Source organism: Brassica rapa, chromosome A05, assembly GCF_000309985.2.
Source record: "Brassica rapa cultivar Chiifu-401-42 chromosome A05, CAAS_Brap_v3.01, whole genome shotgun sequence".
Classification (NCBI taxonomy): domain Eukaryota; kingdom Viridiplantae; phylum Streptophyta; class Magnoliopsida; order Brassicales; family Brassicaceae; genus Brassica; species Brassica rapa.
This window is the reverse complement of record NC_024799.2, coordinates 16,216,010-16,287,718: the sequence shown is the minus strand read 5'-3', so window position 1 is coordinate 16,287,718 and position 71,709 is coordinate 16,216,010. Positions and strand designations below refer to the sequence as shown.

The 71,709-nt window shown below is 37.3% G+C and overlaps 4 protein-coding genes and 2 long non-coding RNA genes across 11 annotated transcripts in view; 4 read left to right on the top strand and 2 right to left on the bottom strand.

The window, feature by feature from the left end:
* The first annotated feature begins 17,876 nt into the window (after positions 1-17,876).
* LOC103868865 (glucuronoxylan 4-O-methyltransferase 3) lies at positions 17,877-35,139 on the top strand. Its single transcript, XM_033291655.1, has 5 exons — positions 17,877-27,246; positions 27,315-34,563; positions 34,655-34,758; positions 34,859-34,983; positions 35,050-35,139. The coding sequence occupies exons 1-2, from the start codon at positions 26,856-26,858 to the stop codon at positions 27,815-27,817; spliced, it is 894 nt and encodes a 297-aa protein (XP_033147546.1). The 5' UTR covers positions 17,877-26,855; the 3' UTR covers positions 27,818-34,563; positions 34,655-34,758; positions 34,859-34,983; positions 35,050-35,139.
* Positions 34,327-36,184, top strand: LOC103868864 (GDSL esterase/lipase At1g33811). The gene is made up of 6 exons (XM_009146923.3): positions 34,327-34,563; positions 34,655-34,758; positions 34,859-34,983; positions 35,050-35,298; positions 35,385-35,652; positions 35,751-36,184. The coding sequence occupies exons 1-6, from the start codon at positions 34,415-34,417 to the stop codon at positions 35,966-35,968; spliced, it is 1,113 nt and encodes a 370-aa protein (XP_009145171.1). The 5' UTR covers positions 34,327-34,414; the 3' UTR covers positions 35,969-36,184.
* A 261-nt stretch (positions 36,185-36,445) lies between these two features.
* Positions 36,446-38,637, bottom strand: LOC103868863 (immune-associated nucleotide-binding protein 9). 5 transcript variants are annotated; one of them, XM_009146918.2, is made up of 6 exons: positions 38,418-38,535; positions 38,021-38,278; positions 37,667-37,944; positions 37,414-37,578; positions 37,200-37,334; positions 36,446-36,825 (listed from the first exon to the last, which is right to left on the bottom strand). In XM_009146918.2, the coding sequence occupies exons 1-6, from the start codon at positions 38,440-38,442 to the stop codon at positions 36,619-36,621; spliced, it is 1,068 nt and encodes a 355-aa protein (XP_009145166.1). In that variant the 5' UTR covers positions 38,443-38,535; the 3' UTR covers positions 36,446-36,618. The 5 variants fall into 5 exon arrangements, with proteins under 5 accessions (XP_009145166.1, XP_009145170.1, XP_009145168.1 ...); XM_009146922.3 differs by having other exon boundaries at positions 38,021-38,252; positions 38,328-38,529; XM_009146920.3 differs by having other exon boundaries at positions 36,619-36,825; positions 38,508-38,637.
* Positions 38,638-38,857: 220 nt separating this feature from the next.
* On the top strand, positions 38,858-46,187 carry LOC117134077. Its single transcript, XR_004458192.1, has 2 exons — positions 38,858-39,249; positions 40,332-46,187. It is a non-coding gene; the product is annotated as an uncharacterized LOC117134077 (long non-coding RNA).
* Positions 46,188-60,934: 14,747 nt separating this feature from the next.
* Positions 60,935-63,955, top strand: LOC103868862 (regulator of nonsense transcripts UPF3). Of its 2 annotated transcripts, none has more exons than XM_009146916.3 (12): positions 60,935-61,201; positions 61,274-61,380; positions 61,447-61,641; positions 61,721-61,800; positions 61,884-62,073; positions 62,183-62,280; positions 62,381-62,612; positions 62,688-62,849; positions 62,920-63,006; positions 63,106-63,233; positions 63,311-63,368; positions 63,482-63,955. In XM_009146916.3, exons 1-11 carry the CDS (start codon positions 61,062-61,064, stop codon positions 63,347-63,349), a joined length of 1,458 nt encoding a protein of 485 aa, XP_009145164.1. In that variant the 5' UTR covers positions 60,935-61,061; the 3' UTR covers positions 63,350-63,368; positions 63,482-63,955. The 2 variants fall into 2 exon arrangements, with proteins under 2 accessions (XP_009145164.1, XP_009145165.1); XM_009146917.3 differs by having other exon boundaries at positions 60,936-61,201; positions 62,703-62,849; positions 63,482-63,953.
* Positions 63,956-64,646: 691 nt separating this feature from the next.
* The window catches only part of LOC117134078, an 18,074-nt gene continuing 11,011 nt past the window's right edge, over positions 64,647-71,709 (bottom strand). Inside the window, exon 2 of the long non-coding RNA XR_004458193.1 lies at positions 64,647-71,709. This exon is cut by the window's right edge and continues 2,561 nt beyond it. This is a non-coding gene — a long non-coding RNA (uncharacterized LOC117134078).

The window sequence follows — 71,709 nt, the reverse complement described above, 5'->3', positions numbered from 1 at the left end:
CCTTTCGAGGATCAAGCCATCTCGTAGTTCTGTTTCATGCCGCGAGTGTTCTTACTCGGCGGTTGGTGTCGCGATGTCCGCCTTGACCGTGTCGATCGTGGCTGGGTCGACGCTATTTTCCGGATGTTCCGGTTGAGTTGTCGCGTGGGCTTCGGATTTATGTCGAGCTTCGACGTCCGATGCGTTTGCGTTGACAGACGATTTTACTTCGTCCTTGTGCGGGGTGCTTTTGGCCGAAGATCGATCTATCTTCGCGCGTTTGCCGTTTGCAGAAGCCGTGATTTGCCTTAACTTATGCTCCGCGAGGAAGCATAGTCGCGACTGTTTTTGGCATCCCCAGATGGCCGCGACTCCGCTCGGCGTTGGGAACTTGAGACCCAGGTGGTAAGTTGACGGAACTGCCTGCATGGCGTTGAGCCATGGGGTTCCCATGATCACGTTGTAGATAGCGGGATGGTCGACTACCGCGAATTCGACGATTTTCGTGATCTCCTTGGCCATGACTGGCAATTGGATTGACCCGAGAGTCATCGACACTTCGCCTGAAAAACCCGTGAGTGGTTTTGGCGTCGGAATTACCTCTCCGAGTTCGATACTCATCCGATTGAGAGTGTCGCGGAAGATTACGTTGACCGTGCTTCCCGTATCGACGAGTACCCTTCCGACTTCTAAATCTCGTATGACGAGATCTATGACGAGAGGGTCGCAGTGAGGTTGGTCGATACCGCCGGCTTCTTCCTCCGTGAAGGTGATCGAGCAATTTTGGCCGTCTCGAGGAGGAGACCATGTAGGCCATTTTGCGCTTGATTCTGCCTTCCGTTGGTAAGCCTTGATGGCTGACACGGTATCGCCGCAGTATTGAGATCCTCCGATGATCATATTGACTCTGCGACGATTGTTATCGTTCCCTTTGTCATCCGGCCTCCTACCGCGTTTATCCCCAGGTTGGTTTCGTTGAGGAGATTTTTCGGCGGGCGGATTTCTGTCCGTCTTTGGAGGCCGATCAGAATCGAGGATGAGATCCTTGACGCTAGTTACTTCCGAAAGCTCTCCAGCGAGCAGCTTCGCGGCCAGTCTTGCTCCTAAGACTTTGCAATTAGTCGTGGAGTGTCCTCGGGATTGGTGGAACTCGCAGAAGGTGTTCTCGTCATACCCTTGATTGCGAGTCCATGTGTTGCCCGTGGTCCGGCCTTGATCCGAACTGATCGCATAGTTATGCGCCCCTTGGAGATCTTCCCCCTCGTGATGGACGTACTTGTCGTTACGAGAGTTCTTCTTTTTCCCCTTCGGATCTGCGTCTTTCGAGGATGGTCTTGCCGGCTTATGTTTTTGCGATAAGACTTTAGTTTCTTCCTCCACTATGATATAGTCTGTTGCTTTGTGGAGGGCGTCCTGGATCGTTCGCGGTTTGTCGAGAGTTATCCATTTTCTGAATTTCGACTTGTACCAGAGCGTCTTTCTCAGCGCGTCGATGGCCACTTTGTCGCTTATCCCGCTGACCCTGGACATTATCAATTTGAATCGGCTGATAAACTCGCGGAGGGGTTCGTCTTCCCTCTGGGAGAGACTCCAGAGATCAACATCGGAGGTTTCCCTGTCTATGAATACAGAGTACTGTTTGAGGAATTCCGATGCGAGCTGTCGAAAACTCCCGATGGTGTTGCGACGAAGGCGTGCGAACCATTCGAGCGCTGCTCCTTCAAGATTTTCGACGAACAGGCGGCAATAGCCGGCATCCTTTTCGCCGTCCTTCAGTCTTGCTCTTCCCATCGCGATGTGGAAAGCCTGAAGGTGCGCTTTCGGATCGGCCGTACCATCGTACTTCGGTACTTTGATCTTTCCCGGATCGGACACCCTCATGTCCGAAATGCGATTGGTAAAGGGGGTCTTTCGAGCTCCTTCCAGCAGTCGATCGATCTCGGGGGCAGCACTAGTAGCATGATGGATTTGAGACTTTACGGCTCTCACTTCTGCCGCAGTCTTGGTGATGTAGTCGCGAAGATCGCGGATATCCGATGTCTCGTCAGAGGATTTCCGAGCCTGTCGGCGCTTACTGCGAGTGAGCTCGGTTTGCCTTTCGGCCAGCTCCTCTTGTTCGTTCCAATAGGCGACTTCTTCTTCTTCCGTCATTGGTTTTTCGAACGGGGAGCCTTCCCGAGCGGATCGGCTTCTGGTCCTTCTTGGATGTCTGTCGCCATCCTCGTCGCTGTCGTTGGAGACATCGCTAGGGTCCAGGTCAATGTGTTCGGCTTCGTTATCCTCCGAGTCCTTTGCAGGGAGCGGAAGACTTTCAGAGTTCCCCTTCTCGATGGGAGACTTCTCGCTGGGGTTTTGACCGGAAGGTCGTTCCCGCGCGACTCCTGCTCTATCGAGTGGGGTGGCGAAATCGAGCCTCTTCCCGCGGATTTTGGTGGTTCCGCGGGGACGGATAGCTTGGGTCCTTGCCGTTAAGGTTTCAACCTGTTTGGTCAAGGTATTCACGAGCTTATCCTGTTCTTCCGACCTTTTTTCATAGGTGGCGAACATCTTTTTAAACTCCTCGAGAGTCGCGGCGTTGGCTTGCGCGTTGGCCGCAGATACGTCCGCTACCGGAGTGTGGAGATCGGTGCCGCTGCCTCCGTTAAGGGGAGTTTGCACGTTATCCGCGTCGTTGGTTGACATGTCTGACTGTGTGTGGCTTTTGCGGGTTAGATTGATCCGTAAGTCCCCCTCCTTCTAGCGCCAAACTGTGGGAACCGAAATTCGCACTGTCGATTTCCGTTTAAATAAGGAAACTAAGAAAACCCTAGTTTCCCAGAGGACCCGGATATCTGTTAATTACCACACGTCAAGCAATCAGAACACGAGAATAACAACGATAAAAATAAGAAATCGAAAAGAGAGCAAAATAGATCTTATTCCGAATCTGCGTATGAGCGTTACAACAAGGTATAAGCCTGGGCTCGAGAGCTGTCGGCGAGATTCCTAGTTCTAGCAACCCTAAGACGGCTAAACCTAATTGAGTCGCAGCTCGAAATAACAAAAACGGAAAGTTGCCTAAATCGCTCTAAGTGCTAAGTTTGCTCTGAAAAAGTTCTCTCTTCTGCTCCTCGCCTAGGACTCCTTATATACTAGCTCCAAGGTCGGTTTACGCTTTTACTCTTCTGCCCTTAAGCCGTCATAGCATAAAAATGGAGATATTCCATTTTTCCCGATCTTCACAATTATCTTCAAAACTTCCGTATTTATCCGCGGAAACTTGACATTTATCCTTCCTCGCGGGCCAAGCGCGAACCATGCTGTGGTTCACGGGCTTTTGGTTAGGAAAAATCGTAGGATGGGCCTCGAGTCGTGTTTTAGGTCCCTTTGGGCCGTCTTCCGACTCGACACGTTTACTACGAGTTTTCCGCGGTTTCTAATCCGCGAAGTTTGATCGATGAATTAGAATAGCGGGAAACATAGACTGAGCTTGCTACGGTCTTCGGGAGATAGCATTCGAAGGTTTGACGAGAATGCAAGGACTGGTGTCGTATCGATGTTCGGAAAGGTTCAATCGCTATACAGCGACCGATCTTTGGCTCGAGCCCGGTCGCTATGTAGCGACCGAGCGAGACGAGCGCTCGGTCGCTACGTAGCGACCGAGCTTCGGCTTGAGCTCGGTCGCTACGTAGCGACCGAGCGGGACGATCGCTCGGTCGCTACGTAGCGACCGAGCTTTGGCTCGAGCTCGGTCGCTACGTAGCGACCGAGCGGGACGATCGCTCGGTCGCTACGTAGCGACCGAGCTTTGGCTCGAGCTCGGTCGCTACGTAGCGACCGAGCGGGACGATCGCTCGGTCGCTACGTAGCGACCGAGCTTGGCTGAGCTCGGTCGCTACGTAGCGACCGAGCGGGACGATCGCTCGGTCGCTACGTAGCGACCGAGCTTGGCTGAGCTCGGTCGCTACGTAGCGACCGAGCGGGACGATCGCTCGGTCGCTACGTAGCGACCGAGCTTTGGCTCGAGCTCGGTCGCTACGTAGCGACCGAGCGGGACGATCGCTCGGTCGCTACGTAGCGACCGAGCTTTGGCTCGAGCTCGGTCGCTACGTAGCGACCGAGCGGGACGATCGCTCGGTCGCTACGTAGCGACCGAGCTTGGCTGAGCTCGGTCGCTACGTAGCGACCGAGCGGGACGATCGCTCGGTCGCTACGTAGCGACCGAGCTTTGGCTCGAGCTCGGTCGCTACGTAGCGACCGAGCGGGACGATTGCTCGGTCGCTACGTAGCGACCGAGCTTTGGCTTGAGCTCGGTCGCTACGTAGCGACCGAGCGGGACGATCGCTCGGTCGCTACGTAGCGACCGAGCTTTGGCTCGAGCTCGGTCGCTACGTAGCGACCGAGCGGGACGATTGCTCGGTCGCTACGTAGCGACCGAGCTTTGGCTTGAGCTCGGTCGCTACGTAGCGACCGAGCGGGACGATCGCTCGGTCGCTATGTAGCGACCGAGCTTTGGCCCGAGCTTGGTTGCTACGTAGTGACCGAGCGGGACGATCGTTTGGTTTGAATCCCAAAGAATACTTTTTCGTGGAAATAAACTCGTATAGTTTATTTTTACGAAAATTACATCCCTTCTTTAACCCTTTCGGAAATACGATCTCTGAGGATTTTCGGATGGTAATTCCGTCGTAACCGTTTTTGACCCCAACAGTTAGTGTGAGGAGACGGTTGATTAAGTTAACGGCCGCTGAGAAAGCAAACGTCCAATACTAATTTGGTAGTGATTCTGTGGAGAGCAAGGTAAGCCCAGTATCTACAATGTGGCGGTGTTTTCTCTCCGATAGGCCATTATGTTGTGGTGTATGCGGCGGAGATGTCAAGTGAGTGATGCCATTTGTAGTTAGAAAGCTTCTCAAATCGATGTACTCGCCCCCATTATCCGAGAACAATGTTCTAATGGCCGACTGAAACTTCTTTTCTATAAGTGCTTTGTAAGCGATGAACACCTCTTTCACCTGCGATTTTTGTTTCAAAGGATAAAGCCATCTATATCTTGAGTAGTGATCAATAAAAACGACATAGTACTTGTAGTTATCGACATAGATAATTGGTGAGGACCAGACATCACTAAAAACATATTCAAGGGGTTGATATGAGACAATGGAAGAGTTTGTAAATGGTAATTTGTGGCTCTTATTAATCAAGCAATCAGAACAAGACAAATGTTTTTGGGTACTAGTAATAATAGGAAGAGAAAACTGACAAACAATTGTGTTTAAAATAGAAAAAGAAGAATGGACAAGCCGAGAACATGAAGAGATAGATGGTTATGGGTTGAAAGAGGTGAGCATGGCCATTGGATGAGAGTTTGTAACAACAGGCCATTCATACAACTCATTCCTAGTCTTGCCTTGGAGTAATGGGATCCCCGTGCTGAGATCCTTCACCTGAAATTTAGAAGGGAAAAATTCCACCGAAACACCACTAGTGTTACATAGGCGATATACGAAGATAAGATTTTAATCAATATTGGGAACACAGAGTATGTTTTTCAAGGATAAATCACGAGTGAGAGTGGGGAGAGTAGATGAACCCGTATGTGTTATTGGTAGGCTTGATCCATCAGCAAGCAGAACATCATCTTCACCCTGATATGGATGATGTAAGGCAAGATTGTTGAGGTCGGAGGTGATATGGTGAGTAGCACCAGAGTCTAGGAGCCAGTGTTTCGCTGTATAAGGCTGGTTCACAGCGATATTAGTACGCTGTTTCTATGGGCAAAAAGGGCTGCTTGCGTGTTGATTGTTCGCAGTTTGTAGGCCCTGGAGCTGAGGACAACGCCTATCATTGTCCTTGAGTGTTACAGATTTGGCATTTACCCAAATATGGCTTGAATGGGCGTGCATCAGAACGTTGCATGAGCTGATTGTTCTGATTGTTGTAGGGGTTGTTGTTGTAGTGCTGGTTGTTGTTGTTGTTGTTGTTACGGTTGTTGGAGTAGTTGTGTTGCTGTCGGTGTTGCACTGCATTCGCCGATGTTGGGATCACAGATGATGTTGTATCACGAACAGAAAGAAGCTTGGCTTCATGATTCAACAAGCGCTCATGTATCTTTGTTATACTCGGAGGAGTATCTTTTCCTTCGATCTGATCAACCACAGTCTTGTACTCCTCAGGTTATCCTCCAAGTAGAACTTCAACTTGATCCTCATGATCATATGGCTTCTCTAAGATCGCAAGTTGGTCAAGCTTGGTGATGGCGCCTTGGAGATACTCATCAATCGACTTAGTTCTTTTGGTGTAGTACTTCAGCTGGTTTTTCAGTTGTTTGATATGTCCCCTACTCGGCGTAGCGTAGATCGAGGCTAGATTTTCCCAGATCTCTGATGCAGTTGTCATGCGTGACATGGTTGGCTAGATCGGGGTGGAGATAGCACCAAGAAGAGCACTGTAAATCAGTTTGTCTTGGCGATTCCAGCGTATGAACTCGGGATTCTCGGTGACAGCATCTCCGGTGGTGGGACAACATGGTTACTGTCTAGATGCTTTACCAGAGCATAACCATCCAATAGGGCATGAACTTGTAAAATACAAATGAGGTTGTTGGTGCTTGTAAGTTTTGAAACATTTGACATGTTGATGTGCAAAAATGTGTTGTTGCTGATCGGGGTGGTCTCGGTTGTGTTGGTGGAAGAACTCGTGGCGGCTAGAGATTGAGATCAGAAAATTTTTCTAGGTTTAGGAGCGTTTGCTCTGAAACCATATAGATTATGGAAAGTTATAATCTTATTAGAACCTTTGTACAATACTTATACATGTAGAGAGTAGGGTTTAAGAGAAGAGTAATTACATAGAGATCCTCAACTATCTATATTCACATATATATCCAATATTTTCTTCCTATAACATCATTATAAGAGTAAAGTAAACCCTCCTGAATAATATAATTTCCCAAGAATGTCTAAGGTTTGGTATCAACAACTATCGGAAATATAAAGGGTATTACCTGATCCTTCATAAACAAGTTTGCTCTAAACTCTCTCCAATCCATATTAAGAACAAAAGGCTTTGGAGCTCCGGAATCAACTGTTTTCTTTCCATCAGAAGGTTTGTTTTCTTGAGAAGCATCTCCTCCTTGATGAATAAAACAGCTCCACTATTATAAGATAAAGGAGAAATTTAAAGTAAACGCACAATCCCACATCATTGGGAAGTAAGCAATATAATCATCATGGTCATCCCACAAAAGGAAGTTTCACTATCTACTACCAAAGCTAACTCTCTAGTAATTTTTCTATGTTCATCAAAGTTCCACACTTGGCCATGAACAGAGCGGGGCATGAGGAGGCCTGCTTCATGGGCTGCTAATTTTTAATGCTCTCATGTACTCTATGATTTCATAATGATAATTTTGATAGAAACTAGTTCACCATAGTTTCAACCAAAGATGTGCCTACACTACATTGAAAAAGGCATTCGTCTAAGGCCCCAATTAATATAACTTTATTTGAAGTTTCATAATTTAAAATAATTTCTAGTCTAGTGATTTAGATTTTTTTTTTGAAAAATCCTTTCCACGAAAGTTCGACTTACTCACCTTTTGAATTCAACTATTTTCCTATATGATATAATTATAGCATAGTTACTTAATAAACTTATTCTTTTATGGTTTTAGACTTTATGTATTTGGTGAAAATGATATATTGTAGCGCAATTCTCTCAAACAAACATTTTTTAAGTTTTTGTCACAAAAAAAAACTTCCAAATATCAAAATGTTTCATTAAAAGGCAAAAGACTTTATACCCTAGATATATAAATACAAAAAAAAATCAATATAAAAATAAAATAAAATTTTTATAATCAAATTCGAATATTTTATAAAAATAATTTTTTGAATTTTTTTTCAAATTTTCTTTTTGAAATTCAAAAATCATTTTTGAAACTATTTAAAAAATTTTATTTATAAATTTTAATATTTATTTTTTTTAATTTTGAACATCACTCCCAAAACCTCACCCATTAACTCTAAACCATAAGCATATATTAGTTAACTCTAGGGGTATAAATGTATATTTACCACGTTAATGAAACATTTTGGTCATTTTTATCTTTAGAGGCTATATTGTTACAAAACATTTTTTAGGACTATCCTAAAATATATCTCTATATTGTATTCGAAAATTGTTTTTAATATAGTTGGAACATAATCCTTAAACTGAATGAAACATCATCCTTAAACTGAAATGAAAAGTACTCCGCACACATCAACTCCGGAAAACAACATTCCATAGTTTAGAACACCAAAAATTTCAAACAACAAAGTTTAAAAACATAACATAGAGCCAAACATCTTGTGACAGCATGACCACTCTTACACCTGCCAAACAGAATAACAACAACAAAGCTGTAAAATCAAGCTATAAACCAAAAGCATAAAAAAATTCTAAACCAAGAGAAGAGATTTTATCTTATACATATGGAAGACCAATTTAAGCAGCAAATTATGATGCAAAAACAATTTAAGAAACAAAACTAAAACAATCATATTGGTGACATACCTCTTTCAATCTTTTCAAGTTCTGCAATATCCTCAAGGATTTGTGCATTAGTAAGCACTTGTGACTCGCATCGAATGTCTTGTTTTAGGCATTGCTCGGTACACATGAACACCTCATGCAGTGAGTAAGGCATCTTCGGGATGGGTCAAGGATCCTTCCACTTGCATTGAAAGCACCCTCGGATGCAACAGAAGAAACTCGCATGGCATGTATGGCAAGGAATCTTTTCCATATGTGAAAGAAGCGGGTAATTGGTACAGTTTCTCTTCCAAAATGAAAGAACATCACACTCTACACCAAGCATCAAGTCTGGATTCTCAACACCTTCTTTAAAGTATATATCCACCTCAACATCTTTGTCTCACTCCTATCTCATTCAACTTCTCCTTATACCTCTGGCCAATCCTCTTATAACCTAAACCATCATCAACTAAATCCATACTAACCGATGACTCTTGTCGACTACACTGAGAGGCTTGAGTGTTGGAGGTTTTAGACTGATCAACTTACCCTCCTTGACTCTTCCCATATCTCTCATTGTACTCCTTGAACATTGATAAGGATCAAATTATCCTAGAGAAACTCTCTTAAATAAAAGATTGATTGCAGTACTTCGGGATCAAATCAACAGGGAGCGTGGATAACACAATATACTTTAGATTTAAAATTAAGCTAGGCTAGAAATATTAAAAGCAGTAAATAAAGCAATAAAATCAGTTTATAAGATGAATGGGAAAGGTGCCAGACTTAGGGTTTAAATATGTAGAAGTTAAGGGTTATAAGAACTCAAATATGTAGATGTTAAGGGTTTAAATAAGAACTGTCTTAGGACTTGAATTCAACAAGAAAGTAATCCCGCTCTCGCATGCAATTACTACCAAATGCCTAAACTTATCAGATGCCAACTCTCTGTGGGAACCGAAATTGGGGTCAAAATCGGTCACGACGAAATCAATGTCTGAAAGTCCGTAAAAATCAGCATGAACATTTTTACGAAAAGTAATCCTCGTAAAGATATCTTTACGAAGAGCCTTGCGGTAAAATCATGTTCAAATCTCAATCGAACCACTAAATACGATTGTCCGAAGTCAACAGACATGTATCCAAATCGGCCGCGGACAAGCTCGAGTATGGCAATCGGACCGCAGATAAGACAAGCTCGATCGATACGCGGCGACCAAGCATGCACACAGCTCGGTCGCTACGTAGCGACCGAGCCCGAGCCTAGCGACCGAGCGTCCGTTCCGCTCGGTCGCTACGTAGCAACGGAGCGTCCATCCCGCTCGGTCGCTACGACACCAGTCCATGCATTCTCGTCTATCCTTCGATACTATCTCCCGAAGACCGTAGCGAACTCAGTTCATATTTTCCGCCATTCTAAATCATCGATCAAACTTTGCGGTAAAAACTGCGAATAGTCCGTTCTTTATCGAAAGAAGTCGCAATAAACGTTTCGAGTCAGAATACGGCCCAAATGGACCTAAGACACGATTCGAGGCCCATCTTACGATTTTTTAACCAAAAGCCCGTAAACCGTAGGACGGTTTACACTTGGTTCGCAAGGGAAGATAAATGTCAAGTTTCCGCGGATAAATACGGAATTTTGAAGATAATTACGAAGATCAGAAAAAAAGGAATATCTCCATTTTATGCTATGACGGCTTAAGGGCAGAAGAGTAAAATCGTAAATCGACCTTGGAGCGAGTATATAAGGAGTCCTAGGCGAGAGGCATGGGGGGAGACTGTTTAGACTCGGAATTCTCTGCACTTAGAAACTTTAGGCTTTATTCTCGACAAGTTTGGTTTCTATGACTGGCACTCAATTACTAGACGAACTCGCCCAGGCAGTTAGATCTCTTGTCCAGATCTATCAATTGAACTACGATCGGCATGATCCTCCAAAATGGTATGTAGGCAGCCTTTAACTTGGTTCAGTCCGAAATCAATCAAAAACCTTTTATGTATCTATTTCGTCTTTTGTTATCGAACTGCGACTCAACTAGGTTTGAGCTATTAGGCCGCTAGAACTAAGTAACTCGCTGACAGCCTTTACGGTCAAAGCTTTTATGATCTCTTGTAATGATCGCAACGCTCTTACGCGGACTCGAAATAAGATCTACTGTTTTCTCTAAACTCGTTTGTTATCTTTTCATGATTTCCGCATATATTTTGTCACTTGTCGTTGGCTCTCGCAAAGATCCGGGACCTCTGGAAAATTAGGGTTTTCCTAGTTTCCCAATTTAAACAGAAATCGACAGTGCAACTTTCGGTTCCCACATCTGCTAATACCTTACGCCAAGCAATCAGAACACGAGATAACAACGATAAAGTATAAGGAATCGTAAAAAGAGAGCAAAGAGAAGTCTTATTCCGAATTTGCGTATGAGCGTTTACAACAAGGTATTAGCCTGGGCTCGAAAGCTGTCGGCGAGATTCCTAGTTCTAAAAACCCTAAGGCGGCTAAACCTAATTGAGTCGCAGCTCGAAATAACAAAAACGGAAAGTTGCCTAATTGCTCTAAGTGCTCATTTTGTTCTGAGAAAATCTTCTTTTATGTCTCACGCCTAGGACTCCTTATATACTCGCTCCTAGGTCGGTTTACGCTTTTCCTCTTCTGCTCTTAAGCCATCATAGCTTGAAAATGGAGATATTCCATTTTTCCCGATCTTCGTAATTATCTTCGAAAACTTCGTATTTATCCGCGGAAACTTGACATTTATCTTTTCTTGTGAACCAAGCATAAACCATCCTACGATTTACGGGTTTTTGGTTAAGAAATCGTAAGTGGGCTTTGAGTCACGTCTTAGTCCTCTTTGGACCGTCTTTTGACTCGAAACGTTTATTACAGCTTGTTTCGATAAAAATGAACTTTCCGTGGTTTTTATCGTAAAGTTCGATTGATGACTTCAAATGACGAGAAACATGAAATGGATTTGCTACGGTCTTCGGGAGATAGCATTAAAGAGTAGACGAGAATGCATGGATTCGTGTTGTATCGACGTTTCGGGAAAGCTCGATCGCTTCGTAAGGATCAAAATGTGCATGTGCTCGGTCGCTACGTATAGCGACCGAACCGTGTGCATGCTTGGTCTCCGCGTATTGATCGAGCTTGTCCATGGCCAGTCGGATACGTGTCTGTTGTCTTGGGACAATCTGTATTTCGTTCGACCGAGATTTCAAATAATATTTTACCGCAAGGCTCTTCGTAAAGATTTATTTACGAAGATTACTTTTCGTAAAAATTTTCATGCTGATTTTTACGGACTTTCAAACATTGATTCTGTCGTGACCGATTTTGACCCCAACAGTTAGCCCCCAAGCTCGTTAGAACCATGAGCTTCTAGCGTGCGGTTCTAGCGAGTGGCTTGGCAAGTTAGGCAAGTCAGGTGAGTTAGGCGGGATTAATGGTTGAAAATTTCCGTGGTAAGTGGTCTTCTCGCTCTTCTAAAAGTAGAACGCGATAAGATTGGGGCTGCGCCTTATGACGGCTGCCTACGTACCCTTGTTGAAGGGATCAAGCCATTCATAGTTCGTCCTGGACTTAAGGTTCTTATGACTAGTTTTCCAGCGAGACCTTTACAGTCTAGTTTATATGTAGAGGTTATCAGGCGTGTTGCTGCCGATGGCATTTTATATGGGTGTAGAAGGAAGACTACTAGTTGTTATCTCATAATCTAACTCTGTGTGAACTGCTATATCGGTGATTTGTTTCGAGAGTTTTCCGCAGTGTGTAAACTTGCGGGATTTCTGAAGACGCTCGAATATTGGCAAAGAGAAAATTTTTGGGATCTCGTATAAGGGTGTTTGATACTATGCCTAGAGATGTTAGAGACCAGTGCGCTGGGTTTAGGGCAAGACTTTACTCCTGGTTTTAGAGGGGGCGATGACTAATTCGACTTACGTATCCCATTTCAGTTTCATCATGATTCCATACTGATTTAAAGTCCGCGATAGGTTATCGGCTTATACGATTTGTATGTTTGGAACCGAGCATCTCTCCAAGGACAATTTTTAAGCCTCCTGGAAGTGCTGACCAAAAATTTTGGGTTTCTTTTATAGCGCTATTATCCTTTTGTCGGATGTACAAGGGTCATCTCTACGAGATGGCTAAGTCTGTTTAAGACGTTAAGAGTTTGTTGTGATCAGCAACAAACTTAATGGTAAAAATTACCATTTTGAGTCTTCGCGAATGATATGTTTTGAGAAGATGTTAGTGCGTATGACTGTCTGGTCTTCCAAGAAGGTGTTTTTATCGAGGAAGGAAATTTCGTCGAAGAATGAATCTTCAGGCGTCTGCGACGTCTCGCGATGCTGAAGATTTGTTATTCTTTCGTATGCGCGCTTCGTGCTTGAAATGTTTGCGGGCTTGATGATGTTTCGTGATGTTGCAAGGGTTTAGTCTTAGCCCTGCGTTTGAGAAACATTCTGGTTTGACTACGGATGTTCGTAGCCAAAATTGTTGTTCCTGTTTGGATGCTAATATTTGATTTGCGATTGAGGAATTAGGACTTAGGCGTCGCGTAAATTTTTCCATGGGAAGAATCGTTTTCCTTCACAGTGCTTTGTAAAGTGTTGGCCTTCCGAGATCTATTTCGTGCATTTTTTAGGATGTTTCGTATAGCTCTAGAAGCTTTGTTACGAATTTTTCCTTACATGCCGCGTATTATGGATAAAACGTTGCGGGCTTAAAGTGAATTGTGGATCGTATTGAACTTGGTCAGTTTTCGAAAAGTTTAGATTTTCCGTTAACCGTTTGATTGTTAGGACTGAGTTTCGTTACGAACAATTTATCATATGACTTCCGACTATGGGCTATACAATAATTATTCTCTTAATTGCCACATGACGTTTTTAGACAAATCGTAGATTGTCGTTTAGCCGTTAAGTGATGGAGCGATGGTTTCTCAAATAATTTGGCTTGGCGTGAGGGATGTGTTCACTTAGATAGCCAAGGATGTTGCAGGTCAAGGATTAGACCATGGTACTTTAACATTTAAGGTCATGTTAGTTTACGATCATCGTTTAAGGGGATGGCAAATATTGGTTTGGACCTTTAGTGGAAGGCGTAATTGACCGAGGGCCAAAGAGAGCTTGTCGAGATTGATAGGCCAAGTTTGTCTGGGTTATCCATGCTAATATGGCCGATAGTCGTAGAAAACGATTATCCGCTCTAGGTTTCAGTTATACGATGAATATTTCGTATAATGTGACATATAGTCTTATGAAAATCGAGTATTTTTTGTCTGAGGAAGCCGAAGCCCAAGAGGTTTGCTACATAACCAGTGTGGAGTCAGCGGCGGGATGACTGCCTTCTCGGATGTGACCGAGGAAAAAGAAAAGCAGAAGCCAGCGAGCCGCAAGGTTCTTCATAAAGCATGTTATGTTAACTTTAGAAAGTTTCTTCGTAAGACTTGGTCTGATTGTACGAAGGATTTTTCGCGTAAGTAACGGGGACCGGTTTTACGAAGGTTGTAAATCGGTGATATGTATACATATGTCAAAGTAGCGTTGTTTCTGCGGGTTTTACGAGAAACGTTTCTGCTGTGATTTTGATCTTAGGTGAAAGTTGCTTGGAGTTACTCATGGAGTGTTACCGAAGTTTATTTCAATACGATCTAGTCGCAAAACGTTTTTCATAGGTTTTTTAGAGGATTCTTATGACACATTCGTTTCTGGAACGAATTGGTCAACCAGAGGTGGATCTAGCTAACCATCGGGAGGAAAGTGCTCCTTTTAATGTGCACGATGCTACATCTATTCTCGAGTTTTCTTCGTCGCAAATGTTTTCGAATCTTTTCCGTGACTCGCTTGGTACAACGAAAACTGAAAGAAATGCTTTGGTGATTGAAGATTTCTCGTAGAAATTTTAAACGAAACTGGCTTTCTAAAGCCGGAAAGGGCTTCAATACTTTGGCTAATCGTCGAGTTTCAGTTTGATATTGGGACAGGTTTTATGTATGCATGATTGCGACAAGAAATGATGTATAGTCTTTGAGATTATGTTCATGATCGTCTCGATACTTTGGTAGCGTTTAGACCAATTTTAGATTGTCGTTTGCCTATTTGGGACGATTTGCTTTGACGAGATTGTTTTCTTGACGATTTGCAAAAGTTTTTTTAAGTTTGGGAGCATACGAGTACAGTATACGTATCTACTCCCCTTTTTTATTTTTTTTTTATTTTTTTACGAAAGAAAACGGTTGAACCGATACTTCGAAGGGTTGCGTACGTTTCTTCTTCTGAGGTTTGGAATGATCGATAATCCGGGACGATTTAAAGACGACGCTTGGACAGTATTTTGGTTGTTTCCACGTTGACGACTTGGAATATGTCGGTTCCGAGAAAATTGCTAGTAACGAATCGGTTTTAAGACGACGTTCATGTCTCTAGTTTTTTCTCTCTTTAGGAAGCGAGCTTGATATGCATGGCGATCATTTCTCGATTTTCAGAGAGTTTAGATCGGTTTGCAAGATCTGGCTGAACAGTTATGGGACGATATATCGAGACATGAAAAATCACCTAAGACTTAGGTCGCTAAACTATCCACCTAGGTTTTACGTTCCTTAAAGTTCTATGGCAGTCTCAAAGGCATTTTTATTTCTTAGTAATTTTCTATGAAAATTTCAAGTCTGATTTCAAAAATTTCAAGTCGGAAATACCTTAGTTCTCTAGAAGATGTAGTTTTGTCTCTTCTCAGTTTTGCTTGTTTATTTCCCCTTCCTCTTCTCGTGTATGTTCGCCATTTTCGTTATTGGTGTTTATCCTTTGAAACTTGACATTTATCTTCCGAACTTGACTGTTATCTTTTCCTTAGATACGACGTCAATTTTTATAAAAAGGTTTAACGTAATCGTATAGTTGAGGCGGCTAAGGTGTTAAGTTGACCGTTTCCGTTTTATACGATTAATTTGAATTCATGCGAGAAAGTTTCAATGGTAACTCCAATCGAGACGACACAAGAGATGTTTCGATCGAGATTCGAAGGAGAACGCAAAGATGGAGGTAAGGGCGAGCAAGCCAAGGAGTTTAGACGAGTCTAACTTGTTTTCGTCGTAAAATCTCAATGGAAACTCCGATTGAGACGAAACGAAAAGCGTTTCGATCGGGATTCAAAAGAGAACGCAAAGGAGGACCTTTCTGAAGCCTGACAGGTTGCTATGTATCGAGTGGAGGTCTGACAGGTCGCTACGTAGCGAGTAGAAGCAAACCAAGAAGAGTCCTACTTGTTTTCATTGTAAAATATCAACGGAAACTCCGATTGAGACGAAACGAAAAGGGTTTCGATGAGGATTCAAAAGAGAACGCAAAGTAGGACCTTTTTGAGGCCTTACAAGTTGCTACGTAGCGAGGGGAGAGTTGGCTTGAGCTCGGTCGCTACATAGAGACCGAGCTATGTGCTTGCTCGGTCGCTACGTAACGACCGAGCCGTGTACTTGCTCTGTCCCTATGTAGCGACCGAGCTTGGCTGGAACTCGGTCTCTACGTAGCGACCAAGCTTGGCTGGAGCTCGGTCGATACGTAGCGACCGAGCTATGTAATCAATTTGTTGCGCTTTCTTTTTACGCGATTAACCTAGGGGTTTTCTGCGGTTTTTGGGAGAACCAGTTTTACCCTTCCGAAATGTTTTCGGAAAACGTATTTTGGTAAAATCCTTAGCATTGAGATTTCTCTTGTTCGGTAATGAGCCAAACTTATGGGGTTTGATAAGATTTATCGTTTTCCTTTATGTTTAGAAAGAGAAATCGCGAGCTTGTTTCATTGCACTTCCTGTGGCGAAAAGTCGCAGCAAGGTTTTCGATTTTCTCAAGAACTGTGGCGTTGGCCAGAGGCGCTGGCCAGAGGCGCAGTGGCGGCTGGAATTTTCTTACCAGCGTTATTGTGAGCTGCGATTTTTTCTTTCGAATTTCCAGACAATGTTTTGATCAAGCGTTTTGTGGCTGAGAGTTAGATTGATCCGTACTCCCCCCTCCTTCTAGCGCCAAACTGTGGGAACCGAAATTCACACTATCGGTTTCCGTTTAAATTAGGAAACTAGGAAAACCCTAATTTCCCAGAAGTCCCAGATATCTGCTAATACCACACGTCAAGCAATCAGAACACGAGATAACAACGATAAAGTATAAGGATTCGTAAAAAGAGAGCAAAGAGAAGTCTTATTCCGAATTTGGGTATGAGCATTTACAACAAGGTATCAGCCTGGGCTCGAGAGCTATCAGCGAGATTCCTAGTTCTTAAAAACCTAAGGCGGCTAAACCTAATTGAGTCGCAGCTCGAAATAACAAAAACGGAAAGTTGCCTAATTGCTCTAAGTGCTCAGTTTGTTCTGAGAAAATCCTCATTTATGCCTCTCGCCTAGGACTCCTTATATACTCGCTCCTAGGTCAGTTTACGCTTTTCCTCTTCTGCCCTTAAGCCGTCATAGCTTGAAAATGGAGATATTCCATTTTCCCCGATCTTCGTAATAATCTTCTAAAACTTCGTATTTTTCCGCGGATGCTTGACATTTATCTTTCCTTGCGAACCAAGCATAAACCGTCCTTTGGTTTACGGACTTTTGGTTAAGAAATCGTAAGTGGGCTTCGAGTCACGTCTTAGGCATCTTTGGGCCGTCTTTTGACTCAAAACGTTTATTACGGCTTCTTTCGATAAAAACAAACTTTCCGCAGTTTTTATCATAAACTTCGATTGATGACTTCAAATGACGAGAAACATGAAATGAGTTTGCTACGGTCTTCGGGAGATAGCATTAAAGAGTATATGAGAATGAATGGATTCGTGTCGTATCGACGTTTTGGGAAAGCTCGATCGCTTCGTAATGATCGAAACGTGCATGTGCTCGGTCGCTATGTAGCGACCAAGCTTGGTTCTGAGCTCGGTCGCTACGTAGCGACCGTGCCGTGGGCATGCTCGATCGTTACGTAGCGACCGAGCAGTATGCGTGCTGGGGCTCGGTCGCTACATAGCGGCCGAGCGGCACGTGTGCTCGGTCGCTACGTAACGACCGAGAAATACGCGTGCTCGGTCGCTACGTAGCGACTGAGCTTGGATTAGGCTTGGTCGCTACGTAGCGACCGAGCGGTACGCGTGCTCGGTCGCTACATAGCGACCGAGCCGTGTGCATGCTTGGTCTCCGTGTATTGATCGAGCTTGTCCATGGCCAGTCGGATACGTGTCTGTTGTCTTGGACAATCTGTATTTGGTTCGACCGAGATTTTGAATAAGATTTTACCGCAAGGCTCTTCGTAAAGATTTCTTTGAAGATTACTTTTTGTAAAAACGTTCATGCTGATTTTTACGGACTTTCAGACATTGATTCCGTCGTAACCGATTTTGACCCCAACACTCTCGTTGTGGCTCTAATTATTCAAGACAAGCTTTAAGCTTCAATTTGATATGTTCACTAAGTTTCCTAAACCAACTCTCATTGTATTTATCAACTTAGCTCAGCAGGATTTATTTCAGGAGTCGAACCCACTCTCGCGATTGTCAATTATCCTATGATCAGGTTTGTAGTTAGGTATTGAAGAATACAAGCGATAAGAACCCTAAAACCCTAAATCTAATAAGTAAATTGATCAGACATATTCAAGCAAGACATATAGATAAACTGAATAAAATTCATTAAAAGTAGAGATATATATAAGGAGTTCCAATCAAATCTTTGAATGTGTCTTGTGATCTTCTCTCCAAAAACCTCTGTTAGAATAATAAAATTCTTAGTCTAAAAAATGGCTGTAAAAACAATATAAATAGGTCAAAACATGTACATGGTTCATCTTGAAATTAGTAGAAACTTCTGGGCCAAAAGTGCAATTCTTGAAATCTTGGGTTGGCCATGTGACACATCAGTTTCGACTGACAGTCCTTCGATATATCGGCTTTCACTTCTGTCTTCTTTCATAGCTACGGGTTTTCCAATCTTTAAGCTCCAAATGACTCTATGATCTCCACAATACTCCAAACAGTACCTAGACTTGAAATGACCTTAAAATAGATTAGAAACATAATATAAAGACTCTGTAAAGGACTTATACTATGGGTTAAAAGTGGTAAAAATCATAGTATATCAAACATACTACACAAAACACTGATCACAAATTCATACATTTCTTTACCTTTGTCATGTCCATAAAGCTCTTCAAAACACATGCTTGCGAGATCCAGCTTCTTCGTGGGATCAAAAAATTGTCGCCACAATTAACATCTTATTGATGTTCTTCATCCCATCCCAGTATTTGTCAAACTTCACATACATCTCCACAGCCTTTTCCTTGAGTTCATGATCTTTTCTATGGCTCAAATCCATAAGGTTAGCAGTTATGGTTACAATTCCCATAACACTTGTAAGCACTGAGAGAGGTAGAGTCAGATACACCTAGAGTGAAGTTGTAGAAGATGACTAAGAACCGGTCAAATCTTTTTATTTCTCTACAATGAGTAAACTGAGGAGGGCCTATCAGGTTGATGATATGTGCACTACATCTCAAATGCATGAATTCTCCATCTAAAACTAATGCCTCGTTAGGCAGTAAAAAAAACTGACTCTGAAATCTTCTCAATGCAGATTAATTAGGCGTTGAATTGTCTACATTTACAGAGAATACCTTTCCTATTCCCAGTCTACATTTACAGAGAACCTTTGAAATTGTCTCACTTTTATGATCAGTGACGTGTTTGAACCCAATGATAAATTTCTTCAGTCGCCAACACACATCACTGTAATGGGAGTCACAACCATGTAACTAGCACATGTGAGAAAGAACAAACACATAAGAATCAAACCAAACACATAAGGAACAAAATCATTTAAACTAAAGTCCTTAGGCGTTACTTGAGCCACCCAAATATCAGTAGTCAGTGAAACTGTTTGCTTATTTTCTTTAAAGCACTTCTTCATAACAGCCTTCCGCTGCAGATACAGCTAAAAATGTCTCTTGTTGATGTCCTTCTTGAAAGAGGTTTGTATAGTTCCATCTACACACCTAACATACAAAGTTATATACTAAAATAAACTAAAGCATTAAACTATGTCTTACTTAGATAATATAAGAGAAATCTGACCTTGGTACAAAATTGTTTCCAAGCAACACCTTCTACGAAGCACAGTGGTAACTCTCCTATCACCATTATCTCATTTGTTGCTTCTCTGAAAGTGTGTTCACTAATCATTGCAGCCTTCAGCTTTCCTTCTTCGCTGATGGCAGGCTGATAAGAGCTTTGACCCTCTGAAAGGGTCTTGATGTGTTTGCATACGGAAAGATGCTTCAGAAAGTTTGTTGTTTCCAACTTTGTAGAACAACAAAACTCCTTATTAAAATAATGATATATACATTTGTCACGATTCTCCTTTGTTCTTGTGAAATGTCCCAAGATTTTAGACCTTGCAGGAAGAATCCTAGGTTATTTCTTTTCCTGGTATGTTGCTCTACTAGATTCAGGTGATTCTTTACCCTTGCCTTTACTGTCTGCCGTCAGCAACTCTTGTCCTTCATCGGCTTCTACATCATTGTTAACAGTAACTTGGTTTGGAGTTGAAGATGAATCCATCTGAAATAAAAGAGAGTATTGGATTCATCACATAAGACAAAGCGATAAAACACATTCATAAATCATCTACAAAACTCTACTCAACACGTGATTCGTTACAAAGAAATAAGATTCATCTTCAAAAACCCCAAAAAGTCAATCGCATGCATGATTCATCTATATAAAACTGGCCTAACCGACTCATGACTCGTTACGTAGGAATAAGATTGTCAACTCGTGACTCATAATAGAGGAAGACAATGTCGACTTGTGACATGTTACTAACCTGGAATTGATTTCTCTAAATCACAGATGGTGGAGACAGAGTGAGCTCAATATTTAGGTTTGAAGCATGATAGACACTCTGCTACTCTTTGATTTAATAGGAGATTAGGGATTTCGAAACTAGGAAGAAGATGAATTGCTCCGTGTAATGATTTTGATCTGAAACACAAAATATTGGAACTCGTAAAACGCATGTTGTCTATACACAAGATATGTATAATGTCATAAAATTTTGATTTATTTTGGGTTATGTTTCAGTTATCGGTTTAAACCAAACCAAACCCACGGTCCAATATATTGAAAGATGAAACCCGATCAGGTTTTTTAAAGTATCTGAAACCGATATGATACCCTTTATTTTGGGTCGGGTTCGAGTTCGGGTTACGACTTTGTGCCCATGCCTAAGAGAAGATGTAACAAGACAACAATAAAACAAAAGAAAAAAAAAAGACAACTGTGGGAAACAGAATATGCTTTTTATTTATGGATTATTGATTTAGTATGCTATTATTAATCATATCATACAGCCTAATTAGTCGGTTTGCAATTCCTAGCCAGCAATTATGTGAAAAATTGTGGAAGGTTACATGAAAAAAAATTTGGATTATTAATTGAAGATAAGTTAGCATAGATAACAAAAAAAGAAACGAAACTAAGTACCCATAAGAAGGTATGTGCTAGGATATTCTTTGTGTATTATGTATTTTAGCTTGGGTTGACTAGTGCAGTTGATAATAGGAGATTGTACTATGTTTAATATATGTTGTTTACATATCATGCATGTCCAACACATTTGGTGTTCTTTCTATACGTCACTTTGCTTATATTATCATATGCAACAATGTAAAATATAGTATGTCGTATCATCGTGTGTCCAATGTTTTTCTCCAACAACCACCATGAAATAATTGAAAGGATATTATGAATATTATACTATATTTTATCTTATGACATAGTATATTATGTAACAATATCTAGTGATTTTCTCTTTTTTTTTTGTCACTCAATGTGTTTATTTTCTCTTTTTATCTGTTCTTGTTTTTCTCTTGTTTTTCTTTTATGATTTAATGATTATTATGTTCTATTCACAATATTGCCAATGTACGCTCCTTCTCTTCATTCTCATGCTCCTCTTCCTCCTCCTCTTTTTTAATTTCCCGCCACCCGCACCCCCTTGAAGTTTGTAAGACAATTATGTTTATTAATATGCTATTGATGACAAAACAAATACTATTTTTCAAATACATATAGTATAGTATAGTTTTTATGATTCATATTGTGTTACTCGGCCAGACAGCACGTGCGGGTAAGGAGAAAGTGGTCCACTTTTGTGTAAAACCGTCACATACCAGCACCACTTTATTATATGGTTATTTGATCAATTTTTCTCCTACTATATGCATTCCGCCAATTCACCCTTAAATGAAAGCTTTTAGTTTAACAAAAATTGTGAAGGTTGTCCACTTAAAATGGAACCACAACAGAGGCTGAACTCTGAAAACAAAAACAACATATGACATGGAAAAAACATTTTAAATAGTGTTATATAAAAACATTGAGGAAGAATATTTTCATATTGAGGAAAAGTATTATTAGCAAGGTCCATTTTAAGTGGAAGGTTGTCCACTTAAAATGGAACCACATCAGAGGCTGAACTCTGAAAACAAAAACTAACATATGACATCGAAAAATCATTTTAAATAGTGTTATATAAAAAACATTAAGGAAAAGTATTTTCATATTTAGGAAAAGTATATTCATATTGAGGAAAAGTATTATTAGCAAGGTTTTATTTAAAATCATTTGCATTGTATATTGACAATTAAAAAGAAGACTCTTCATGTGGATATGATGAGTAAAGGTGATTTTCTTCTTTCATCTAAATAAATAGCTTGGAGTAGTGAGCAAATCAATTGTTATGACCAGTTTCAGATTCAATTCAGATGTGAAGAATCAAAAATAAACTCCCTAGCAGCAGGTTTTACTGAAGTAACTTTTGCATAAATCTAAAAATTGTTGTAGTGGTGCAATCTAGATCAGCCTCAATTAAAGGCTTTGAATATAATGTGTGGATCAGCCAGATAAGGCCAATGCACAATCTAATGGGCTGAAGTTGACTTAAGCAAAGTTTAGTGGGTTGAGAAAGATCTAATAGATTTGATCCATGAAGTATTGTACCGAGAGAAGACAAAATCTATGACTTCATAAGGTGTGGATGATCAAGTCTTTGTCAGAAAATGAAAGGGATGAACAAGTTTGGATAGAAAATGGACTGGATAAGTTAAAATGACTGAGAAATGGACTGAACAAAAGAGATGGGCGAGAAATGGCTTGGAAATGGAAGATGAAGAACCAAAGCTTGAAATGGATCATCATAAGCATTTTCATCAACCAAATGATTCGTGGATAGGATGCAGTTGTTCATGGATCAACTCAAGGGGGAAGATGAGGGGTGTACTAGAGGCCACGATCACTCGTTTGTGAACTGTGGTCTTCTCCTTGAAGATGTGGAATGGTAAAAAGATGCATAGCTAATCTATGCCATATATGTGCCATGCTTTTGCCAAAATGATCACGTTGGAGATTCTTCTTCGTATGCGAGTTCAATGTTCTTATGCTGAGCAGAGAAATCAATTGATACGATATAAGCTTGAAAGTTTCAAAGACTGATGGTTGAATCTTAAAACTCAGCTGGTTACAAAATATAAAGGATAAACATCATCTATTATGTCTAAAAAATCCCTAATCTTAACCTATTTTATTTCTGGAAATCAATTCCTATCCTAATTGTTTCATATGGTTTAATAATATTTCTAATTCTATTTGATTTAAGATATCCAAGTCTATCCCTAATTGTTTTAAATTTAAACAAAAAAAAACTTATTTACAATAAAAATAAGCCATGTGGACGTTTTAAATCTTCTTGGGCCAAGTCTAGACCAAGAGTCCTAGTTTTGACTAAATGACTAGGATTTTATTTTACATTTTACATATAATAATCATACTATTTTATGAAAAAAACGTTGAAAATGACATTACATGGCTCTTGGGTCACGTAACAACTTATAGACAACGTCTTTCAATTTAGAGAACAAAATAAAATTTGAGTGGAAAAATATATATAGTGTGCTATTAACTGATGGTGAACGATTTTAAAGAGAAGCAGAACTTTAACTAAAACTTGCTCTTTGAGAGAATATCTACTGAACTAACCTTTTATTAAAGACGGAATTTTAGAAAGGAGGAACACTTGCATGAAATAAGTTTTACAATTAAAGTAATTGTTTTGTGACCAACTCTTGTACATCACCGCTGAAGGGAAAATTCACAAAAAGAGAATTGTGTCCTTAATTTAAGGATTGGTTTGGTTTAGTTTTGGTTCAAGTTTTGTTAAATATTTAAAATCTGAACTAAAACTTTTACAAGTTTAGTTAAACCGAGTTGAATTGGATACCTTTGAAAATTGCTGTTTATGGAAATGAAGGTTTTTAATTATTATAGTAAATATAAACAAACAAAGAGTGATCCTGCCGGCTCTGTTTTCTAGAGCTCACTTTCCTGTATAAATTTCAAATTATGACTCCGGTCTATTGTATTAAGCATGTATCTTTTTAATATAAGTATCTTTGTGCTAAATAAAGAAGGGAAATTGGTATATATAACCAAGAAAAAAGCATAATTTGCACACTAACCAATTGACCTATTATACCAATATGTCTCATGTTTTTAATGTAATAATGCCCTTTTATCCTTGTAAGCAACTGGCTCAACCTGAAAAATAATAACAATTTACATTATTAATTATTTCTTGCAAGTAATTTAATTTTAGATATCCACTCATCTTCTGCAAGTAATTTAATTTTAGAGAAGATGAATTTTTTTCTTCTCAAATTTGTGGGATTGTTGATGAAATTGTCTTTGTTGATAGTTACGAGAAATAATAGAGCTTCATAGACTCGTGTGGTGAACGACAAGACTTGTGCAGTGGCGATCACCTCCATCTATATAATCGGCTCCATCATCATGATCAATTATCTCACCGCCACCACCGTATTTGTTTCTGCTGCAGTTGTTCTTCTTCTCCTAATTTCTACGACCGTGTGTTCTTCCATTCCATCTACTGTATCAAGTATAAATTTTTTCTCTCCAATACGGTTACATGTATTATATCCACTGATTTCGTCACACAAACTTATATTTTGTCACTGTAAATGATCTATATTTGATTGGAGAAGATGAACAGATTTTGTTTATTGTATTATCTTCTATTTTATGTATATAGAATAGAAATGTAAAACAATATGTATTATGTTTGTTTTATTCATATTATGTAATGCATTTTGTTACTATACTATTATATTATGTTCCATTCCATTTGGGTTTATGGTTTATATTTGGGTTTAGGTTTACTTATTAAAGTTTAGGGTTTATATTTGGATAAGGATTTAGTGATTAGAACTTTAGGTTTAGTATTTAGAAGGTGACATGTATGGTTGGGGTTTAGGGTTTTATTTTTTCCATGCAATCACAGACAATTCATAAACATACTATGTTATTTATTTTGTTCCCTTCTATTTGGGTTTTGGATTTATATTTGGGTTTAATTAGGGTTTACTGATTATAGTTTAGGGTTTATATTTGGATAAGGATTTAGTGATCAGATCTTAGGGTTTAGTATGTAGAAGGTGAAAGGGTATGGTTGGGGTTTAGGGTTTTAACTTTTTCCATGCAATCATAGACAATTCATAATTTTATCAATATGTACTATGTTATTTATTTTGTTTCGTTCTATTTAGGTTTTAAGTTTATATTTGGGTTTATTGTTTACTTTTGGGTTTAGGGTTTACTGATTAAAGTTTAGGGTTTAATATTTATGGGTGGGGTGAGACTGAGATAAGGTTTAGTATCTAGGAATTGGACTTGGGATATGTTTAGTATTTAGGGGTTGTAGCTCGGGTTGTAATCCTATACTACTTCGGTGATAAGGGTTTAGGGTTTAGTATTTTTGGGTTGGGGTGGTGTGGAATTTTGGTTTATTTCTTAGGGGCTGGGATGGGGTTGGTATCCTAAACAACTTTTGTAAAATGGAATAGAATATGTTGGATATTCCGTATAGACTGGTTTTATTCATTTTTATACTATACAGATTGACTGGAATATTGTTTTTTCAGTTTAGTTTATGTTGGTTTCGGGTTCAGGCCGGATAAGCAGTACATTTCGATGTCAGCATAGAAGTTTAAAAATATTACTATTAAAATTATTCACTGTCAAAAATGTAAACTGTAAGAACATTTCCCTTCGTTCTTGTTAGTTTTTTTTGTATTTTGATATGTGGTTCTCGTCACGACACGCAACACTCACATACTATCACTTTTAACTGGTTACTTGTTAAGGCAAAGGGTAAAACAGGTTAGTTTGTGTATGAAATATCTGACACTAAATAACGTCAAAAACAAAGTTACTTGCTTAATTTAGTCTCGATTTATGTCTAGTACGCAAATTAGCCCTAAGAAAATTAGAATGTATAACCAAGAAAAAAACATAATTTGCACACTAACCAATTGACCTATTATACCAATATGTCTCATGTTTTTTATGTAATAATACCTTTTTATCCTTGTAAGCAACTGGCTCAACCTACAAAATAATAACAATTTACATTATTAATTATTTCTTGCAAAAAAACCTCGTGTCTCTTTGATATCCACTCATCTTCTCAAGTAATTTAATTTTGGAGAAGATGAATCTGTTTCTTTTCAAATTTGTGGGATTGTTGATGAAATTGTCTTTGTTGATGGTTGCGGTGATTAATAGAGCTTCATAGACTCGTGTGGTGAGCGACAAGACTTGTGCAGTGGTGATCACCTCCATTTATATAATCGGCTCCATCATCACGATCAATTATCTCACCGCCACCACCGTATTCGTTTCTGCGGCAGTTGTTCTTCTTCCCCTAATTTCTACGACCATATGTTTTTCCATTCCATCTACTGTATGTATCAAGTATAAAGAATCGGTGAGTTTGAAAAAAAAAAAAAATAATAAACAATCGGTGATGGTAGTTTGTTTGACAAATATTAGTGTTCAAGAAACAAAGAACCAAAGTTGTTAAAATCAACATGGGTTATTTAAAATACAGGAATAAGAAAGTTGCAACCACCATGTTGGTTCGTTTTCAACACCTGTCTTGTTTATGGGTCATTATTACAACTGTATCCGATTCTTCTCTTTCAAGCATCATTTATAATACCAGAAAACTCCCCATTACGTTTCACATCTTCCAAATATATATAGATAAATAATATAGATTATGATATGAAAAATAAATTTGTTAATATATGAATTCACCACCAACTTATGTTGTATTGGAAGAACAGCAACCTTAGTAGCTTTCATGTCCTCCTCAACTTCCTCAATCATTTACTTTCTTTTATGCTACATTATACTCTTCTTTATAGTTATATAACTTCTCACCGTTATCAAAACCCTTCATTGTTGTATTCATCGACCAAAAGCAAGATCGAAAAATGAGGACCAAATCTCAGTCTTCTGTTAATCTGAAGGTCATATTCACATGCTGCTCAATCTTGATATTTCTCATTATCTTCTTTGCAAGATCAAACATCTCTTCCTCCTCCTCAAAGCCCCTTTCCGAAACCAATCTCTCTCAAGAAGAAGTAGAAAATCAGCATAAACCAAAAGGATGTCCAACAACACAACAATGCACAAAGATGCCAATCTCTTTATCCGACGCATTAGTTCACTACGTCACCAGTAACGTCACTCCACAACAGACATTCGACGAAGTCTCTGTCTCAAAGAGAGTCTTGGACAAGAAGTCTCCATGTAACTTCCTAGTCTTTGGATTAGGTCACGATAGCTTGATGTGGGCATCTCTCAACCATGGTGGTCGTACCTGTAAGTGTTTTTAATTTCCTCTGCGTCTATCATTACAACAACAGAGCTAACGAAGTTTCTTGTTTCAGTGTTTATTGAGGAAGACAAGGCTTGGATCGAGACTGTGACTAACAAGTTCCCAAACTTGGAATCTTACCACGTCGTTTACGACACTAAAGTGAAAAACTCCGACAAGTTGATGGAGTTGGGAAGATCAGAGGAGTGTACATCCGTCACCGATCCAAGAAACTCGAAATGTGATCTAGCGTTGAAAGATTTTCCGGCAGATTTTTACGAGACGAAATGGGATCTGATCATGGTAGATGCTCCAACTGGTTACCACGAGGAAGCTCCAGGCAGGATGAGCGCTATTTACACGGCGGGGCTTTTGGCTCGCAACCGTGAAGATGGAGAAACTGACGTTTTTGTTCACGACGTTAACCGTCCAGTGGAAGATGAGTTCTCGGCGACTTTCTTGTGTAAGGGATACATGAGGGAGCAAAATGGGAGGCTAAGGCACTTCACCATCCCTAGTCACAGGGCTCGAACTGGAAGACCGTTTTGTCCTGTGGATGTTGATCGCCGCCGTTGATTTTATTTTTTCCAGGAAATATTTGTGTTGCGGAGATCTATGCAGTTAACCGGACTCAGGGCCGGTAAATTGATTTACCTAGTGGATCTAGAGTCACTTTACTTAGCTTTTTGTGTGTGTTTTTGCTTTATCTTGATGATTACCGTTTGGTTAAGGATTCAGTGCATTTACTGAAACGATGTTTGTTTAATGTAGTTATTCATATAATTATTTGTCATTTTAATGAACACAAATAAGAAAAAAATATCAGATACGGTATAGAAAGTACTCCCTCCCCTCTCTTCTTAAATATCAGATGTTTAGCTAAAACACACACATATATTAACAATTTTTTGTCTAAAAAATATTATTAAAACTATAAATTAATGATATTCAACCAATTACAAAATAAATTATTAAATATGATTGATTACATAGTTTTTAATAAAGTAAAAGTCACATAAAAAAATAAAGACATCTTATAATTATATATTAGAACATTAAAATTCTTTGAAACAACTACATTTAAGAACAAAGGAAGTAAATTGTATTTTTGCTGATTTTGTTTTTTTTTTTAAAGAAGAATTGATTTTTAATACAATATAAAGCATACATAAAAAACTGTTCAAAAAAGCGTCTCAAAAGAGTTTGGTTTGAATGCTTGGAAGCTAAAGGAGCCTCAGAAGATATGTCATCTTATATGGCAATTGATAACATGTCATGTAGCATTAACTAAAGATTTGATAACACATAATATGAGATGCGATAGTTATTGCCCACGATGTAGAGAACCGTAAGAATCTGTTACTCATGCCATCTTCGAATGTCCGTCAGCTTTACAAGCTTGGTCCCTATTAGCACACCAACAAGCCCAAATATCTTTCCGGTGTCGAGTATTTATGCTAATATGAACTATCTATTCTGGAGAAAGAACTACATTGTTGAGTTAGAATTAGACATGGATCCTTATCCTTGGATAATCTGGTATATTTGGAAGGCCCGAAATGACAAGCTTTTTAGGTGGATAGATAGAGATCCATTGGAGCTAGTTCGTTATGCAGAGAGTGAGTGTCAAGCTTGGTTCAATGCAAACGAGATGGTGCCATCTACCCCACAAGATCACAGTACTGATGAACCCCAAGTTTTAAGCTTGGGTAACATCTGCATGATAGATGAGTCATCGACATCCACGTCATGGTTTAGCGGGTGTGGATGGGTTTGGATTGATATATTGGGGAAGGTCCTATTTATGGGGACACAGAATTCTACACGGCGAGAGTCTGCCTTGCATTCAGAAGTGGAAGCCCTACGATGGGCGATGAGGAGTATGCTTCAACATTTGACATGTCAGAGCTTTAGGACGGATTGCAAAGATTTGATCGCTATGATTAGGGAGTTCAATGCTTGGCCAAGCTTTGCAACAGAGTTGAAGAGGATAGGGACTTTGCAAATATGATTTATGGACTTCAAAATTATTCATATTCCAAGAGCGTAAAATCAAATTTCGGATTTTTTAGCTAGGATTGCGAGGTCTTTCTATAAAGATCTATGTTTGATTGGTTGTTCTATTCCGGTCTAGTTACCCAGACCACCTCAACTTGAGTAATAGAATAATCTTTTGATATGAAAAAAAAAAAAAAGAGTTTGGTTTAGCGAAGTAAACAAAGAAAATGATAAAAGAGCAAAATACTGGCTGAAAAACTGACCTGGGACTAGTTTCGCCACAACCGCCATATCAAGTCATCAATTAAATCATACATCCACCAAACCCATCTAAGTGTACCTATAGGCCATAAGACAAGCTTACTTTTTTTCAGTGGTCTTTATGTTCACTTTGTGTAAGAATATAGGTATTTATGAGGATCGTTAAGATATATCGAACTGATTGGCAACCAAAAGGTATATTTTAAAGAAAAATTTTCTAGCATATCTTTTATAAGTTTTTGTCACAAGAAAATAGTTCTTAATGAGGAAAATGACCAAAATAAGTTTTATTGAAGTGTAAAAATACATTTATACCATAGGGTTAATTAATCTAGACTTAGGGTTTAGAGTTAAGGGATAGAGTTTTGAGGATGGGGTTTCAAATTAAAAAAAAAAAAAAAAATTCAAAATAAAAAAGGGCTATTTTGATCATTTTTCTTATTGAATGATGTTTTAACTCAAAAATACTTTTTGAGAGAATTGTCATATTTTAAATATCTACTGCATTTAAGTTACCTTATTAAATAAAGTATAATACGTTTTAGATTGCATTTTGCGCATAATGAACATTATGTATACAAATTATTTTACGTAGTATTATTTATTTTAGTGTTTTACATATTATGAATAATAAAAAATAAAAATTCTAAATAATTGAAAATTAATAACTATTATGTATATAATTAAGTTGACGTGAGCAGATAATTCAAAACAACCACATCTTGTTTATTTACAATCAGTTTATAGTAAATAAATCCAAACAATCACTTTTAACTATTTTATATGGTATATAGTTAAGTTTAAATGATATTAACATATATATATAGTATATTTTAATATGGTTATCTATTAAATAAGATTTTTTACTCATATGATTTATGACAATTTATATCTTTTTTTTCTCTAGTAGTTGTAACTTAGCCTCATTTTTCTTGTTCACCAATTGATCTAATTCTTGATAAATATAAATTAGTATATGCACATCTCAAGACATGCTCAAATACACTTAAAGATATAGAACTCTTCAAAGCAAGCTCCGGTTTAGCATTCTTCTGCGTCCACTCCTTGCTTCCGCGGTTGTAACATCTAATAAGTCCTCACTCATCGAGTATGACTTCATAGTTAGATTGGTTTAAGATTTTACATTCCCATTCCAACAAAACGGCCTACTAATTCAATACTTATAATACACTCGAGCTCTCTTTCAACCATGATCTTGATAATGACGTCATAGAATGCCTTTGATACCATGTAAAGAATTCTAGATTAAAAAAAACTAACACAAGACTGTAAAACCCAAGAATCCTGAAAGGAATAAAAATCTTTTAAATATGAATACGAATATGGAATAACATCAAGAGAAAACTTGACAATATTATAGAAAAGCAAGAAAAGTTAGGAAGAAAACTTTTTTGAAAAAACTTCTTGTGCATATTACAAATGATGAGGTGAAAAAGTATTTAGACCATGTACAATGAGGTAGTTGAAAATGTTATTCTACGATTGAAAGCTTGCAATGATGGTGTAGAAAAAAAAAATATAAATTGTTATTCAATGTTATTCAACTAGTTGAAAAATATAGAAGTATGGTCCACATGGAAGACTTAAACCAATCAAAGTTAATATGTGTCTTCCACGCTCTTGAAAAAAGAGTCAATGTTGGAAATTCTACCGGTTTAAAACAAATAAAAAATAACAATATAACTATTAAATCCTAATTGGTTGTTTAAATAATATAGATTTGTATTCACTCTTATTGTTTCAAGTGAATTATTTTATATGAAATATTTTTTTTTAAAAAAAAATTATATCAAAATTCTTCATTTTTATGCTTCATAAATAGATATTGATTCATTTAATTTGGATACATAATTTTTATTATAATATTTCTATTATTTACTAATAAATTATTATTTATATAAATGAATTTTTTATTAAAATCAAATTTATCATTAAAATTTATAAATCGAAAATTGAAAATATTTTTATCAGTAAAATGGTAGAATGTTAAATTTTTAAAGAAAATCATTGTATAACATAAAAGTTAAATAAGTGTTAATAATAAGTGGAATAAAGACAATATAATAGGATGATGTGGATTGTAAAAATGTAAAAAGGTGGCTGCTGAATAATAGTTATATAACCTCAAACATCTTACAAAATATCTAAATTATTCAACCAAAACCTCCTTCTTAAATATATTTCGAGTTTTTTACTACAATATCTAGATGTTTGTATAGTAAAATATTACATACTTGTCCAATAAAATCCTCTTCAACACTTGAGGAGATGATGATGTTTCTAGAAAAAATGGGGTTAACTTGATTATATCCAATAATATATTATTTGATTATGAACCCATAATTAAGAATAAGCCAAAATCAGGTTTAGCTTTAATAAAAGATACGATTAGAATAGCTGTGAGACCATGTCACAAATCGCTTTATAACTTATCATTTTGTTTTCTAGAGATTTAGCAAGTGTAAATCGAGATGAGTAGATCAATGTTTATTTAAATTGAAAGTTGAAAGTTGGTAGTAATTAACTTCAATGTTTATTTGAATTTACATAATAATGGTAGATCATAGTCTTCTAATGTTGCAGATGTTGTGCTTCTTGCTCCAACTATGTTTTTTTTTTTTTTTTTTTTTTGACAGCAAAGAATTTACAAACTCATATTGACTCCGTAAACCAAATAGGTAACTCCACATCCATGTGAACAACGAAAGACGACTGTTTCCTAGCACTGCGTGCTAAGCTATCCGCCCGTAGGTTCTCCGTCCGTGGTACATGAATGATGTCTGAGTTGAGAAAACTAGTTTTTAAAAGCTTAATGTCTTCCAGATAACTTCTAAATACTGGTCATTCGTCTGGTTCCGAAACTATCTTCACCAATTGAGAACAATCCGTTGCAAACGTCACCTGAACTTGTCTTAAATTTTTCATACATTCCATTGCCCAAATTAAGGCCTCCACCTCCGAATGAAGAGGTGAGAGACATGCCCTTACATTCCTTGCCCCTAATAAACCATCGAAACCCGGTAAGGTACTATACCAGCCTTGCCCTGAAAATAAATCCTTATCTTTCTATGATCCATCTATGAAGCACCATCGTCCTGACGTCACTGACGTGGAAGTGGTCTGTGCCTGCTTTCCCCTCGTTGGATCCTTTACTACCTGTGCCTCAGTCCAGAGTGATGACTCTAATTCTGCTAATTTAAGTGTTTCAAGTGGATTAATATCCAGATTGCTAAAAACTTTACTATTCTGGTCTTTCCATATATACCATAATATTCATGCAATTGGTGGCCATCCATCTTTGAGTTAACTCTCCAAAAAAGATGATCCATATTAGTAAACAAAGAACCGATAGGAAAAATATTGGGATGCGATGGGATTTTAGATAATGCCCAAACTTGACGTGCTGGAGGACATTCAAAAAACACATGGTTTGTTGATTCCTCCGGGTCGCCACATCGGGCACAACATATATCCCCTTGTATCCCTCTTGATTTGAAATTTTTCAGTACCGATATACATCCTGAAAGGAGTTGCCATAAGAAATGTTTTATTTTCGGGGGGCACCGCACTTTCCAGCAGAACGCTTTTAATGCATCCACCGTGGGACCATAAAATTCTGGTGGTTTTTCTTTATCAGGATATACCCTTTCCACTTGATAACCTGATTGGACCGAATATTTCCCATTGTTGGTAAAATGCCATCCATTTCTGTCCTCTATCGGATTCCGACTTAGTGGAATACTTTCGATGTTGGAAAGCTTTCGATCTTTTTCTGGGTTTTGATGATTTTACTATTTATATATCTTCGTACTAGCTGTTTTCCTGCACCATGTGCAGTAAGAAATTTTTTAAATCTAACTTATATTTAAAATAAATTCTATTAAATATTATAGATTTTACTATTTTTTTACTAATATTTAATATAGATTTGATATATATTAAATCAATTTGTATAAAACTAATAAAATGATATAAAATTGTATAATTATTAAAACTTTAACCTAAACAATATTTATAAAATTTGTATATATACAAGAAACTAATGATCTTACGATTAGATATTTAAATTTTTTTTAAATGTAGAAATTTTTGAAAGCTTTAGTAATACAAATTGTATAATTATACAAAAATAATAATATTTCGAAATTTGAAATGTTATATATGAATATATTTATTTTATAGATGATGTATGAGCTATTAACATATTTAAAAAAAGTTTACCAAAAAGAAATACAATATTAAATATAATATATGAATAATTATCATATTCTAATAAGTTTGCCAAAAATATAAATCAACATTAAATGAAATTATCCATATCATATTTTTCTGGAAGACATGTCATCAATTTCATTAGCAATGTCATATTTATTTTGTGAAATTGATTATATAGAAGACATGTGACAAAATCACTTCGCAAATATAGTCTAAGAGATTGTTTAAATAATTTATAAATTTTTCTAGTAAAAGATTGTACAAGTTATAACGACTATATACATAGATTTCCCCCTTTAAGAAATAACTAAATGGTTAACTGTTAGTACTTTCCCAATTGTCACATCCCCCTTTAAGAAATAACTAAATGGTTAACTGTTAGTACTTTCCCAATTGTCACAAGTGACACAAACAACTGGAAAGTGACACATTAGACTCTGAGACCTCACGGGATTGCATGAGATGCTTGTGAACATAGCCGCAGCTGAAAAGAAGTATGTTACGAGAGTGAGAGAAGAACTAAAAAAACAACTGTCACAACTCGTTCAGCACATGAAACCAATTATGACATGGCGAACCATACCAACTAACCACCCATATCCTCAGTATTTAACTGTGAACTCCACTCAAACCTTTTTCAAACTCATTCTTCTTGAAACCTGTCAACAATTTAACTTAATGGCAATTCAACGTTTTGTATTATTAGCTACTTTGGGTCTGGTGGTGTTTGGTCTAGAAACGGCCGTGTCACAGCGACAACAACAATCACAAGTCACATGTTTATACATCTTTGGTGACTCCTTGGTCGATAACGGAAACAATAATAGGTTTGGTTTTGCGTTTTACATTCTATTATTGTATATTTTTATCCATATATGCATGTGTTAGACAAGTCATTGTAAGTTTGAATATATGTAGGCTGCTTTCTCTTGCGAGGGCTAATTACCGGCCTTATGGCATCGACTTTCCCCAAGGTGCAACCGGAAGATTCACCAATGGTCGCACTTACGTTGATGCTCTTGGTACTTTTGTGTGCATCTATATTTTTCCCCCTACTGATTCTTTAAAAAAAACATATCTATTGTTACTAAAACTTTTATACATTTCTCTTGTTTTTTGTAGCTCAAATTCTTGGATTTCGGACTTACATTCCACCATACTCCAGGATTCGTGGCCAGGCTTTGCTAAGAGGTGCGAATTTTGCATCTGGTGCGGCCGGCATTAGAGATGAGACCGGAGACAACTTGGTACACAAAACTATAAGTTTTTAATCCTATCATGTGAAATTTTGAACTAACATGGAAACTTTGCAGGGTGCGCATACTTCTATGAACCAGCAGGTCAATTCTTACACGAGCGCGGTTCAACAAATGCTTCAATACTTCAGAGGAGACACAAATGAGCTCCAAAGATACTTAAGCCGTTGTATCTTTTATTCGGGAATGGGAAGTAACGATTACCTCAACAACTACTTCATGCCTGACTTTTACTCAACCAGTATGGATTACAACGACAAAACCTATGCAGAGTCCCTCATTAAAAACTACACACAACAGCTCACTGTAAGGCTTCATCAATAGTGTATACTATAATCATGAAACTAATGGTTTACTTGCATATCTCATATGGTTATTTTGTTTGTTCTCAGAGATTGTACCAATTTGGAGCCCGGAAAGTGATTGTTACCGCAGTGGGACAAATTGGGTGCATTCCTTATGAGCTAGCTCGCTATAATAACCGCAACAACAGTACAGGCAGGTGCAATGATAAGATTAACAATGCAATTGCGTTGTTCAACTCTCAGCTCAAGAAACTAGTTGATCGTTTCAACAATGGTCAGTTGCAAGGAGCCAAGTTTGTTTACCTTGATACCTACAAGAGCACTTCAGATCTTGCTGCCAATGGAGCCGCTTACGGTGAGTTCTACATAAAATTCATACACAATCCAATACATTGAAGGTAAGTAAGTCTACAAATTCTAATAATGGCATTTCTTCAACATTTATACCAACAGGATTTGAGGTAGTGGACAAAGGTTGTTGTGGGGTGGGGAGGAACAATGGTCAGATAACGTGTTTACCCTTGCAGCAGCCGTGCAGTGACCGGACCAAGTATCTCTTTTGGGATGCGTTTCACCCGACCGAGACGGCTAACATATTGCTGGCCAAGTCTAATTTCAACTCTCGAGCTTACGCTTACCCCATTAACATTCAAGAACTTGCCAATCTTTGAATAAAGGAGATCTTGATATGAAAGCATGTGACATGTAACCAAGCTAGTTGTATGCCGTGTTTCTTCACTTATATAGTTCTTTGAAATAACTATGAATTTTCTTTGTTTTGTATTGTTCCTCTTATTTTCAACGATGACTATGTATGACTCAAATATTATAAGCTCATTGCAAATTGTTAACCACATGATTTAATAAAGTTGTCATATTATGTACAACTACAATTCTTTCTTATATTTTCATTGCTATATTTATTATGTACAAATAACTTTATACTCCAATTCTCAAGTGTCAATCATGTTAGTAGTTACAAAATAAAATGTAATGCTCTATTTTGTACAACTTCCATGATTGGTTACATGATCAATGGTTGCAATAAGTACCATTAGCTTTACTTGACAAGTAGCCGTATTACTTGACATTCAACAGGTCTGTAAAAGGTCGGTTTTCTAGCTTTGTCCAACCAAGCCACAATCAACTAACACACGAAATCGTCCAGCATCAACTTCAGAAGAGAGAAAAAAATAATATTCACGTGCATCGGTCATTATTTAGACTTATAAAACACCTTTTTGTCTTTTGATGATAAATAAAGCCACAATATATTGAATAAATGAAGCCCTTATCAGAGACTTGAAAGAAGCTTTCTCAATCAAAGATTGATGCACTTTCCAAGTTTTTTCTGGAGCTCCTTTGTCTCTTTCTCCGCCCTCTCCAGATTCTCTCTCAGCTTCTTAATCTCATCACTTGACCGTTTCTGAACCTCATTTGCCCTCTCTTCGGCTTCAAGCCTTGCCGCTTGCTCTTCACCTAGCTGCTTCTCCAGCCTCTTTGCCGTTTCTTTCAGCTTTGTCTCCACCTGCACAACAACAACAAACAAAACATAAAGCTGATTATGAAGTAACAAACATAGCTTTTAGCTCAAGGACAGACGCAAAGAGTGGTGAGGATGCGATCAACTGATTCTTTACATACTGATCTTATCTCTACGTTTCTACAAGGATATTCTCAGTTGACTGAACAAAACCACTAACAGATAAACGCAACTACAGTTTATACTTGCAGTTTTGTACAATGTACAAAATAGTTTAAGCCTTTGTGCTTTGTAGCGTGGTTGAAACTCTGATAAACAGAGTATATTGATATGTACACATTCTGAATTTTCTAAAATTCCCTAGCATAAAAACCTTTTAGGAAGAACAGAAGTTAGTTAACAATATGGTAAAGATATACCATCTCTGTGATGCGGCTAAGCTGCCTGTCATAGGATATCTCTATCTGCTTCTTGAACTCAAATATCTCACTCTTTGAATAACCCTTGAGCGATTCAACCTCCTTTTTCTGATCACGTAGCTTGATAGCCTCCTCCTGAGAGAACACAAATCATTAATAATCATTCTCTGCCTCAAAACACAGATCAAGCGAAATAAACCGAAGCAAAATTCACCTGTAGCTCATGGAACAACTCATCTGTAAACGGTTTTCCATTGTTCTTTCTAGCAACTGAATCAACGAGTGAGAGAAGCTTCTGAACTTGCTCTGCCTTCTTGCGCTTATTGGCAGTCTTGTTATCAAACAGTACCATTCTATTGTCACATAGCTCAAGAATCTCCTACACAATTCAAAAAAAAAAAAAAAACATGCATAAGCAAAGCTGGAACAAAAAGAAAAAAAAAACTTGTGAATAAGATATTACTGACTTTCAGAAACTCAGGGCACTCCTGACCCAAGTAGTCCTCCAAGGTCTCATCATTGTCTTCCAAATCATCCCCACCGGTAAAGACAATGATCATATAGTCAGAGATCTTACTCCCGAAGAGTGTCTGCAAGTGATAGAGAACAGACTGCTCCTCATCAGTAGGTCGACCCCTCACGGTGAACACCAACAGAACAGCATGGATTCCACCTTCAGCAAGAGTTATGCATCTCACAATCTCTTTCCCTATAAACTCAGCTGCCGTTGACAAATCAAACAGACCTGCAAAAAAAGATATTGACCAAGTGAGAACCCTTTCATGACTTCAATGAAAAAAAAAAAGAGAGAGAGGTCTTACCAGGAGTATCAATGACGTTGATGATCTGTCCATCTTCTTGAACAACTCTCCGCAACTCTGATGTGCTAGTCACTCCTCTAGAGCTTGCTTTTGACTTGAACGTTTTCTTGCCAAGGATGCTGTTACCTGTTGCGCTCTTTCCGTTTCCAGTACGGCCGACAAGAACTAGGGTTCGGTTAGGGTTTGAGGATGAAGCAAACTCCCAATCATCTTCCATCATGTCTCCACCCATCTTGTACAAACTCATATACGTTATTTCTGTAGAAAACAATATGAAATATTCGTTGATCGCTTAAAGGGTTCTGACCTTTGACAGAGTAATTAGAAAATTAAAGTAACAATGACGATCGCAAGAACTTTACAAACCCAAACTCTCAAGTTTCCAATAGAATATTACTTGCTTGCAAAGAGGAATTAAACATCAAAGCAGAACAGAACTACAAAATCAAAAGACCAGACGACGATAGAAGATAGAAAGGTTACTTGCTTAGAAATAGGAGAGAGATGAAGCGACGATAGATATTTTAGATCACACAAAAGCCACAAAAGCAGATATCTTTATATGGACTCAGTAAACCCTTATTCAACTCTATTGGAACGTTACGTATCTAGCAAATAAATATAAAAAAAAAATCTTATTTTATCAGATAAATATCTCTCTTTTTTTTTTTAACACCTATCAGATAAATATCTTAAAGATTAAAAAAATATGCATTTTGAAATATTTTTTGGATAATATTTTCAATTTTAAAATATGATTTAATAAAATAACAATTTTTTGTTTGTGTGTGTGGGATGATATAAATAAAAACTTTTTAATGTACTTTTGTATAATTAAAAAAACTAAAGATTCTATCTCTTTCGTTTTAGACTGTCTCTTTAGAGTACTGGCGGTAGAAATTTTGGTTCTTAACATTGTTAATATTATATTAAATATTAATAAAAAAATAATACTAAAATTTATAAAAAACAGTAAATAAAAATTTTAGTTTTTCATAATAAAATATAGTTATAAAAAATAATAAAGAAAAACATATATGAAAATGAAAGTATAATATGGATCTCAAAATAACAACAAAAAATAACAATGATTAAATTATCAGACAAAATTTATGATAAATTTAATATAAAATAGAATAAATATTCTAGTTATTGTGGGGAAGAAAAAAAATATTTTATAATAATAAATGAAAAAAATCTATTTTTGTTTCTAAAGTCATGTAAGTGAGGTTGTAGTAGGGCTGTTCAATATGGTAAAACCGAACCGTACCGAACCGAAACGAACCGAAATAGACAATATGGTTTGGTTTTGGTATATACCATATAAACCGAATGGATATAATTTTATAAAAACCGTAGGATTTGGATATGGTTTGGTATATAACCGAATAAACCGAATAAACCGAACAAAACCGATTAAAAGTAGAAACATGTAAATATGTATCTATTTTATAACAATACATGAAAATCTATTTGTTACATAAGTTAAGTATCATAATTTGTAATAAAAAAATCTTAATTTGTAAAACACTGAAATAACTAAATTACATCAATTAATCTTTTTTTATTTTTTTGATTTATTTTAGTCTTCACTAAATTAATATGAAGATTATAAATTTGATGGACAATAATTAATGGAAAATTTTCAATTGAAAAAGCATGACTTTAATGAACACTAAATATGGAACTATTACCATAATTTTATAGTAATAAAAAAATCTTAATTTGTAAAACACTTGAACTATAACTAAATAACAATACATCGCAATTGAGACATCTTATTTTCTAAGTCTTTTTTTTATTTTTTTGATTTATTTTAGTCTTCACTAAATTAATATGAAGATTATAAATTTGATGGACAATAATTAATAGAAAATTTTCAATTGAAAAAACATGACTTTAATGAACACTAAATATGGAAGAGTGAAAAAACTTTTCTTTCATGTTTCTGTTTTGTTTCATATTTTTATTTTCAAAATTTCAAGCTTTGATTTTTTATTTGATTTGATTATTTTATTTGATGGTAAAAGCATTTTTACTTTTTTGTTCATTTATTTGAACATGTAATATATTTTTAATAAATGACTGTGTTGACAATATGATTCTAAATTTCATATAATATGATCTCAAACAAAATAATTATGTTTTTTTGGTATAAAACCGAATAAACCGAAAACCGACGGTATATAAACCGAACCGAACCGAAGTAAATATGGATTTAGAATGGTAGTTATATTTTACTAACCGAAATACCGAAAACCGAAAAAAACCGAACCGAAACCGAACCGATATCCAGATTGAACACCCCTAGGTTGTAGGCATATCACTGAAAAATAGAGATAAATAGAAAATAGCTTTAAGCACTTTAGAACCATTAAATTTAAAAAAAGTATGATTGGTAAAAATACTAAAAATATGCTTTATAGGCTATTTAATCCCACAGTCTTGACATCCCTAACCCCAAACAGACTCTAAATAAACTAGACAATCAATCTTCTACAGATATATAAATATGTGGTTTAACACATGACATGCAAATTATCTAGTTGACTTGAACTATCGTATAAAACCATTTCTACGCAAACTTTCCCGATCATCTTGGATCCCCATCAAATAAAATTTGATAAAATTAATCTTGAGAAACCCTCTCAAATAAAATGTTCATCGTGGTACCAAATAATCATATCCACATGGACGAGGATCACACAATAAACTATTAGTTTCAGTTATGATAGGTCAGAAATATTAAAACAGTAAACAAATCGATAAATCTAAACAGTTGTAAGTTATTATGAGCAAAACACTAGATCCAAAAATTATCGGACAATGAATTCAAAACCAAAATCAATAGGTGACACATGTTTAATTAGGTTTGATTCCATAACTCGAATGCAACTAGTAAGTTTTCCAACTCTCGCTGCAAAAGACTATCAGACGTTTAACTCTAATCAAATACCAACTCTCATTTTGAATTCAATGAATCAAGCAAACGTTAGGTCCAATTCGATATAGTTCAACTAAATACCTAGACTAACTCTAATTGTGAATAAGTATTTAGTCCAACATGATTAGGTTTTGTCAATCGATTATACTCTCGTGTCTCTCAATTGTCGTATGATTCTAGGTTCTAGTTAGCTACTTTATATCCGTTAGCTACTTTAGATCATGCTATAATAAACAATCCTGGTGTAGAATAAGATAAGGTTACCCTAGTATATCTATCAATAAACAGTTCGTCACAAATCCTAGAAAATTCCTAAACTAACATGTTGGTTACTCAGACATAATCATGGAAGACAACAAATCAATGAATAAACTGCATATATATAGTAGATAGAAATACTTGACAAAAAGTATCTCAGTTGAGTTCTTCTCTTCTCTCCAATCTCAAACATAGCTTAGCCTAAACAACAGCTAGAAAATAGTAAATATAGGTTAAAACACGTTCAGAGACTCATGTGCAAATACATGAAACTTTGAGCCAAATTGCAATTATTAAAACTTTATTAAATCATGAGGCGGTTTCCGAACAGGTTGGGTGTCGCTCGACACCACATCAGAATCTCGACAGCTTCCTCTTGCGCGTCAGATAAACTACTCTTTAGTAAAATACGTGTAACTTTTTTTCTAAACGATTGATTGACATCAAACCGGCGACAGTGGAAAGCTAACTCAATTTCCTATATTGTGCCAATTATGAACTTTATCCATTGGTGCGAAGATCTCCATCCGCTGCTAAACTTCTGACGCATCTACGCAGTTCTACAGAGTTGGCTATCGAGCAACACATAACCTGGTGTTGACCGACTTCAGGCTAGTGTCGAACGAAACCCTGTCCAGAAGTGCAGTTTCAAGATAATATTTTCAATTTCAGTTCCCTTGATGCTCCAAATAGTTCCAAAACCTCCAATATGTTCTAAAACGTACCTTAACCTATAAAGATCTAAAATAAACTCCAAACACATAATACAGACTTCAAAACCGGACTTATACCATGGTAAAAATCCATAAAAACCAAGGTATATCAACTTCCACATACATATTCTTTTTTTGCCTTCAAACTAAACATAGATTGAACATGTGAAAGAGGTTTGAAAACGTAGGGACTCACTTACTCTTTAAAACCACCACTGTCACCTCTAAAATGTTGCAAACACATCAATACCAATCTTATAAGGTACTTCTATGTACTCAACCGTAGCTTACCAACTATGTGTCTAACAACAGTAACGGAGGAAATATCAGAGAGAATGTTTAACAAGACCACACCAACAATCTAATGCAAAACACATGTGAATGCTCTAATTTAACCATGTTGGTACCCTATCAATCCCAAGAAAGAAAAATACAAGAGGCCTTACGAGACATTTCCAGGATAACAAAGTAGATTCTCTCCACCACTAGTCCCGGTTTGTGTATTTGTCAACAGAAACTTCATATTCTCCTAATTTTCAGTTTGGCAAAACAAAAACGACTTCTTATTCTTCCTATAAGATATACATAGCACAAGGAAGGAAGAAATGTCTCTCCTCCACATGTCCTTGATGTGACTTATGTTGGAAAAGTAAATGAGAGAATCAATTCGGACTCTCAATTCTGTTGTATGTGAGGATGGTGTAGAATATGAAGGTCTCGTATGGAAAAAGCTCATATGTGGTGAAAAAGTCGAAATAGAATCCAAAAACAATCTTGCGGCCTTCTTAAAATCTCTAGTGGACAAACAATACAAACCCTCACAGACTTTTAACAAGTTCCTCCTTTCCAGCCACCTCCTTCTTCAAACAACCTAGCAATAATAGAAAAACGATGTGTTAGACCAAAATATCTTCGGTTTATGCTAACTTAATTATAAAACACAAATGTCACTAACTTCTTTGCTTTATCAATGCTCTTTGAAATCAGATTTAAACTGATGTGTTGTAAGTTTTCACCCAACTACTACTGCAAGTGCACAGTGAACTATTGTAGTATTTTGGTTATCATCCCACAAAGAATTAGGTTTTATTTTTGGATAGATTCAGGTTCATTAAGATAAACTAAAAAGTATCTAACAAAACAATGTAAAATTAAAGTAACTAAAGCAGTGGTTGCATCAATATTAAGAATCAATCAATTTTTATCCAAATCCAGAATCGTAGATGTCGTTAGGGTTTCGTACAAAGGAACAATACCTACAATAAGAGAACGTCCCCAACATAAGGAATCAGGAACATCAAATAAAAATGGGTAAATCGAATTTCGCAGAATTACAGTAACGAAGATACTTCAAAGCTAGCAGAATGCGAAAGGTACATAGAGAGAAAGGGAGGGTTCGCTTCATTTCTATTCTGGTGACAGAGGAAACTGGAGTGGGTAGGAGAGTCATGTTTTCTCCCCGTCGGATCTCGGCTTCGTCGGGAATAAATATCAACCATTTGTTATCTGAATCCTTGACTGACAGAACCCTAGACTTGGTTTCACAGAGAAACACGAAGGCCTAGAGATAGAGCATGATGAGAGTTCGATGGAAGCAAACAATGGAGAAAAAGATCGAGAGATAGGAGACCTGAGAAGTATTCAGAGAAAAAGATCGAGAGAGACGAGAGGAAGGTGTTTGAGAAAAAAAAATTGACTAGAGAAAATTTCTCTTGTGTGTCGGTGATGAATGAAACGGATCTAAATTTTTGGAAATAACTTTAGCCAAAAAAATGAGTTTCGCCAAAATCAGAAATTTGGCTAAGTGTTTTGGCTCCAAAATAAACATCCGGCTATATGATATATTTTTAGGTTCCCGCTTAATGAAAATATTTCATACCACGAATTTAATGCTATGATACAATTAGGATCCAATTTTGGCACTTTTAGTAGCAGCTAGTGAATTAGTGCTACAATGAACTGCTAACAATGTCTCTATTTCTTATAGTGTTAGTTTATTTTAGATGCATACACAGCTACTGAGAAAGAAAGATTGTGAATTATTAATTTAAACCAAAAGAAACTGTGAGCGGAGATAGATAACAATGTATGTGACGCTGTGGAGAGCAGTGATGCAGATGCCACAAAAATTGGGAAGACAATCATTCTGCCTTCTTCCTTCAGTGCTGTCCCAAGGTATATGGCTGAAAAATATCTAGACACAATGGCTATATGTTGTTGGTATGGAAAACCTCATCTATGCATCACCGTCGCAGCAAATCCAAATTGGGTGGAGCTCAGACACCATCTCGGCGCTTATGGTGGTGAATCTACTAATAGTCGACTTCACCTTGAATGAAAAATTTTCAAACTAAAACTCAATGAAAAGATGTCGGATTTTTAAAAAGGAGTGTACTTCCCAAAAGCAGGTGCCAGTAAAAAAACTTCTTACATTGCGAAAGATAAAATAATATATTCAAACTCAATGTTTACACAACTAACATTTCTCATAATTTATTTGAACCTTTTCGTTGTCTATACTATTGAGTTCCAAAAGCGAGGATTGCAACATGCTCGTATTTTGTATGAAAGGTGTAAAGAAGAAGCAACAGAAGCAATGATGAGTATATATGAGTATATATCTGCATAGATCCCAGGCAAAGAAGTGGATCAAGAGTGGGTTGAACTGGTTGAGCACCATATGATTCATGGCCCATGTGGTAAAATATGTCCAAAATCACCTTGCATGGAAACATAGGAGTGCATAAAGAATTATCCCAAAGCTTTATTAAAGGGTAGAAAAATTGACAAGTCTAGATTTGTCCTCTACAGAAGAAGGCATGATCCTAAATATTTTTTTTTATAAAAGGTGACGTCAAACTGGATAATCAATATGTTGTCCCTCATAACCTCAGTCTTCTAAAAAAAACATGCCCATATCATTGTTGAATGGTGCTGCAGAACAAGCGCGATTAAATATATCTTTAAGTAAGGTAGTGGAGCGGGGAGAAAATCAAGCAGATATGATTAATGAGATAGATATATTTCAGGAATGTTACTAAGTTTCTGCATATGAGGCCTCGGGAGGTTATTTGCCTTTTCCATTCAGCACAACCAGCCTAATGTTATTAAGCTGCCACTACAACTACCAGGACAACACCGGATGGTCTTTGAGCAATCTTATAACATAGCAGAAGTTGTCTTAAGGGAGAACATTGAAAAATTATGTTAGTATCATGGTTTGTGGCATGTGATACATATTAAGAAGCAAGAGAACTTGTATATGTTGAATTCCTACAAGGTTTGTTTATCACACATCCGGAAAATTATGGACACTTAGGCAGCAAGGCGTAGCCATAGGCAGAGTGGTTTATATCCATCCAGCGGCCATGGATTTATACTTCTTAAAGATCCTAATGAATGTTGTTAGAGGACCTAGAAGTTCTCACGATCTATACAGAGTTGGTGGTGTACTTATATAAGAAGTTTAGAGATGTGTGTTACGCACACAGTTAACTTGATCAAGACAAAGAATGGCATGATGCTATAGAAGAACCATCTTAGGGGGCAATTGGTCGACGACTAAGAAGATTGATTGTGACCATCTTGATATATTTTCAAGTTAGTAATCCACTAACACTATGGGATCATACTTGAAAGTTTTTGGGTGATGACATCCTTTAAATGAAACGAAAGGAGTTCAGATTCATAGGTTTGGAATTACAAGACAAGCAACTGAAACAATATATATTCATCAAGCTAGAAAAACTCCTAAAGGAGCATGACCAATCTATTGCGGACAACCCTGATATCTCATTGTATGATTAAGATATCCTAACAGAGATATCTAACATACCTATACATGACGATCATCTCAAAGCTCATGTCAGTTGATAAAGTTTTTATTCCAGTTGCATCAGCTGGGATTGCAACACTACTGCTCCCAAGAAGTATAACAACTCACTCTTGATTTAAACTTCCACTTACACTAAGTGAGGAATCAATGTGTGATATTTATAGCGGGTATATGGTAGCTGAAAGTCATATTTAATAATATAAGATGAAGCTCCAATGGAAGACCATCAAGCATTGAAACACTTGACCATTCGCTTAATGATTTGTTGTAATGTGAAAATTCAGTAGCTGCAGACATACCTTTTGGTGGCAAGACAATGCTTTTAGGAGGTGTTTTTAGGAAAATATTGCATGTGCCACAAGGAAGACAACCATAAATAGTTCTTGCATACATCAACAAATCTTATATTTGAAAAAAGACTAGATTATTCACCCTCTCCATTAACATGTTCTTACGGCAAGAAGACAAAAAAATTGCTAAATTGATTCTGGAAGTTGGTGATGGGAAAGCTGAAACTTTATCTTCCATAAAAGTAAAAGTAAGGAGGGTAATCACATTATTGTGAACAAAAATTTCTATATCTAAAGAATATTTAAACTATGATACTATTGAGTTAGAAGCTACACTAGATAATTACTGGACTAGCCACTACACCCAAGAGTACATTAATTCAACGGAGTTCCTTGGACTGTCAACCACAGACTATGCTTGAAGGTAAGGTCTCTAGTGATGATGTTGCGCAATCTCAACTAGATGGATAGGTTATTTTACCAAGATGCATAGGTTATGCAATGGTACATAGATTATCGAAGCTTAGATCATGACCGCGACACAAATCGATCCCCCAAATACATGTATCCCCTTACGACACCATACCTCCTTTCACATTTCGTTGGCGCCAATATCCACTACGACGTTTTTATGCGATGACAATTAATAAGAGTCAGTGCAAAGAAATCATCGCTGTAAATCTGCGAAGGACAATTTTCACTTATGTACAATTATACGTAGCGCTATCGCGAGTTACAACACTGGATGTCTTAAGATATTAGACGATACCTCAGATTCAGACGGTACAGATGGAGTAACCAATATCGTCTATATGGAGATTTTCAAGGATATACGAGACACAAAGGTTAGCATTAAACTGTTTTTACTAGCATATTATGTTCGAACTTGCTCTGTTTTATAATATTGAATACAACCCCCCCCCCCCCCCCCCCCCCCCATTCATCGCAGGGAAATACACAAATGCAACTTTGATGAAAAATATGATTTAAACGGAGAAATCATAATTGTATGGACAACAAATTTTTTCTGTAAAACACAACTATATTTTCTGTAAAACACAACTATGTTTTCATTTTTTCATTGGCTATTGTGATACAAACATCAAGTTTTAATCAATTTAAAATTTCAAAATAATATCAAGTTTACATACACAGAGTGCGTCTTACGCATATTATATATCAAATCATGAATATAACACTATATAATATACATTACATGGAAAAATAATTTGAAAACGAACAACATCACACTCTAGCAAAATATGTCTCCTTCAATACACAAAAATGAAGCCATATTTGTGAAATTTGATTCCTCGCAACCAAGAACGGTTCAACCTGACATGCAAAAAATCAAGATTACCAACATGTAACTCTTAATCAACATTCACAAAATCATGAGAGTATGCGTCATATTACTCTTCACATATTTAAAACAAGCAAACTATAAAAACAAGCAAACTATATAAACAACAAACAAAATAGATTATTGCACATGAAACCTATCTTTCGAGCTTAGACATAACCTTACAGCGACATCAATTTAAGATTATAAAAGCAGAACATCCAACCATAAAATGTAACCACCATTGAGCTATATATCATACGCTAGGTATCGATCAATTAAAACTTGACTGAGGTCTTACACACCCTCATTGCTTACAGAATGGTTTATTGATCCTGAAATCGTAGGAATTTACAATTAATATAAGCATACTATATATATATAATAAGACCTCATAGTATTTGTTATGCTATTTGATTAAAATCTCTTACAAGACAACAATGTAATTAAATGACATACTATAGAAAATTAGCATACTTCATAGGTATTATTAAGGTCAATAGAGATGCACATACACATTATGTATTCACTGAAGTATATACTAATATTGCAAATCAGAATCAATAATTTAATCAAACACAAATCATTTCATTATAAAGAACATCGTACATGTTTTATCACACACAATACAAATATGAAGATTTACACATGTTTCAAATATTAAGTTAAACTACTTAAAACTAATTAATTCAAAGGTTGACATATGATTTCTAATCATTTACATCCATTATATAAATATGAAATAGTATGAAGATTAATATGGGACGATTAACCAATTGGATACAATGTTTTTGACACATATATTCTGGAATATGCTTATACACAAAAATCTACAAATTGATCAACCCTTACCAATTTCACTAACTAACATATACACAAAAGACCAATTTGAAGCATACATGTGCATTTTGTGGAAATTTGTTTGTCTACAATCTTCTACGTCAATATTTTCATCTCTCACTTCCATCATTATATCATTCACAATAATACATATCCTCAAAACTATGAGAAGGTAACCATATATTAGCCCACAAAAATTTAAGTTGAAGATACAAATTAAGTTTACTTTTCCTAATACCCACTATAAACCTCATTATATAATGTTGGGGTCAAAATCGGTCACGACGGAATCAATGTCTGAAAGTCCGTAAAAATCAGCATAAACGTTTTTACGAAAAGTAATCTTCGTAAAGATATCTTTACGAAGAGCCTTGCAGTAAAATATCGTCCAAATCTCAATCGAACCACTAAATACCGATTGTCCGAAGGCAACGGACATGTATCCAAATCGGCCGCGGACAAACTCAAGTATGGAAATCAGACCGCAGACAAGCCAAGCTCGATCGATACGCGGCGACCAAGCATGCACACAGCTCGGTCGCTACGTAGCGACCGAGCATCCGTCCCGCTCGGTCGCTACGTAGCGACCGAGTTCGAGCCAAGCTCGGTCGCTACGTAGCGACCGAGCGTCCGTCTCGCTCGGTCGCTACGTAGCGACCGAGCCCGAGCCAAGCTCGGTCGCTACGTAGCGACCGAGCGTCCGTCCCGCTCGGTCGCTACATAGCGACCGAGCGTCCGTCCCGCTCGGTCGCTACGTAGCGACCGAGCGTCCGTCTCGCTCGGTCGCTACGTAGCGACCGAGCCCGAGCCAAGCTCGGTCGCTACGTAGCGACCGAGCGTCCGTCCCGCTCGGTCGCTACGTAGGGACCGAGCGTCCGTCCCACTGGGTCGCTACGTAGCGACCGAGCTCGAGCCAAGCTCGGTCGCTACGTAGCGACCGAGCGTCCGTCTCGCTCGGTTGCTACGTAGCGACCGAGCCCGAGCCAAGCTCGGTCGCTACGTAGCGACCGAGCGTCCGTCCCGCTCGGTCGCTACGTAGCGACCGAGCTCGAGCCAAGCTCGGTCGCTACATAGCGACCAGGCTCGAGCCAAAGTTCGGACGCTGCGTAGTGATCGAGCTCTTCCGAACATCGGTACGACATCAGTACATGCATTCTCGTCAAAACTTCAAATGTTATCTCCCGAAAACCGTAGCGAGCTCAGTCTATGTTTTCCGCTATTCTAAATCATCGATCAAACTTCGCCGATTAGAAACCGCGGAAAGTTCTTTCTTTGTCGAAAGAAATCGTAGTAAACGCTTCGAGTCGGAAGACGGCCCAAAGGGACCTAAAACACGATTCGAGGCCCATCCTGCGATTTCTTAACCAAAAGCCCGTAAACCACAGCACGGTTTACGCTTGGTCCACAAGGAAGGATAAATGTCAAGTTTCCGCGGATAAATACGGAAGTTTTGAAGATAATTGTGAAAATCGGGAAAAATGGAATATCTCCATTTTTATGCTATGACGGCTTGAGGGCAGAAGAGTAAAAGCGTAAACCGACCTTGGAGCTAGTATATAAGGAGTCCTAGGCGAGGAGCATAAAGGAGAACTTTTTAGACTCAGAATTCTCTGCACTTAGAAACTTTAGGCTTTATTCTCGATAAGTTCGGTTTCTATGACTGGCACTCAATTACTAGACGAACTCGCCCAGGCAGTTCGATCTCTTGTCCAGCTCTATCAATTGAACTACGTTCGGCTTGACCCTCGAAAGGGGTACGTAGGCAGCCTTTAACAAGGTTCAGTCCGAAATCAATCAAAAACCTTTTATGTATCTTTTTCGTCTTTTGTTATCGAGCTGCGACTCAACTAGGTTTGAGCTTTTAGGAAGCTAGAACTAAGTAACTCGCTGACAGCCTTTGCGGCCAAAGCTCTTATGATCTCTTGTAATGATCGCAATGCTCTTACGCGGACTCGAAATAAGATCCAATGTTTTCTCTAAACTCGTTTGTTATCTTTTCATGATTTCCGCATATATTCGGTCACTTGTCGTTGGCTCTCGCAGAGATCCGGGACCTCTGGGAAATTAGGGTTTTCCTAGTTTCCTTATTTAAACGGAAATCGACAGTGCGAATTTCGGTTCCCACATATAACACAATATATATCACATAAATATAATGTATCCAGCCATGCTAATGAGACATCTAAATGAAACACCTTAAATGACTATTAACACTCACATCAAGTGAAAGGACATGGTCATTCTCCATTAACCACACAAACCTTCTATGGCTATATAAATGGTGGTCTCTTTCACAATTATCATCAAACATACAATACACAAAAACTTTCAAATGTCTACACATCTTAAAATCTCTCCACATAATTCTATTAAGTCAAAATGTCATGTTTCCTACATGAAGAATCTGAAACATGGAAGGGAGTTTATAGTATCTGACTTGCGCATGTGTATCAATGCCTTTCCCGGTCATTTCACAAAAAAAAGTATACAAGAGTCTACAAAAATGCATGCCTCCACATCTTAGCTAGATACCCTCTTCAGACACTTTGATGTTACAAATCAGTGATGAAAGCTTACCTCAAGCATGACAATGGTGAATCACACTATATTGAAGGAGTCTAATAATGTTTTGCAATCAACAACCCTCAACAAAGCCTAAAACCTCTCAAGATCTCAGCTAACCACAAATATGATGAAGTTAACTATTTTATGTCATTCTTTTGTTGTGTACATGTGAATATGACGAAGATATGAAATGTAAAGATCTCCATAATTGGCAAGCCAACATAAATGACTCATTAACACCTTAAATGACTATTAACACCCATAACAGCTGAAAGGGCATGGCTAATCTCCATTCATGACACAAACATTTCCGTCTATTTAAATGGTTTTCTATTTTACAATCATCATCATACATACAATACACAAATACTTTCCAAATGCAAACACAACTTAGAACCTCTCTACATATTTATGTTAAGTCAAAATCCTATGTCTCATACATGGAAAACATAAGATGCATGAGAGTTTACAGTATCCGACGTACACATGTGTATCAATGCTTCCACCGATCATTTCACAAAAATGGAGTAAACAACTGACAATACAAATGCACGCCTCTACAGCTTGGCTATATACCGTTTTCTGACAGTTCGATGTTACAAATTAGTGATGGAAGCTTGCCTCAAGCATGGTAATGGTGAAACACACTATTTAGAAGGAGTCTAACAATATTTTAAACTCAACAACCCTTAACAAGGCCTCACTACAAAAAAAGTCTACATTGATAGCACATTGTTATAGCACGTTTTACTGAACTGCTGTCGTAGATGATTTAAATATTTCTGTATTATATTATAGCATTATATAAATGCTATGGTAGAGTGAAACCTAAAATAGCATTTAACTAATGTTATTTTAAAAATTAAGTGAGCGGAAATATAAAGTCACAGATACCGCCAACACTTAGCGAAAAATTAGATTTAAGCGCCAAAGATATTTTTTTAAGCAGCTTCAACAATGCTATCAAAGACATATAATAGCATTTTTATAACGCTAAGAAAAATTCTTTGAACCTCTAAACTCTAAACATGGTTTTAAACTCTAAACATCCTTTTAAACCCTAAACTTTAAAGACAACCTTTAAACCTCTAATCTTTTCATACTATAATTTCAAATCTTAAAATTAAAATCAAAATTTAATCTTTTTAATCTTAATCTATAATTTCCTAAACACATATCTTTAATCTTTAATCAAATTCTATATCTTAAATCTAAACTTCAAATGTAAACTAAACATTCAATACTCTAAATATAAACTTCAAATCTAAATTATTAAATATTTAACTACAAATCGTCTAGTATTCAAATCTATTATTTTCGAATCTTAATCCAAAACACTAAATTTTAACCGTAAACCTCCTATTCCAACATCAACACCTTAAATCATAAAACTAAATTTACTCTTAATCATAAATTATAAATTTAAAACTTTTCAAATTTTGAATCAAACATACAAATTTATAAACAAATTATAAATCAGATTTTTTATAAACATGCAAATTTAAAAATGATGACCAAAATCATAATGTTGATATTAATCTAATATTTTCATACTTAAACATCAATTCGTAAAATAAATATCAGTTTATTAGGTTCAAAAAATAAAAAAAAAATAGACTTAAATTATAAACTACAAATATTAATTTTGAAATAAGATATAACTAATAAAAATCACTTACAAAACAAATTATCAAATATGGAAAGACAAAATATAAATAAAAATAGAAAAGCAAAAACAAAATTGTCTGGCCAATCAGATTAAAATACATGGATCACACTTTTGAACCGTTAGATTAACTTAGATCTGAAGGTTAAGATTTATTCCTTTTAATTTTAATTTTAATTTTAATTTTCTCCTCTCCCTCTCTCTCTCACAAACTCCACGACACAGATCTGGTCTTCATGTTCTTCTCCTTCATTCTCATCTCTCCCATCCCTCTCCAAGCTTACTGTTTCTCTAATCTCTCCTATCTCTCTCCACGCCTCTCTCATCTCTCCCATCTCTCTCCCACCGCGTCTCCTCCTCGTCTCACCACCACCAGGGTCGCCCTCTCACCACCACCACGGTCGCCCTCCCACCACCACCACGGTCGCACTCCCACCACCACCACGGTTGATCTCTCTCTCTCTCTCTCTCTCTCTCTCTCTCTCTCTCTCTCTCTCTCTCTCTCTCTCTCTCTCTCTATCTCTTTGTATCTGTGTATCTTCTCTATGTTTCTGTAGTATGAATCTGATGTTGTTTTGTTTTGGTAAAGATAGTTGGGGAGGCAAGGTTCATGGTAGCTGGAGGAGGCAAGGTCCATGGCGGCTTGAGGACGGAAGTCTCGTGGCGGCTGGAGGAGGCAAGGCTCATGGTTGTTGGAAGAGGGGCAAGGTTATGGAGGAGGCGGCTGCAGTCTATTTTTGTTTTTTTTAGGTTTAGATTTGGTTCAGTGTAACCCAGGTTAGAAAAATTTTAGTGGTCTGAGTTATGTTATAATTTCTGGTCAGTTTTGTAAACCGGGATTAATTTGTAAACCAATTTTAATATATAAATAAAATTTATTTTAATTTCATTATAAAACAATTTTCGGTTTAATATTAAATTATTTTATTTCGAATTATAATTAATTTTAGTTTATTGCAGAAAGATCTATCATAGCACGAATATACAAATCGTAATCAATTTGTAACAAAAAAATAGTGTTATGTTTAAGTTAATAATATCATTCAAGTATTGCTATTGTATCTGCACAATTCATAGCATTTAAAAAAATGTTATCGTAGAGGGGGTACCTACGATGGCTGCCGATGACATAGCATTTCAAGTTTCGCTATGAAAGCCCTACCATAGCGTTTATCGTGTGCTAAGAATACGCATATTTCTTGTAGTGCCTAAACCATCTCAAGATCTCGGCTAACAAAAAATATAAGCCTAGGTTAACCATTCTTTTGTTGTGCACATGAGAGCATAAGGAAGACATGCAAGCCCAGATGTCCGGAGCCGACGAGTGCTGAAGATAAATGAAACGTTCATTGTGCGATGTCCCTATCATGAGGAAGTCTTAAAGAAAACAATATGATCCCCATAATGATTCCAAAAAGTTACATGCTCAGTGATCTTAAAATAGATGCACTGATTGTTTCTACGATAAACTAATAGATATTTTTTTGACGATAGTTTACCTTGAATAACAACATTTTTCACTCCTAAACACACTAATTCTCATCGCATTTCCATTTCAATGTTTTTTTTAATTTTATTAGCTTCGATTTGCTAGTTTCATTGCATTTAATGTTTCCATTACTTTTTATAAGAAATTCCTTTTTCAGTTTGTTAACTATGAACACTATGATCCTATAAATAAATCAACTTGGTCAGGATCGTTAAAAAGTTAAGATTATAAACAACAACAAATTTATAGATCACTCGGCTAATGACCGTCTGAAAATAAACGATGTTCTTCTTAGTTTCACTTTTTCAATAACAAATAAAACAACAAATATTATGTGAAAGATTTTTTTTCTGGAACACAACAAACAAAATCAATTCACATTCCAACTACACTCATATATATAAACTCTTTCTTATAGCATTGGTCAAGTTACATTTCTATGGAATTCTTGCTTAACTTCAATAACATCTAATTATTTTATAATAAAATTTTCGTTATTTTAAACCATGTTCCAATATCATGTTCAGCCAATCATAAACCGATCTGAATACAATTATTTACGGCCCAAGCCATTTATACAAATGTTAATCATAAGACCTCCAACCCATTCTTCAAAGCCTAAAATATAGGAAATCACATTAAATCAAACAATTATGGATTCAAAATATAGAAAAAAACATACAAAAAGAAGACCACGTAAACCTTGCTAACCAATATATTATACTATACGCAGCAACCTCTTAATATAGAGACAACCAACATGATCAAACATAATAAATCTTAACATATATAATCCCTACAAAAGCAAATACTCTTATAAACAATAATTTTTTTTATACATTTCTCTTGCAAATGCTAAATTATAACACACACAATGAAATATAAAATTATTAAAGGTATATACATCAAATATAAAGTATATCCGGCGTGTAGCATGGACCGACCCTAGTAAATTCATAAACCCAAGTCATAAACTCATATAGCTATAAGTTTAAAAATTAAAGCAGGGCCATAAACTCATAAAAGCACAGTCATAAATCCATAAACTCATATAGTATTAGGAGTTCTACAAAAATAATTCACCAAAATATGTGTAAAACAGATAGTTGCTCACACATTACTACAAGAAAGTGATAAATTTTATTCATTCTCACATTCGTAGTCACTATAATTTTGAGAATATATCAACAGCCAACTTATATTTTATGTGTGCAATTTGTTTTTCACTCAGCTTTGTGAAGTCTACTATACGCATTGCATGACACTATATCAGCTTCAATGCATAAAATCAATAATTTTCTATTTGAAAACCTAAAATAATTTTATAGTAATATATTAGGCTTAAGAACATAAAAGATCACTTATAATATAACTTTTATTATGTATAAAATAAATCTAACATTTAACAATTTATAAGCTAGTTATAATCATGTTACCGTTGGAAACTTTCACACAAATAATTTATAACAAATTTATTTGTATACATGTTAATATTTTTGAAGTAAGGGTTCACAATCGCATATGTGTACTTCAATGTTGCACGATTTAATGATGTGCTACTTTTATTCTACAGATTAACAATAATTTCAAGCAAAAAAATTTCATCAATTGCAATAACCTAATAGAGAATGCTGGTATTCTTTTCTATGTTTTACTTGTCAAAGCCACTACTGAACTGGAAAGCTTCTTTGTCATCTAAAACTCATCATAAAGTTCACGTATTTCTTCTAGAAATTTTATCCCAACAACTAAAACACTTTTGTTCAGAAACAAATTTGGATTATTTATCTTTCTCATTTTCATCAACTCCAAATCAGTCTTTTTTTTTCTTTTACTTGTGTATATGTATATGTTTTTTAGTTTTTGCAATTGTTGTCTCTTCAACTTCTGAAATAACTGTAAAAAAACTTCTCAAGTAAATGACCGAGTATCTCCTTCTGTGATTAAAGCCTCTTTACTATTCATATTATCTTACTCGAGATTTTTTGTTAAGAAAATGATGTTTTCATATATCGAAATAGAAAATATATGCAAATATTTTCATAAGTGCACTTCTCATATTTTCATAAATTTGTTCAGAATTATCTATAGAATAGAAACTCTACTAGGTGTAGAAAGAAGACAAGCGATTTTAAATCTATTTTACTAATATTAGACTTTGAGTCGTTTGTAGATTGATTTTTTAGAATTTAGAGTGATAGATTAAACATAAAATGTGTTTTCCAAAAACATTTAGCTAACAAAGTAGATTGACTAACAGAACGTGGATTTCAATTTCCACTACACCATTTTCCATAGAACATAAAATCTGCAATCCATAGAACATGTTCTGAAATTTTTATTTATCGAGTATTAGAACTCAAAAAAATACCACTACATTGATATATGTATCTCTTCACTTGGTGGTTTGCAAAATTATTTATTTTGATAAATTTTGTAAACAGAAAGGGTAATAAACACAAAAATGAGGACGTGAGAAGGGACGCGGGGGAAAAGGAAGTTGTTGAGACAAATTGGTCTTTAGTTTCACCAACGAAAGTGGGAAGATCGCCAGGGAGTTCTTCGCACACAAAACAGACAGAGGATCTTCATATCTCGGCCTCGAAGTTTGCGGTCCTTAGCGTAGATGAGGAAGAAGAGGAGGGTGAATTCATGGAGAGGGATTTTCAAACTGGCGCTGAAACTCAGGACACAAATGTCATTAATGAAGAAGAAGGCAAGAGAGGGTCTGTGGAAGTTCAAATTGTTTCCAACAAAATTGGACAGCAGGATGATGAGATGAAGGAGAAGGAGACAAAGGGCATAACGAAGGAGCAGAGGGCAAAGAAGGCTAGGTCACAGGATGTCAATCCGATGGCTATGAGCACGAGGTCCTCTTCCCGTCATCGTTAATATGTCGAGTTTCTTCTGGAACATCCGCGGATTCAACAAAACTCTAAAGCAGTCCGTGGTAAAAGAATGGTTGAGTAATAAAGAGTTGATGTTTGGGTGTATATTGGAAACAAGAGTGAAAGAAAAGAAAGCAGAAAGGATCTTGAGTACAGTGTTTAAGGATTTGTCATCTATGACTAATTACGAGCACTGTGGAGGGGGTAGAATCTGGTTACTTTGGAGAGACACGGTGCGCATGACTTCGGTCTACAAGTCTGACCAGTTGATTACAGTTTCGGTGGTGCTACAAGACGAAGAAGAGTTTATGTGTACGTTTGTTTATGCAAGCAATCAGGCAGATGAAAGGAAGGGGCTGTGGGAGGATATTTGTCATCATCATGATTCTCCTCTTTTTCAACACAAAGCTTGGATAATTATGGGAGATTTTAATGAGATTCTTGAGGGTGGAGAACACTCAGGAGTGGATAGTTTGGTGAGGTTGCCACCGGGGATGCGAGACTTTCAGCACACAGTACTGCATTGTCATCTCTCTGATATGGGATACCAGGGTCCGCTGTACACTTGGTGCAACAAGAGGGAGGAGGGGCTAGTCTGTAAGAAGCTGGACAGGGTGTTAATGAACGATGTGGCATTGCATAGGTTCAACAACGCATACTCCATGTTTGCACCGGGTGGCTGCTCTGATCATCTATGGTGCAAAATACAGCTATTGCCAGCTCGGGAGAAGATCATACGGCCTTTCAAATACATAAATGCAGTAGGTAAGCTCCCAAACTTTTTGCCCATGGTAAAGGAGTACTGGGAGTCTACTGAGAAATTGTTCATCTCTACCTCTGCAATGTTCCGCTTCTCAAAAAAACTAAAGAATCTAAAGCCGTTGTTACGAGAGCTTGGAAAAAGCTGGGAAATTTGACTGTTAGAGCAAAAGAGGCTCACAGCATTCTCTGCGAAAAGCAGAGGAACACGGTAGCTAATCCAACCCCGATTGCAATGCAGGAGGAAGCTGCAGCCTACGATAAGTGGCTACATGTTGCAGAGCTGGAGGAAGATTTTCTGAAGCAGAGATCAAAGCTTCACTGGTTGGATGTGGGAGATCAAAATAATAAGACCTCCCACAACTCGATCAGAACCAGACAAGCGCAAAACACAATGAGAGAGATCAGATGTCGCGACAGAAGCACTGCTACCTCACACTTGGAGATCAAGGCAGAGGCAGAGAGCTTCTTCTCAGAGGTTCTCAATCTGACACCAGAAAGCTTTAAAGGTGCTTCAGTGGATGAGTTGAGGGAGTTGTTGGATTTTGAATGCACCACAGGTGATTGCAGACAGCTGCAAGCGAATGTTACAGCAGAAGAGATCAGAGAAGTGCTGTTCTCCATGCCACCAAATAAATCTCCAGGGCCAGACGAGTTTTCCTGTGAATTTTACAAAGCTTCTTGGTCAGTTATTACACAGGATTTCACCATTGCAGTTCAATCTGTCTTTCAGCTAGGCTTTCTCCCGAAAGGTATAAACTCGACCATTCTTGCCCTCATTCCCAAGAAGACTGTGGCGCAGGAAATGAGAAACTACAGGCCCATCGCGTGCTGCAATGTCTTATATAAAGTGGTTTCAAAGATCATAGCCAACAGATTGAAACTTATTCTGCCAAGGATTATTGCTGAAAATCAATCTGCATTTGTGAAGGGGAGACTCCTAATGGAAAATGTGTTGCTGGCTTCAGAGCTTGTGAAGGACTATCACAAAGATTCGATCTCTCCACGCTGTGCAATGAAAATTGATATATCAAAGGCGTTTGATTCAGTGCAGTGGTCGTTTCTGCTCAATTGCCTACTTGCTATGGGATTTCCGGAGAGATTCATACACTGGATCAGGTTATGTATCACCACACCCTCTTACTCGGTACAAGTCAATGGAGAACTAGCTGGCTATTTTGAGAGTACAAGAGGGCTGAGGCAGGGGTGCTCTCTTTCACCGTACCTCTTTGTGATTTGTATGAACGTACTGTCATATAAAATTGATCAAGCTGCACGGGAGAAGAGATTTAGACTGCATCCCCGGTGTCAATCCCTAGATCTCACCCATCTTTGTTTTGCTGACGACTTGATGGTGTTTGTGGAGGGTTCAAAGGAGTCTATTGAAGGTGCTCTAGCAGTGTTTGACGAGTTTGAAGTTTGGTCGGGCCTCTCTATAAGTTTAGAAAAGTCAACTATCTATATGGCTGGCATAACTGAAGTGGAACAGGGGAGGATTCTTAGGAATTTCCCTCTTGAGGTAGGAGATCTCCCAGTGCGCTACTTGGGTTTACCTCTGATGACTCAAGCTATGAGAAGACAAGACTTCTTACCGCTGCTAGAAAGGATCCGAACTCGCATATGTTCCTGGACCAACCGGTTTCTCTCTTATGCCGGTAGATTACAGCTAATAAAGTCTGTCTTGATGAGTATTATAAACTTTTGGGCTGCTGCATTTAGATTGCCAAGCCAATGTACCAAGGAGATAGAACAGCTCTGCTCAGTGTTTCTTTGGTCAGGTCCGGACCTTAAGTCTACAGGTGCAAAGGTGGCGTGGCATGATATTTGTAAGCCGGTAAAAGAAGGAGGATTAGGCATCAGAGCGTTGAAGGAAGTAAATAAGGTTCAGGGGTTGAAGCTAATATGGAGATTGGTTGCAGGGGATTCCCTTTGGAGTAAATGGATCAGATTAAATCTTCTGCGTAAGAAGAGTTTCTGGGAAGTCAGTGTTAAGACACAAGCGGGTTCTTGGATATGGAAAAAATTGTTAAAGCTGAGAGAAGTGGCAAGGACATTTCACATGAAAGCTGTTGGCAATGGTCGCCACACTTCTTTCTGGTACGATAAATGGTCCAGCTTGGGTGTTATGTCGGAGATGCTAGGGGAACGAGGAGTTATTGCAATGGGTATCAGGAGAGAAGCCACAGTAGCGAAAGCTTTGCAGCGGAGGAGGACAAGGCATAGAAGAGAGATTCTAAAACAGATAGATATGGAGTTGAGTCATATTGCAGCAAAACAAGAAATGGAGGGAGTTGGTGCAAATGATATTGACATGTGGAGATGGAACTCCGGCTACAAACCGAGATTTTCAACTCAAGAAACATGGAAGATGACAAGAGTAAGTGCTACTCAGTGTGACTGGGGTGGCAGTATATGGTTCTCTCAAGCCACGCCGAAGTTTGCGTTTATGGCCTGGCTGGCCATCAGAGACAGATTAGCTACAATGGACCAGGTTGCTGTATGGAGTCAAGGGGTAGACACCACTTGTGTTCTATGCAAAAGGGCTTCAGAGACTCGCAATCATCTCTTCTTTGAGTGCTCGTTTTCTACGCAGATTTGGGAACCACTCATGAAAGGGATTTTGCGCAACTCCTACTCAGGCAAGTGGGAGGAGCTGGTGAGTCTACTAGCCACATTGCCCATGGAAAAGAAGAAACAATTTTGTTTCAGGTACACTCTCCAAGCTACTGTCTACATGCTGTGGAGAGAGAGAAACAGACGACGCCATGGTGAACAGCCTATGCCTGCTACTGTCTTGGCAAAACACATCGACAAAGCTATCAGAAACAAACTCAGCTTGGTACAGTCGAAGGCAATTGGAGGTCTTGAAGTGAGTTTGCAATACTGGTTTGGTACTAGGATGTAAATACAGAGTTGGGATAGAAGTTTTAGTTATCTAGTAAAGAAAGTGTAAAGAAATAAGAGTAGTCTTCTTTTCATATAAAGTCTCACTTGATGTAAAAAGGTTTTTTTATGAATAAAATTTAGCATTCATTCAAAAAAAAAAAATGGCACAAAAAAAGAAATACCATAACAACAAAGAAGGTGTTTTTTGGTCTAAAAACCAATTTCCCCAAAAAAAATTTTTTGATAGGGTTTTAATATTTTTGGATTCTATTTTTGATAGCCAAAAAAACTAGTTAATGACTGTCTTGAATATCATTTACGAAACATAGAAGGCTCAAATATTGGCCCATATAGACTCGAAAGTCCACATAACTCCCCCACCCAATTTCACCTATGCGGTTCGGTTTCTCTTCCGTGAAATATTTTTTTGTTTATTTATTTATTTAATTAATTAATTATCAGCTGTGTTTTAGAGAGAGAAAGAGGAAACAAATTAGGGCAAAAAAAGTTGGTTGCGATTGGATTGCTTAACTGCGTCTGATGTGTTTGATTTGAGAAGGAAATTGATGAAGGAGCCGTCAGCGAAGAGGAAGGTGGTTGTTCGGCACTTGCCTCCTTCTCTTTCTGAGTCCGATCTCTTATCCCAGATCGACCCTCGTTTCGGTGATCGTTACAATTGGGTTTCCTTTCGTCCTGGAAAGTCCAGGTATGCTCCTATTTGAGTATTCTAGAAACATGTTTGATTCTGGGTACATAATCTTTGTCTGTGATTCCTCAGCTATAAAGCTCAGAAGTATTCACGGGCCTACTTTGGTTTCAAGGCCCCTGAAGATGTTTACGACTTTGCTGCTTTTTTCAGCGGCCATGTGTTTGTTAATGAAAAGGGTATTTGACCGACCTTTAATCTCTCTTCTCTTACTGCATATGTGTTTAAGTGCTTCTTTTGTTTAGGTGCTCAGTTCAAGGCCATAGTTGAATATGCTCCTTCACAGCGTGTGCCCAAACCATGTGACAAGAAAGATCCTCGTGACGGCTCTATTACCAAAGACCCTGATTATCTTGAGTTTCTTAAGCTTATTGCTCTGCCTGTTGAGAATCTCCCTAGTGCTGAAATCCAGTTGGAAAGAAGAGAAGCTGAGCTGTCTGGTTTGTCTTTCTATGACCAAGTTAGTTGGTTACTCTGTAATCAAGAAATGGAACTTACTAACAGAAATCTCTTCTTTAGGTGCTTCAAAACCGGCTCCAATTGTTACCCCTCTTATGGAATTCATACGTCAAAAACGTGCTACTGTGATTGGATCCCAGGTAATCATAGCTTTCCTGAGACGTATTCTGTTTCAAATTGGAGTATCTAGGTTGGTGATCTCTGGTTTCTGTTGAAGCAACAGGGTTTAGATGTTCGAAGAGGTGGCAGAAGAACCAGGGCAGTCTCTTCAAACAAGCCAGCTTCAAAACGAAACTCTGAAAAGAAAAAGTATGTGGAAAAAGACAATTCAAAAAGCGTGTCCCGGAAGGCTACATCAGACGCCGGCAGCTCCAAGCAAGATTACATTCCAAGTGTACCAGTAACTGAAACTGGTAATCAATCAAAAATATTGTTATTCCGAATGGCTATGTCACAGATTTTCCCTACTCGTACAAGTCCCACTGTCTTTCTAATTATTTCTTTTTATCTGCACAACTGCAGCCTCTGCCATGGATAGCTCTCTCCCAGGGATTGCGTTGACTATGGATTCTGGGAAGAAAAAGATCTTGCTCCTGAAAAAAGACCGAGACAACCCTCTTGTAAGCTTTTTCTCTTTCAGAAAGTTGTCTTCTTTTTTTATCATGTGTTTTGATAGTTGTAGACAGCAGCTTCTCATTTGTCAATGTAACGGCTTTTCAGAACTCTACAACACAACCAGAACAGCAGATGGAAACTAATCTTTCTGGAAGCTCCTTGACTTCAAGACAGGATCAGAAGATTGTTGTTGGTGGGAGGTTGATCAAGGGAATACTTCTGAGAAATGAGCCGCGACCTAGTCAGTCCTCATCTTTTGTCCAGCCGGAGTCAAGAGTGGAACCCTTGGAAGCAGAAAACTCCAAGCGTCCTCCTCGGCCAGCAAACACTCGAGCAGGTTATAAAGGATTAGAGTTTAGAACTTTAGTCTAACTATTAACTTCCCAATTTAGGCTGATAATTTAAAAGACAGATGGTAAATATGCAGGTAAAGACAATCAGATTTCTGGTACCAACAGTGAGAAGCAAGAGAGGCGTCCAAGAAACAAGGAGAGGCCTGATCGTGTTGTGTGGACTCCTCTTCGTCGCTCTGATGGGTCTAGTATCAGCGAGGATCAACTGTCATCTTCAACAGGTTCTGTTCAGTTTACTTTTTTTGGTTGTGCTCCATGACATATTAACCCATATTGTATATCAACTTACAGCAAACAATGGAGAAATTAAAGAGAGGATGTTGTTGCAAAGATCTGGAGAAGTGGTGAACTCCTCTGGTGGACACTCTCTTGAGAACGGTTAGTCCAGTTGAAGTTGGAGAATGCATAATGTGCCTTTTTCATTAAATGAATGAAAAGAGTGATGTTAATTCTGCCAAAACTTCCGACTTTATTCAGGTTCTACAAGACATTCTGGTCGCCGTGTTGGAGCTCGCAACAGAAAAGAAGAGGGTTTTGCGATGACTGGTGAGGGTAAATCATCCCGGAGAGGAGGTGGAGGTGGTGGTGGTCCCAATTCACATGAGGCAAGCCGAACCAAAACCTTATTATGATATATACTATTATGTCCGTGTTTAAAAGACTCGTTTTCGCTGTGTTACAGAAGCAAATGTGGATCCAAAAATCATCGTCGGGTACTTGATATCTTCACTTAACATATGGTATGTAAAGCTGCCCTCTATTACTTTCAGTGTTTAACATCAATTTATTGTTCTCTTCATGATCTATTAGATGGCCTTGTCAACACAATGTTACGATTGTTATGACCTTTCAGGCTTTTATAAATCAGCCAATTCCAATGGATTTTGCTCTTAACGGGAATCTATAAATCTCAATCGAAATGGAGAGTAACAACACTATATCAACACACTCGGGTTTTTGAGGACTTCTGGTCCAGCGTCGTAAGTCGTAGTATTGCACATAAAAGAGGCCTGACTCACAGTAGGGATCAGCTCAAGATTTATGGGTTTTGAGATAAGAAAGAGACTGTTGCTACTGTCTTTGAAGGCTTTTAGCGGTTCATGGTACCTGCATCCCCTTTTTTGCTTGTGCTGTGTTACAGGCAAGTGGGTGAGAATTGAGAATTACAATGAAATAAAGTCGAGTGTATATGGAGCAGGGAACACTTTATCGGGTTTTATTTTCTGTTCCTGAACGTGATTTGCAGATTTAACCTTAAATCGTTTGATTACTGTGAAAAGTAAATTTCTTGCTATTTTACTAGTGGAAGTGGATTTGTTTCACCTGATTGTTATATAATTTATGCCTCCAAAAATGTTTTCCATAAATGGTGTTTTCTTTTTGTGAAATCGCGTATGCGTTTATAATGTGTATTTCATAGTGACGATCGCAAATTACATTAAACCAAAATTTACAAATTACATCAGTCAAAAGCAGAGTACTTTGGTTGCAAAAAGAGAACCAAAAGTAAACAGAATTATAATTTCCATGACTCACACTCTGAAGGTTATGATGAAGCAAATATATCCATAAAGCTGTCAATTGTTGGCTTCAGTACTTTCCTGAGCAGTGAAAGGGATATCAATCACTGGTATGTGTAGCTAGTGTTAGTAAGCAAGCATACCATCCGTACTGCGGGTTGAAGTATTTTGTGATTCCAAAAATATTTTATTTTTTTTAATGAATGTTAAATTTATTGAATTTTTTTTTTACATCAAGTGTAACTTTTGTTTAAAAAATTAAAAAAAATCAAAACCTAGCTATTTTTTTACTGTATTCTTGTGCCAAACCAATATCTTAAGTAGGACTGGGCATCGTTACTTGTTACTCGCCTTAAATCTGTTACTTAACTCGTACCCGCCTTGAAAATTCAAGTACTCGGTGTTGTCAAGGCAAGTAACAAGTCGACAATTTTCATTACTTGCAAAGACCAAGTCAAGTATCATTATTATTTTTAGTACTTGACTCGTTATGCCCTGTTACTTGTCCAATTATTTGTTATTTGTTACATGATCTATTAAATAGTTGTTCATATTTGTTTTTTCTTTTACTTGCATTTAGAATTGGACACAAATACTCATTACTCTTCTTATACTTATTACTTGTTTCGTATTTGTCTTGATTTTTAAATATTTGTTGTCATCTAATCAAATATTATATAGTAACAAGTTTTAAAATTTTAGCTACATGACTTGTTACTATTACATGTTACTTGTTTATATAGAATACATTTTTGTCATCATAAAAATTAAACAATGTTTATGTATCGAAATATTCACATATTTTGAACAAATATTCATTTAAGTAATTCACATGTCTATTTCTAATAGATTATTATTTAGTAAGTAGTTCTTAAATACTTAGAAAAATTCGTAAATAGTTCACAAATACTCGTAATTGTTCACAAGTACTCGTAAATAGTAAGTAATAAAGCGGGGCAAGTAACTTGCAAGTAATTCATTTTAATCAAGTACTCGAAATAGCAAGTACTCGTTTTTAACAAGTACAAGTCGAAAATTTTATTACTCGTACAAGGCAAGTGAAGTCGCAAGTACACGCAAAATAGCGAGTACTCGCCTTGCGCCCAGCCCTAATCTTAAGCCACCTTCATATCTCATGTCTCTCATCATCATAATAGAGTTAAAATGGTTTCTGATTCCTTTATCAATGAATTTAACTAGCTGCACTGGTGTAAAATGAGCTTCCCCATGCCTCCTTTTATTTATTTTTCTCCATATGCTGTGGACAGTAGTTGCTTGAAAGAGATATTTAATAATAAAGCAAATCAGCATATCTCCATCTATTTCAGATATCAACTCAATAATATCAGGCTAATAATTTGTGTATTCGATCTCCTAAAATTGGTCTTAGAAGTTTCTTCCACACCTCAGCTGAGAAGGGTCACTTGAAAAAAAGATGGTATCGTGTTTCAATAGGATCTTGACAGAGAGAACAACTCCCATCAACATTTCCTCCCCATTTAAGCATGCAGTCTCCTGTTGCAAGTTGATTTTTCAGAGTACACCAAGTCATGAAAGCAAACTTAGGTGTAGAATGACGAAGCCACACTCCTTTGCTCCATTGACACAGTGGTTGTTGATCTCTGAGTAGCATCCAAGTGGTTTTTGTTGAAAACCTCTTCTTGTACATTCCTCCAATACCTTTCCACAGGCTAACATCCTCTGCATTATCCGCATTTGCTTTCCTCTCGTCAATTTCATCCTCAATTATATTAAGAATTATTGTTTTGTGCCTTCTTCTTCTGTAGGACATCATAGCTTCTTGAACTGTAGCGTGAGTATGAAGACCAAGATCAATTACTCCTCGCTCTTCTAGAATATCTGAGAGACAACCCAATGAAGACCAAGTGTCATGCCAAAAAGATGTATTCTCCATTGCAAACTTCAACTCGATGAAAACATCTTGCCAATCTTCTCCGTTTCAGTAATTTAGCTCACATCCAAGAACCAGCGCTTGTTGTTTCACTTACAGGCCAGAACGACCCTTTCCTTATGAGATATATCTTGATCCATTATACCCAAAGTGATTGGTTTGCTGAGAGCAATCTCCAAATTAGCTTCAGACATGGGACATTGTTTGCTTCTACCAATGATCGAATATGTAACACGCCTTCAGCTTTCGGTCTACAAATTTATGTCCATGATACTTTCGGTCTACAAATTTCAATCTCCTTTAAACATGCTTTTGGTAACCTGAAAGCAGACACCCAAAAATTTGTAATACTCATAATCACCGAGTTAATGAGTTGTAGCCTGCCTGCCTGCCTGCGAAAGGAAGCGTCCATTCCAATTACACATTCATGTCTGAATCTTCTCCATAAGTGGCAGATAATTGTTCACTGTCATTCTCTTGGTTAGGACTGGTAAGCCGAGATACCGAACTGGGAGCTGTCCAGCTGAAAATGGGAAATCCGTGAGGATAGAGTTTTGTGCTTCTTGTGATATTCCTTCCATATACAATGTCGACTTCTCTAAGCTTATCCTGAGACCTGAGATCTTACCAAACTCCTTAAAAACACTCAGAACTCCTTCTCTATATCTTTGTTGTCCGTCCACAAAGACCATTATATTATCAGCAAAGCAGGGATGCGTTATTGGAATGATTTGACATCTCAGATGATATCCTATTTTCCTCTGAACCGCAGTTTCGTCAATCATTTTCGAAAGGACATTCATGCAGATCACAAACAAATAGGGAGATAAAGCACAACCTTGTCTTAATCCCCGCTCACTCTGGAAGTAGCCTACAAGTTCACTGTTGACTTGTACATAGAAAGAGGCAGTGGTTATACACAACCAAATCCAGTGAACAAACTGATGTGGGAGTCCTAAAGCTTCCAACACTCTTAAGAGGAAAGGCCACTGAACTCAATCAAATGCCTTATAGATTTTAATCTGGATGGCACATCTAGCTGAGAGATCATCCTTGTGGTAGTTCTTGACTAGCTCAGTTGCTAGAAGAAGATTCTCCATCAATAGCCTCTCTTTAATGAAAGCAGACTGATTTGGGGTGATGAACTTGGGAAGCAAACCTTTAATTCCGTTGGCAAGAATTTTTGAGATGACTTTGTACATGACGTTACAACAGAAGATTGGTCTATAGTCCTTTATTTCCTGAGCATCCTCCGTCTTAGGTATCAACACTTTTTAGGTAGAAAACCTTTAAGAAAGAATGATTGCTCAGCGACTATAAAATCTTCTCCTACCACTGACCAAGCCTCTTTGAAGAACTCAAAGGTATATCCATCCGACCCTGGAGACTTGTAGCTTCCATCTTAAAAAGAGTTCTTTTAATCTCTTCCCTGGTCACTTCCTTAATCAACTGACCTTTCTCCAAGTCATTGCACTGAAACTGCATAAGTTCCTGAAGCATGTTTATTGAAATATCTTCAATGTCATCAGGCTTGTGCGTAAGAAATTTCTGAAAAAATCTGACAGCCTCCAATTTTATATCTTCATCATTGTTGGCAATAATCCCATTAGGACACTTTACTTCCGGGATGGAGTTACGGACCTCCCTCATCTTAGCAGCATTATGGAACACTTTATTGTTGCCATCACCAACTTGCAGCCAGTGAAGCTAGGACTTCTGCTTATAAAAATCATCTTCCATTAGTACCAATTTCTTCCATTTATCATACGCTTATGCTTCCTCTTTAACACTCTCCGGAGAAGGTCGATCAAGAGTTATATGTTGCTTCTCACATAGTCTAGTATATGCATCTTTAACCCTTACCGGAAGATGGCTAATTTTTCTTTGCTTAGCTTCCTTAGCAGTGCCTTTAGAGCTTTGAGTTTCTTGGAAAATCTGTGCATAGCTGATGTCGAGTGAAACAGCTTATATGTCTCATTCCAAAACCCTCCCACGACTGGAATGAATTGAGATGTCTTCGCCACTGCATTTGTAAACTTAAATGATCGATGTTTCTTTTCCTTGACATCGTCAAACTGAATGCGACATCGTAAATGATTAGAACAGCCCCCCGGTTCAAATACACAATATACCTGAGGAAATTGGTGCATCCACACATCGTTCATTAGGACCCTATCCAGTTTCTTACACACCATTCCCTCATCACGTTTATTACACCTTGTGAAAAGAGGTCCATGATAGCTCATATCTATCATCGAGCAATATCTTGCAGCTTCTTGAAATTCTCTCATACCAACCAGTATTGATGGCGAGGTCGTATAGTTTTTGTACTCCCTGCCATCCAAAATTTCATTAAAATCTCCCATAAATAGCCATGGTTTTTTCCTGAACATAGGAGAATCTTGATGGTTTCTCAAATCAGCCCATAAGACTTTCCTACTTTCCAAAAAGTTTGATGTGTAGACAAAAACGTCAAAAGAACTCCTCTGATCTACCCTCCAACAAAACTGAAATAGTGATTAGCTGGTCACTCTTAAACACCGGAAAACACGTACTGATGAACTCCAGAGAATCCATATCCGACCTAGAGAATAAAACTCATAATTTGACATGAAAGACCAGTCTTGAAAAACCATGCCAACTATATCTTCTGCTTTCTTTTCCTTAAACCTAGTCTCCAACAAACCTCCAAATTTCAGATCATTTTGGTTTATCCAATCGCGGACAGCAGCATATTTTGTAGTTTGATTGAATCCGCGCATATTCCAAAAAACCCCAGTCATTGATTTGATCTCCGGGTGCTTCTTTTGACATTACTTGGGATGCTATCCCTCGTAATATTGGCTGAAGCAACCGTGAGAAACTTGTGTTTGCTCATTGAATCCCTTGGTAACAGTTGACGTGATGTACTGCTCTCCACACCAGTTTTGCGTATAACATACAATTACCTCATCTGCAATATCAACTTTATTCTCCATTTGCAAATGACCATCTTTTCCTTATGCATCATCGTGGATCTTGTCCTCAGAGTGCAAATTCTGATCCTTGTTTTCCCCATCCATATCTACAGCATATTTATTTGTTTGAGTCTCCTCTTCCATAACTTTTTGTAGAACTGAAATTCTCGATGGAGAAATCACTTTCCCTTGTTCCAATAATAGAGCTTGTGATTTACCCACTAAACTTCTGCCAATGTTATCTAGTGATACTTTTGCCCAGTTACTGATGATTTTCCCCTCTTCTATATCACCCTCCTCAACATCTCCAGAACTAATTACTTCAGTTAGCTTGTCACTCTCAGCATCTTCCTGCATAACCTTTTTTTGAACAGATGCTGAACCTGAGACGGTTTCAACCTCCACTTCTCCTATTGATTTCCTTGTCTCTTGTTCTACCACATCCTCTTTTAATATATCTGAGACATCTTTCTCTACTGCTACCTCAACCACATTTTTACTCATAACACACTTGTTCTCCGAGTGACTCCATTGATCACATAGCTTACAACGGATTGGTAACCACGGAAAGATGAAATCCACTAGGAAGCCTTTGCCATTCTTTGAGAACTTAATCGATTTCGGAAGCTCCTTAGTCAGATCAACATTAACAAAGATCTTAGCTACATCAAATTGTGAACAAGAAGTTGTCTCTGTATGAACTCGAATTGGCCTACCCACTGGACTTGTCATGAAACTCAACCCATCCCATGAAAACATATTCATAGGGACATTTTTCAGAGAAACCCATATTGGAATTGAAGTTTTCTCTTCTTTTGTCTTCTCAACCATAGGAGACCACTTTGACACCACCAAAGAAACTTCCGCAATGTTCCACATCCCTCTTCCAAGAACCCTTGATCGAATCTGAGGATTCGGAATTTTGAACCTCATTGCTGTTGAATTCACTTCATAGACCTCAATTATCTGGTTTTTATCTCCTTGGTTCCAAATTTTGTTTATGATGACGTGAACTTTTGCAATGTGTGGAGCTGTTTCGAGAAATTTTCCGATCAAAAAATCTTCCCAGAGAGGCTCAGAGTTATCATAGATCTCATCGGGTATCTCGACTTATGGTTTCCCATCAACCACCGTCAGATTTACGTCAAATTTCTTGAGAGTATGCTTCTTCTGAACCACTGATGCATACACACCAACTTGTTTCTCTTGCGTTATCACCTTCACTGTCTGCAGTCCCCCATCTTCAGGATGCCTCATCAAAGCCACAACGGCGACGGTGAGAAATCACAAACCCTAGAAAATCGCCAAAATTTCCTATGGAGCGTACATATTACACTTGCACTCATCCTTTTTTAATTTATGGATGACATGCAGGATACATGCAATTATTAATTAAAACAAAAACAAGTTTTATTAAAAAAATATAGTATAAGTTATATAGTAAATAAATAAACACATTTAAAAATAGATTAATTTTTAATCAATATATATATATATATATTATACTATTTATAAACAATATAAAATTTTGTAGTTAAATAATTTTATTTTTTTAAGGAAATTACGCATTAGTCGGTATATATAATTTAAATTTGACAGACATACACCCATCTCACATAAAAGAAAATCAATATACATTTGTACCCGTATTTTAAATATCTGAAATCTGTTTACCAACTTCCCCCTGCAAAGAATATAACTAGACGAACCAAGGTTGAGTTGGCCTAGTGGTAAAAGGGCTGCAACTGTAACTACCGCTATTTGGGTTCCATTCACGCTGGAATGAACTATTTGGGTTCGATAAGTTAAGAAGGTGATGGGCCATCTCTAAATAAAAGACAACTAAGTTTTATATAGCCTTTAGTGTTATTTAATATGAGTGGATTAAAAGAAATATAATAATTTAACATAATTGTCTTCAATGTTATGGATTAAAAGAGATATGATAAAAGCATTTGATTATGAAAGTTTGATAGATGATTTTGTAGAAAAAAAGGTAAAAAACCAATATTTAAGAATTGATAAAAAAAAAATTTACTAGTTTTAAAGATATTGTAATTTTCAATCATAAATTTAACATTTTTATTGACAAATTTTTTATGTGTTATCGAAGGGCCTCTTTTTTGTATTTCGTATAGGACCATAAATATCTCAGGACCGGCACTGGGTGACACTACCTTTTTCGACCAAAAAAAAAGAATATAACTAGACGAGTCCCGCAAGTATTAGCTCACATTCCTAGGTTATGGGAGTTGTTCCCATATACGTACTAACATGTGTATAGTTTCTATTTTTAAAGAGATTTTATGTGTGTATCTTTTCCATGTCAATAGTTTTACAATTGCTTAGTACAAAATAAATTTTGGAACAAACCAAAAGGGATGTGGATTGAATACTTTAGAGATCTTTTCTTTGAATTTTTTTTTTGAACACTCTGTTTTTAAGTTTCCAAAGTCGTGTTTTCCATTAAATGAATACTTTATCAATAACCATGTGATAATAAGATCCACAACCGAAAAAATTGGAAGAATTTTAATGTACAAATAATTTATACGGTTAAAAAAATAAATGAAATATCAAATTATTTAAGAAAAAGATATTTAATATTTTTTTTATTTAGCCTATCAAATTGAATATATTGGTAGCTTTTATTCAATTTAGGCTTTTTAGTAGAAGTTTTCTTTTAAACAAA

What these genes read in the sequence shown, in the direction of transcription:
- LOC103868865 (XM_033291655.1), top strand. Translation starts at nt 26,856, where the DNA reads ATGAGGACCAAATCTCAGTCTTCTGTTAATCTGAAGGTCATATTCACA. An exon ending in CAACCATGGTGGTCGTACCT is followed by an intron (nt 27,247 to 27,314) that starts GTAAGTGTTTTT and finishes TTCTTGTTTCAG; the next exon opens with TGTTTATTGAGGAAGACAAG.
- LOC103868864 (XM_009146923.3), top strand. Translation starts at nt 34,415, where the DNA reads ATGGCAATTCAACGTTTTGTATTATTAGCTACTTTGGGTCTGGTGGTG. An exon ending in ATGAGACCGGAGACAACTTG is followed by an intron (nt 34,984 to 35,049) that starts GTACACAAAACT and finishes GAAACTTTGCAG; the next exon opens with GGTGCGCATACTTCTATGAA. An exon ending in ACTACACACAACAGCTCACT is followed by an intron (nt 35,299 to 35,384) that starts GTAAGGCTTCAT and finishes GTTTGTTCTCAG; the next exon opens with AGATTGTACCAATTTGGAGC.
- LOC103868863 (XM_009146918.2), bottom strand. Translation starts at nt 38,442, where the DNA reads ATGTTTAATTCCTCTTTGCAAGCAA. An exon ending in TAATTCCTCTTTGCAAGCAA is followed by an intron (nt 38,279 to 38,417) that starts GTAATATTCTAT and finishes TGTTTTCTACAG; the next exon opens with AAATAACGTATATGAGTTTG. An exon ending in AGTGCCCTGAGTTTCTGAAA is followed by an intron (nt 37,579 to 37,666) that starts GTCAGTAATATC and finishes TGAATTGTGTAG; the next exon opens with GAGATTCTTGAGCTATGTGA.
- LOC103868862 (XM_009146916.3), top strand. Translation starts at nt 61,062, where the DNA reads ATGAAGGAGCCGTCAGCGAAGAGGAAGGTGGTTGTTCGGCACTTGCCT. An exon ending in TGTGTTTGTTAATGAAAAGG is followed by an intron (nt 61,381 to 61,446) that starts GTATTTGACCGA and finishes TCTTTTGTTTAG; the next exon opens with GTGCTCAGTTCAAGGCCATA. An exon ending in AAGACCGAGACAACCCTCTT is followed by an intron (nt 62,281 to 62,380) that starts GTAAGCTTTTTC and finishes ACGGCTTTTCAG; the next exon opens with AACTCTACAACACAACCAGA.